At 51.2% G+C, this 68,383-nt stretch overlaps 3 protein-coding genes across 27 annotated transcripts; 2 read left to right on the top strand and 1 right to left on the bottom strand.

Moving 5' to 3' along the window:
* The first annotated feature begins 7,837 nt into the window (after positions 1-7,837).
* Positions 7,838-47,075, top strand: LOC113913790 (protein Ycf2-like). 21 transcript variants are annotated; one of them, XM_027578038.2, is made up of 12 exons: positions 7,838-9,165; positions 9,482-9,623; positions 11,013-11,068; positions 15,232-15,511; positions 32,841-33,006; positions 34,103-34,336; positions 36,465-36,624; positions 38,014-38,107; positions 39,633-39,694; positions 43,852-43,989; positions 44,442-44,738; positions 46,724-47,075. In XM_027578038.2, exon 1 carries the CDS (start codon positions 7,913-7,915, stop codon positions 9,056-9,058), a length of 1,146 nt encoding a protein of 381 aa, XP_027433839.1. In that variant the 5' UTR covers positions 7,838-7,912; the 3' UTR covers positions 9,059-9,165; positions 9,482-9,623; positions 11,013-11,068; positions 15,232-15,511; positions 32,841-33,006; positions 34,103-34,336; positions 36,465-36,624; positions 38,014-38,107; positions 39,633-39,694; positions 43,852-43,989; positions 44,442-44,738; positions 46,724-47,075. The 21 variants fall into 21 exon arrangements, with proteins under 21 accessions (XP_027433839.1, XP_027433833.1, XP_027433827.1 ...); XM_027578032.2 differs by adding an exon at positions 41,158-41,353 and having other exon boundaries at positions 7,838-9,623; positions 39,636-39,694; XM_027578026.2 differs by adding an exon at positions 41,158-41,353 and having other exon boundaries at positions 7,838-9,623.
* OVOL1 (ovo like transcriptional repressor 1) lies at positions 37,308-49,426 on the bottom strand. 4 transcript variants are annotated; one of them, XM_027578041.2, is made up of 5 exons: positions 49,304-49,373; positions 48,735-48,873; positions 41,638-41,855; positions 39,574-39,763; positions 37,308-39,350 (listed from the first exon to the last, which is right to left on the bottom strand). In XM_027578041.2, exons 2-5 carry the CDS (start codon positions 48,832-48,834, stop codon positions 39,055-39,057), a joined length of 804 nt encoding a protein of 267 aa, XP_027433842.1. In that variant the 5' UTR covers positions 48,835-48,873; positions 49,304-49,373; the 3' UTR covers positions 37,308-39,054. The 4 variants fall into 4 exon arrangements, with proteins under 4 accessions (XP_027433842.1, XP_027433841.1, XP_027433843.1 ...); XM_027578040.1 differs by lacking the exons at positions 48,735-48,873; positions 49,304-49,373 and adding an exon at positions 47,112-47,496 and having other exon boundaries at positions 37,308-38,128; positions 39,115-39,350; XM_027578042.2 differs by lacking the exon at positions 48,735-48,873 and having other exon boundaries at positions 49,304-49,426.
* Positions 49,427-56,731: 7,305 nt separating this feature from the next.
* Positions 56,732-59,991, top strand: AP5B1 (adaptor related protein complex 5 subunit beta 1). Of its 2 annotated transcripts, none has more exons than XM_027579569.2 (3): positions 56,732-56,786; positions 57,130-57,297; positions 57,401-59,991. In XM_027579569.2, exons 2-3 carry the CDS (start codon positions 57,148-57,150, stop codon positions 59,882-59,884), a joined length of 2,634 nt encoding a protein of 877 aa, XP_027435370.1. In that variant the 5' UTR covers positions 56,732-56,786; positions 57,130-57,147; the 3' UTR covers positions 59,885-59,991. The 2 variants fall into 2 exon arrangements, with proteins under 2 accessions (XP_027435370.1, XP_027435369.1); XM_027579568.2 differs by lacking the exon at positions 56,732-56,786 and adding an exon at positions 56,853-56,972.
* Positions 59,992-68,383: the final 8,392 nt, after the last annotated feature.

Raw genomic sequence — 68,383 nt, 5'->3', positions numbered from 1 at the left:
AGCTACCAGCTCACCTCTTCCCCAGCTGGTTACTTCAGGCACCTTTTCACCAGGGCCCAGAGTGAGCTAGATAAGAAGCTCTCACCCCTTTTGAGGGGTTCTTGAAACCATTCTATTCACCTCATTTAGTGCCAAGAGGCATTGGCTTGTGGGCAAAGCACATGCGTTTCTCTAAGTGAAGAGATCCGTGAGGCACCAAACTACGAGCTCATCCTTGCATTGAGCTTTTCAACACGGTTATTGAACACCTACTCTGTCTATACCACTGTGCCAAGTGAAGGGAAGAAGCCACTGTACCTTCAAGCGTTCTCACCAATATATAAACTGGCACCTGCCCACGGCTCACTTCCCCTCACTCTCTCTCACAGGCTCTGGCACACATTTGGCACAACTATGGACAACTATTCTGACTTCTGTCACCACAGATTATTTTTACCTGGACTTAAAACTTCATGGGAGTGCAATTACACAGTCTATATGCTCTTGTGTCCGTGGTCTTTAGTGAGACCCATCTATGTTGTTGAGTGCAGCAGGAATTCTCTTTCATTGCTATGTAGTATTCCATATGAATGCATCATAGCTTATGTATCTATTCTACTGTTGGTAGTCATTTAGATTATTTCAAGATTGGCCTATTATGGATAAAGCTGCTGTGAACATTCTTGCGTATGTCTTTTATAGGGTAGGCATGTGTTTAAATGCTTTTGTAGACACTGCCAGTTTTTCAAGGTGATTGTAAAAATTTATACTCCTGCCAGCATTATATGAAAATTCCAGTTGCACCACATCCTTGCCAGTACTGAGAGTTCTTAGTCCTTTTTATGTTAGCCATACTGGTGGAGGCATGGTAATTGAGCATTGTAGCTTTAACTTGTATTCCCTGGGGAGGAATGATGTTGAACACCATTTTATGTATATATTGCCCACTTGGAGATCTTTTGTAAAGTGCCTATTCAAGTCTTTTCCTCCTCCCTTCCCCTCCCCTCCTCTTTTAAAATTCAGATCGTCTTTTTCTTACTGATCTGTAGGGACTCTTTATATACCCTGGATACAAGTCCTTTGTCAGTTATCTCTGTTGCCAATATCTCCTACTCTTTGGGTTGCCTTTTCACTCTTTTAATGACCTATAATTTTACAAGCTCCAATATGTCAGTCTTGTCTTTTGTGATTAAGGATTTTTGTGTACTCCTGAAGAAAATTTTGCCTACCTCCAGGTCATGAAGATATTCTATTTTTTTTTCTTCTAGAAATTAATAGTTTAAGCTTTTATATTTAGGTCTATGATCCACCTTCACTTCATTTTGTAAACAGTGTAAGGTATAGGTTATGACTCATTTTTGCCATATAATAGCCAGTTATTTTAGCACTATTTGTTTAAAAAAGACTATCTTTTGAGTATTGATTTGCTTTGGTGCACATCTTGATAGAAAATAAATTGACTTCGTAAGTGTTAGCAATTCTGTACTATCTTTCCTCTTCCACTGATCCATATGTCTGTATTTTTGATATATCACACTGTCTTGATTACTATAATTGACAAACTTGAAATCAGATAGAATTAACAACTTTGTTCTTTTTTTTTTTAAAAGATTTTATTTATTTATTTGAGAGAGAGAATGAGAGATAGAGAGCACGAGAGGGAAGAGGGTCAGAGGGAGAAGCAGACTCCCCGCTGAGCAGGGAGCCCGATGCGGGACTCGATCCTGGGACTCCAGGATCATGACCTGAGCCGAAGGCAGTCGCTTAACCAACTGAGCCACCCAGGCACCCAACAACTTTGTTCTTTTTCAAAATCATTTTGGCTATTTAGATCTTTGCATTTCTGTATAAATTGTAGACTCAGCTTGTTATTTTACACCCAAAACACTTGCTGGGATTTTGATTGAGATTAAATTGGATCTATAGATCAATTTGGGAAGGATAGACATTTTTACAATTTTGAATCTTCCAATCCATCAACATGAAATATCTTTCCAATTATTTAGATCTTCTTTAATGTTTCTCAGTAATGTTTTGTAGTGTTCTCTGTAAAGTTTTTGCACATCTTTGTTAGATTTATTCCTAAGTATTTTGTGATTTTTTATTGTTGTTGCTATCTGAAATATTTTTAAAAATTTCATTCCCTAGTTATTTGTTGCTAGTATGTAGAAACACACAATTGATTTTTATATATTTACTTTGTGTCCAAGAACTGTGCTATATTTACTTACTACTTTTTTTTTAAGATTTTATTTATTTATTTGAGAGAGAGAGAATGAGAGAGAGAGAGCACATGAGAGGGGGTAGGGTCAGAGGGAGAAGCAGACTCCCTGCCGAGCAGGGAGCCCAATGCAGGACTCGATCCAAGGACTCCAGGATCATGACCTGAGCCAAAGACAGTTGCTTAACCAACTGAGCCACCCAGGCACCCTTTACTTACTACTTTTAATAGTTTGTAGATTATTTTGGATTTCTTCCATATACAATCCTATAATATAAAATAATAACAGTTTTAGTTTTTCTTTTCCAACCTTTATACCTTTTACTTTTTCTTGCCTTATTGCACTTGCTAGAACCTCTAGCACAATGCAGAAGTGGTGACATGGTGAAAAAGGAAATCCTTGTCCCTGATCTCAGAGGGAATGCATTCAAAATGTAATCCTAAAGATGATTAATTCTGAATCAGATTAATGAGACTCCCTTCTATGCCTAGTTTGGTAAGAGTGTTGATTTTTATCAATGTTCCCTCCATTTATTGAGATATCAAATGGGTTTTCCTGTTATTCTGTAATGTCCCAAATTTCACTGATAGATTTTCAAATACTGAACCACCCTGCATTCCTGGAATAAGGCCTTCATCATGAAGTATTATCTTTTTGTTTTTTAGTTTTTATTTTTTTAAAGGTTTTATTTATTTATTTACTTGAGAGAGAGACAATGAGCATGCAAGCAAGTGATCGGGCAGTGGGGGGCAGAGAGAGAGGGACAAGCAGACTCTGCGCTGAGTGTGGATCCCAATTCAGGGCTCAATGCCACCACCCTAAGATCATGACCTAAGCTGAAATCAAGAGTTGGACGCTTAACCAACTGACCTACCCAGGTGCCCTGAAGTATTATCTTTTTATATATTGCTTATTCAACTTGATAATATTTTATTTGTGATTTTTCCATTTACGTTCACAAGAGAGATTAACTTGTGTTTTTTCCTTTCTTTTAATGTTTTTGACAGGATATTTTGTGGTAAAATATGCATATCGTAAAATTTACCATTTTAACTATTTTAAAGTGTACAGTTTATTGATATTAAGTATATTCACACTGTTGTGCAACCATCACCATCATCTACCTCCTCTTGACAGGTTTTTGTATCAAGGTTATATTGTCCTCCGAAAATAAGTTGGAATTGTGCCTTCTATTTCTGTTTTTGGAATAATTTATATGAGAATGGTATTAGTTTTCCTTTAATGCTTCAAAGAATTCACATGTGAAATTATATTGCTTAGAGAGGTATTTTTGGAAAAGTTTTTAATTATAGATTTACTTCCTTTAATAGACATAGGACTATTGAGATTTTCTACTTCTTATTTCAGGTTTGGTAAGTTGCATTTTTCAAGTAGTTTGTCCATTTTGTTTAAATTCTGTCATTTGTTGGCATAAGCTTGTTCTTAAATTCTTTTATTTTTATTTATTTATTAATATTTTATTTATTTATTTGAGAGAGAGAGTGAAAGCATGAGCGGGGGGAGGAGCAGAGGCTATGGAGAAGCAGAATCCCCACCGAGCAGGGAGCCCAATGTGGGGCTCAATCCCAGCACCCAGGATCATGACCTGAGCCAAAGGCAGACACCTAACCGACTGAGCCACCCAGGCGCCCCTCTTATTATCCTTTTTTTTTTAAAGATTTTATCTATTTATTTGAGAGAGAGGATGAGAGAGAGAGAGAGAAAACACATGAGACGGGGGGAGGGTCAGAGGGAGAAGCAGACTCCCTGCCGAGCAGGGAGCCCAATGCTGGACTCGATCCAGGGACTCCAGGATCATGACCTGAGCCAAAGGCAGTCGCTTAACCAACTGAGCCACCCAGGCTCCCATCTTTTTTTTTTTTTAAAGATTTTATTTATTTATTTGAGAGAGAGAGCATGAGGGGGGAGGGTTAGAGGGAGAAGCAGACCCCTGCTAAGCAGGGAGCCTGATGTGGGTTGATCCCAGGACTCCAGGATCATGACCCGAGCCGAAGGCAGTCATTTAACCAACTGAGCCACCCAGGCCCCCTCTCTTAATATCTCTTTAATGACTGAAACATCTCTATCAACGTGCACTTTCTCATTCTTGATATTGGTAATTAATATTTTCTCCCTCGCTCTCAGTCTCCCTCTTGCTCTCTCTTTCTCTCTTTTATCAGTCTTGCTAGATACTTATCAATTTTTTAGTATTTTCAAAAAACTATTTTGGGCATTCTTGAATTTCTATATTTGTATATTTACCTTCTATTAATTGATTTCTGCTCTTTATTATTTCCTTCCTTTTACTTTCTTGGGGTTTAAATTGTTCTTCTTTTTCTAGTTTCTTGAGATTGAAATGTAGATCACTGGGGCCCCTGGGTGGCTCAGTTGTTTAAGCATCTGCCTTCAGCTCAGGTCCTGGGGTCCTGGGATGGAGTCCCACATTGGGCTCCTTGCTCAATGGGGAGCCTGCTTCTCACTCTACCTGCCACTCCCCCTGCTTGTGCTCTCTCTTTGACAAATAAACAAATAAAATCTTTAAAAAACAAAACAAAAAAGAAATGTGGATCACTGAATTTTTCAACCTTTCTTCTTTTCTGAAATATGCATTTGGAGGTGTAAGTTTCCCCCTGGGTACTTCTTTAGCTGCATCTCCAGTTTTGACATATATTTTCAAAATCATTTCTTTAATTTCTAATTTTCATTGTAATTTCTTATTTGACCTATGAATTACTTAGAAGCATGTTGCTTACTTTCCAAATATTTTGGAATCTAGTTATCTTTTTGTTTTGATTCCCTGTTAATTCTAGTGGGACAGAGATCTCATTCTATGATTTCAATGTTTCAAAACTTGTTGATACTTGCATTATAGCCCAACATATAATGTATTTTGGTAAATGTTTCAAGTGCACTTGAAAAGAATGTGTTTCCTGCAGTTGTTGGGTACAGAGCTCTAATTAAACCAATTAGATCAAGTTGATTAATCATGGTATTTTATTTATTTTATTTATTTATTTGACAGAGAGAGAGAGCAGAGCGGTAGGCAGAGGAAGAGGGAGAAGCAGGCTCCCCACTGAGCAAGGAGCCCGTTGTGGGGCTCAATCCCAGGACCCTGGGATCATGACCTGAGTTGAAGGCAGACACTTAACCGAAAGAGCCACCCAGGCACCCCTAATCATGGTATTTTAAATCTTCAAAATCCTTACTTGATTTTTTTTGGGGGGGGGCTTGTTGAGAGAGTGTGTTAAACCTCTAATTGTGAGTTTGTCTTTTTCTCCTTTTAATTCTGTAATCTTTTACTATGCATAGTTTGAAATGATGCTATTCATTGCATATAAATTTAGGACTGTTTTCTCTTCCTGTTGAATTGACTCTTTAATCATTATAAAATGATTAAACGACACCCAGTATGTGTCGTTTGACAGAATATAGTTGTCTTTTAAAAATCCAATCTGAGGGGCGCCTGGGTGGCTCAGTTGGTTAGGTGTCAGAATCTTGGTCTCAGCTCAGGTCTTGATCTGGGGTTGTGAGTTCAAGCGCCACGTTGGGCTCCATGCTGGGCTCCATACTGGGCATGAAGCCTACTTAAAAAAAATCCAATCTGAAAAAAAAAATCCAGTCTCAATTTTTTTTTAAGTAACCTTACACTCAAGGTGGGGCTCAAAGTCTCAACCCTGAGATCAAGAGTTGCATGTTCTACCAACTGAGCCACCCAGGCCCCCTGAATATGTTTTTAATTGGAGGGTTTGGTCTATTCATAATTACTGTAATTACTGACATAAGCTATAAACCTACCATCTTGCTTTTTATTTTTTTTCTTTTTCTCATCTGTTTTTTTTTGTTGCTTTATTCTTTTTCCCTTGCCTTTTGTTAGATTAGTCAAGTATTTTTATATTATTTCATTTCCTCTTCTATTATATTTTTATTTACATCTTCATTTAGTATTCTTTTCATTTCTTTCTATTTAAAGGAGAATCTTGGAGATGGCGATGCTTACTCTAGAGGACAGGCTCTAATACTGGACTTTGAGAGAGTCTGGCACCTACAAAGTTTGGGAATGGACCCATCAGTTTTATAGCCCAGTGTACATCCCATATGATAACAGTAACAACAACAACAACAAAATAGCTAACACATACTTGAGCTTCCTATATGCCAGGTACTGACCTAAGCATTTTACATATATTAACTGATTTAGCCATGAATATGAACATAAACATTGAAACAGATATTTTCTGCTCTATACTTTGTGTCTCTCAGCCCCTCTCAACTCTCCAAACTCTTCACTTGGCTTCTCTGAAATCCCCAGGGCAGCCTTCCCCTTTGTCCAACTGCAAACCCCCCAACACACACAATCTGGCTCATTGGTACAAGGGGCCCCTCACTCTCCTGTCTCCCTCCTGCTACCTTAGTATCTCTGCTCTAACCTGTACTGCTTGGTAACTGCTTGAGAGAGATGGAACTTCAAGGATGGACCACAGCTACTCCATCCTTGTCCTCAGCCACAGCCCACTATGCACATGCCTCCAATGCTCAAAAGTGTGCACCTCTGTGAGCCCAGTGATGCTCAATAACTATTTGTTGAATGAAATCAAGAGGAAAGAGTGAAGAATTAATGATCTTATGATTATATGAACACAGGTGCACAAATGAAGCTATAATGCTTAACTGGATTCCTCCCCCCATGGCAAAGGAGAAGGGTACTCCATCCTCTTCTCAATCCCTAACATCCCTCCTTCCTCTTCTTCCCTATTAGGCCAGGATCGTAAGTTGGTCCTGGGCAGGGGAGGAGTGGCAGTGACCGGTCCCTTTCCATCTGTCAGGGCAAAGGTGAATCCTGCCTCCTTTGGCATCCTCACCAAGCCCCATGCAGGTGCCACAGAGGGGCCCCACCCCTTTACCCCCTTGCTCAGGTCTCTCTAGCTCACGCGTGCGCGCGAACACACGCACACACGCCCCACTCCCTGATTGGGCATCACCGGGTATCATGGAGTGAGGTGAAGGTTGGGAGGGGGTTTGCATCCTTTCTTTACCTTGCTCTCCTTCCCAGTCTCTTGACGCCCCTCCATCACCCTTCTTCTTGGCTGCAGCACACAAGTATTCCGCGGCGGGCCAGTGCCCGCGCGCTCCCGCAGCTTCGTGCCCGGTAACTCGCCCGAGGCACGCGACCCTACCCGCTGACGGAGACACTCTCCCCTCCCTGCTAGGAGTCACCTGGAATCAGGCGTGGTTCCCACCCGTTCCTTCGCAGCTGCGCCTTTTGATTGGGTACCGGGTTCACCGTGAGCGACACCATTGGCTGCAACGCCTGTCGTTCCTTTGCTTGGCCCCAGCTTTTAAGGGGAAGCGCGTAACCCAGGGCCGGGAACGGGCGACAGTATGGGGGCTGGGGTCGGGGGTTCTGGGGTTACTGAGGTCTCGAGCCACGTCAGCCCCCGCCCCCAGGCTGGCAGTCTGTCGCCTGCCGCAGCTCCGGGCAGTGCCTTCCAACCGCCTCGCGCGGTCTGCGCGTGCGCACTAGCCAGGTCGCGCGCCCTCCAGGCGGTGGGCGAGGCGGTGGGCGAGGCGGCGGGCCAGTGGGCAGGGTGGCAGGGTGGGAGGGTAGGGCGGGGTGGGGAATGGGGAGGAGGGGTGGGATGGTGGACCAGGGATAAGGGTTAGGGTCAGCGTCTGTGGAGAAAGGAGTTCCGTTAGAATTTTCGCTCTGGGGCATGAGGGATCTGCGGGGTAAGGCGCACAGAGCCGTGAGGAGACGCCGTAAGGCCCGCGGCCAGGGCGCCCGAGGCCAGGCCCGGGTCCACGGGTGGTCGCACCTGGACCCGGGAAGCAGAGGGGCACAGATGCTGCGAGAAAAATTGTGGGTGCCCTGGAACGGGCTCATTGTGATCGGGAAGAGAATGGATCTCCTGGGTAGAAATACACAAAAGCCTAGGATGTGCGACCCAAAGCTTGACTCTGAGTACTGGGGACGAGAAGATGTGGAAAAAATGGTCTTGAAAGCGAAGTCAGGCCAAAGTCAGGAAAGGATGGATGTGAAGCTACTGCACAGTGTAGCAAATGCATTACGGGCTTCAGCAGGTTTGGGGAAAAACAGCCCAAAGGAGATGGGGGGAAAGCAAGAAATTAGAGGCAAAATAGGCGCTGAATCCGAGAGTGCACGGACTACAGCAGGGTCTAGGAAGGGGTCTGGCTTTAAAGAGAGGTTGAAATTTACTGGAGTGGGGACCGGAGGAGAGGACTTGAGATCCAGACCACATACACTAGGGCAGAATGAGGAGGAGCTGAGGTCGAGTGGAGAGGAGCTGAGATCGAGTGGAGAGCAGCTGAGGTCGAGTGGAGAGCAGCTGAGGTCGAGTGGAGAGAAGCTGAGATCAAGTGGAGAGAAGCTGAGATCAAGAGGAGAAAAGCTGAGGTCAAGTAGAGAAAAGCTGAGGTCAAGTGGAGAGAAGCTGACATCAAGTGGTGAGAAGCTGAGTCTGAGTGAAGAGAACCTGAGGTCAAGTGGAGAGAAAGAGGGATCCAGGGGAGAGAAGCCGGAAAGTAGTGGAGAGGATTTGAGATCCACCGGAGATAAACTGCAGTCAAGTGCAGAGAAGCTAGAGGGTTCAGGAATGGAGAGCATAACTGAAGAGACAACTGAGAGAATGGTAGAAGTTACTGGTGATGAAAAATGGATTAAAGTTCCTGGTGCTGAGATGGAAAATCGTTTTGAAAAGGCGGAAGGAAGTGACGAAGAGCTGGAAGGGACTGAGGAAGCAATGGGAGTTGAGGATGTCTTGGGTGGAGTGAATGATGTTGCTGATGAATCTGTTTCTATGGAAGAGAAAGAGGTTATAGATGAAGGTAATGGTGAATGAGGCAGATGAAGGACTGAAGCTAATGAAGGAACGAGAGTCAGATAGAGGGTGTTGCCAGTCAAGGAGGAGAAATTAGAGCCAAGCAGAGCATTACTGACTCTGAAGAGGTAAATATGAGAGAGGTAAGGAGAGCATGGGGATGAAGAATTTGTAAGGGTGAAGGTGGAGGCTAGGGCCAAAGGACATGAAGAAGAATGAGAAGGAGGGAAATGGGAACATTTTGAGGAGATAGAAAGGATCTGATAATGTCTTGCTATGTCGAGGAAAGGTGGAGATTTTTTTCTTGGAGAAGAGCTGTGACTGAAGGGCTTGTTGGGAAATGTTCGAGAAACGGATTTGGGAGGAGCTAGAGGATTTTGTTTAATGTGTGGTTGGTTTATAAGATAGAGAAGAATGCATAGTGAGAAAAATGGGGAATTACAGCAGGATAAAGGGTGGATAATGAAGGTTGTGAAGGAAGATGCAAGCTGGAGCGAGGAAAGAAAACTTCTGAGAGGATCCTGAAGAGGAATGAGGGGCTCCAAAGTGACACAAGCAAGAGAAAAGAAAGAAGTGAAGAAAAAAAGTAAGAAGTCAAATCCCATCATAATGATTATGTTTGTTGGGTTTTGGGGTTTTAAAGTTATTTCCTTTACTCTCTCTGTACGCCCCTCTCCCATGTAAGCTAATTTTACAATCGAATGGGACAGGCCTCTCGCGGGGCCCTATACATCTGGACCAAGCCCATCCTCATGGATCTATCCTCTACCTAGCCTCCAAATGTAGCTGGAATAATGCTGGGCTCGCTTCACCATGATCACCATTTCCGTGGGTTTCCCTCACCTCCACACATCAAATTTGAGTTGCTCAGACTTGATATGAAGATACCTCAACTTTTTGTGTTACTGCCGTTTCCATCTTTGACTTGGTTATTCATCTAATCACGCGGACTTTTCCCCTTATGTCAGTCTCCTTTGGGGCTTTCTCCTATGACTTCCATATGCCATCCATCATCTACTCTCATCCCAGGGAAGAGAGAAGACTCCCTGAGTGCCTACTGTCAAGACATCAGCATCAAAACTTAGGCTCTTAGATCCTGTTTGTCTCTTCGATAGGGATATAAGAGGTAGAAAAAAAAACAGCCATGGATGGTTTGGATGAAAGAAATATTTCACCCTTTTCCCTCCATATACCTTTTTTTGGGAGGGGAGAGAGAGTGGCAGTAGGGGGGCAGAGAGAGAGGGAGAGAATCTTCAGCAGGCTTCACATCCAGTGTGGAGCCCATTGTAGTGCTTGATCTCACGACCCTGAGATCATGACTTGAGCTGAAACCAAGAGTCAGACACTCAACCGACCAAGCCACCCAGGTGCCCCTCCCCCATGTACTTTTTAAAGTCTATAATATTGGGGCGCCTGGGTGGCTCAGTCAGTTAAGTGTCTGCCTTCAGCTTGGGTCATGATCCCAGGCTTCTGGGATGGAGCCCCACATCGGGCTCTCTACTCAGTGGGGAGCCTGCTTCTTCCTCTCCCTCTGTAGCTCTCCCCGTTTGTGCTCTCTCTCTCTCTGTCAAATAAATAAATGAAATCTTTAAAAAAAGCCTGTAATATTTCTGAGGAGTAGAAACTTCATCATATCATAAATATCATGACACAAATTTATTATAGGCTCATGTTTTTTAGTTGTTTTATACATACCCTTTGCTGATTTTCCCCAAAGCCTCCAAAAGATCTGTAAACCCCATGCCATATTTTTTGTTCATGTAGTCAGACCTAATGATAATTCACCAATTTCATTTTTTTCCCTGGCAATTTCCTTCTTTGAGTCCTTTATCCTCTGAGTCTGATGTAGAGTGGCTGTGTTCTAGGCTTGCCCCATTGCTGCTCTCCTGGGCTTCTTAACACTTCTTTCTGTTTCTCTGTGTTGGATCTCCTACTGCCTGGATCTTAGATCTTCTCCCTCTTTCTTGTTTTACAGCCTCATTTTGGCCAACCACATCATCTAATAGCTTCCAGAGAAAGAGACCATGGGAGGTAAACTTTGTGACAGCTTATCTGCCTGAAAATATTGATTCTTCTCTCATATTTGATGGATTTATTGCAAGTCAAAGAGGATAAATTAGAGCTAAGCATAACATTATTGACTTTGAAGGGGTAAATATGAGAGAGGAAGGGAGAGCATCTGAGTCTGCGAGGAGGGAATGGGGATGAAGAGCTACGAGGCTCGAGGTTGGAAATATTTTTCCCTTAGAATTGTAAAGGCAGGGGCGCCGGGGTGGCTCAGTCGGTTAAGCGTCAGCCTTTGGCTCAGGTCATGATCCCAGGGTCCTGGGATCGAGCCCCGCTTTGGGCTCCCTGCTCAGCAGGGAGCCTGCTTCTCCCTCTCTCTCTGCCTACTTGTGCTCTCTCTGTCAAATAAATAAAATCTTTAAAAAAAATTGTAAAGGCATTGCCCCACTCTTTTCTAACTTCTGAGTGTTGCTGTTTATAATTGCAGTTTTGTTCTTAAAATTTTTTTTTTATTCTGTGGATATGACCTATATAAATTACTTGTTTTCTACCACTCTAATGGCTCACCCTGCCCTCTCCTTCTGTTTTCTTTCTTTTTTTTAAAGATTTTATTTATTTTATTTAAGATTTTCTTAAGATTTTATTTATCCATTCATGAGAGACAGAGAGAGAGGCAGAGGGAGAAGCAGGCTCCCTGTGGAGCAGGGAGCCCAATGCGGGACTCGGTCCCAGGACCCTGGGATCATGACCTGAGCCGAAGGCAGACGCTTAACTGACTGAGCCACCCAGGCGTCCCTCTCCTTCTGTTTTCCATGGTTCTACTACAGGACATTGGAGCCTGAGTTAGAGCTCTTATCTTTTTTCTACTTTTGTCCTTTTTTTATTCTACTCTCTGAACAATTTCATTAATTTTATCTTGTTATCCTTTCTATTGAGTTTCTTTTTTTAAAATTTCAACTCTTGTTCATTGATTGCTTCTTTTTTTTATATATATATAGCACTTCTCTTTTTTGTTTTGTGTACATGTTCTCTTAGATCTCCAAGGAAGAATTTTTCTGTTTTTAGGTGTTCTGCTTTTCATATTATTTCCTCCAAATTCTCCTCCCCCTTTGCTGGTGTGTGTGTGTGTGTGTGTGTGTGTGTGTTGGAGGTTTTCCTAAAATGTTTGATCTTACTCTGGTGCACAGATGGGGCTTGTTAATTGATGGTCTTCATTCTTTATTGTTTTATATTGTATTTATCCTTTTATTTTCATCTTGATTGGGTTTGGAGATAAACACATGTATGTGTTCAATCTGCCCTGTTTGACAAAAAGTCTTCTCCGTTACATTTTGATTGTTTTTAATTGAATTCTTAAGTGTAACCCTGATTTTCATCTTGAAGGTAACTTGTTATTGCCTTCATGAATTTTCCTGTGTGAAAGTGACTAGCACAATGAACAAATAAACCTCAGTGCACAGCAAACTCTACATCAGTTACTATAAACATGCTGTGAGTGCTCTCATCTTTGAAAAAGCACAAAATTTCTCTTGACTCCACATTCCCCTCTAGCTACTGCCCCATTTTTCTTGCTCCCTGTGGTAGGCACAAAAGTGGCCCCCCAAAGATATACTCACTTCCTAGTCCCAGGAACCTCTACATATTACATCATATGGCAGAAGAGTGAATATTACCTTACATGGCAAAAGATGTGATTAAGTTAAAGATCTTGAGAGGAAGAGCTTATTCTGGATAATCTGGGTGAGCCCTAAATGCTATCACAAGCATCCTTACAGGAGAGAGACAAAGGAGATCAGATATCCAGAAGAGGAGGAGGCCATTTAACCCCAGAGGCAGACTGCAATGATTTGGCCACAAGTCAAGCAGTGTCAGGAGCCACCAGAGGTTGAAAGGGCAAATAATGGATTCTTCCCTAGAGCCTCTGTAGGAACTGTGCACAGCCTTTGCCAATACCTTGATTTTGGATTTTTGGCCTCCAGAACTTTATTCTCCAAAGAGAATAAATTTCTGTTTTTTAAGCCATGCAGTTTGTGGTAATTTGTTACAACAGCTCTAGGAAACTAATACATTCCCTTTACAGCAGAATTGCTCCCAAAAGTAGTCTATGCTTACTTTTTCTGATCTTCTCCATTCCTTTTTATCCAACTTCTTATATTAGACATTTAAAAATATACAGAAAAATTGAAAGTTTAGAGCAATTAACAACTAAATATTCTTTACCTAGATTCAGCAGCTGATAACAGTTTGCCCTATTTGCTTTGTTTGTATGTACTTCAGCACATATCTCCTAAGAATGAAGACATTCTCCTCCATATCCACTACCTAAGTAAATTAAAATCATTTTAATTTAATAAATTAAAAATTAAGAATAATTTCGTAGGGGCACCTGGGTGGCTCAGTCAGTTAAGCATCTGCCTTCGACTCAGGTCATGATCCCAGGGTCCTGGGATCGAGCCCCACATTGGGCTCCCTGCTCAGCGGGGAGCCTTCTTCTCCCTCTCCCGCTCCCCCTGCTTGTGCTCTCTCTTTCTCTCTGTCAAATAAATAAATAAAATCTTGTAAAAAAGGAAAATTCCCTAATATCATTTAATATTCAATATATATTACAAATTCCTTCCATGTCCCCAGAAGATCTTTTATAACCTTTTTCCTTGGCCCAGCATCTCATCAGGGCTAATATGTTGAATGTGCTTAATTCTTTTTAATCTACATTAATCTCCTCTAATTTTGTTTTTTTCTTTGTTTGTTTTTAAAGATTTTATTTATTTATTTGACAGAGAGAGAGACAGCGAGAGCAGGAACACAAGCAGGGGGAGTGGGAGAGGGAGAAGCAGGCTTCCCGTCGAGCAGGGAGCCCGATGCGGGGCTCGATCCCAGGACCCTGGGATCATGACCTGACACTTAACAACTGAGCCACCCAGGCGCCCTCTAATTTTGTTTTTAACAAGCTTGATTTTTTTTAAAGAATTCAAGCCTATTTGCTTATAGATGTCCAGTATTTTTTATTTATCTGATTGTGTCTAGATGGTGTCATTTAGTTCATTCTTCTAACCACTGTAGTTTTTATGTACTGGAAGTTGGAGCTATATAGGTCCTGGCTTCTTTCTCTGTAGGACTTATCACCTTCTGACTCCAAGTTTCCCTTCTGTCATTGTTTATTATCTTTTGCCTCTAGAATGGAAGTTCCATGAGGGAATCAATGTGTGCCTGTTGGGTTACCTATTCTAGTCTGCTGAGTAACCAACACATAGTAGGCACTCAGCATGTATTTGTGGTATGAATTAAAGTCACATTCAGTGATTTTACCTGTGTCAATACTATGTAACATCTAATGAGAAATTGCTGTAATAATTTACCCTGTTCCTTAGAATATCTCACCTTTTTTAAAGGCTCAAATGCCTGAAAATGTCTTTATTCCATACTTGAGGTTTGTCTAGGTATAGAATTTTCCCTCAGAAGTTTGAAGGCATGCCCCTTTGTTTTCTCCCTTCATGCATGGCCATTGAGAGTCCACCTCCATTTTTATGCTTGAGTCATTGCACTCGACCAGGTGATCTGTGTATGTAGTCTGCCTTCTTCTCCCTCTCTCTGTTATTTTGGCTTATTTATTGGTCCAAAGTTTATAGATCGCTCTCTCTTCCATGCTGTAGGAACTCTGATCCCACAGTTGGACAATAAAGTAGAGATACTGGGTGTGGGCAGAGTTGTAAAGATAAGCTACAGAAGGCTCAAACCTGGTAGTAGGATCTTTTTGGCAAGTGATGATAGCTAACAATTACTGAATTCTTAGAATAATCTGAATACTTTCATAGGTACCATGCTAAGCACTTTTTACATGCTCTCTATCATTTAATCCTTCTAACAACTCTCTGAGACAGGAACTATTACTCTGTCAGCTCTGCTAGCTAGAAACTGCCAGGGCCATGCCCTGAGCCCAGGCAGCCTAATCCCAGAGCTGTACTGGAAACCACTTTGATGAACTGCCCCCTCTGTTTGTATTAGAAAAGCCCCGCTACTCAGTTCCCAGCCTGCCAAAGCCAGGCCTGTAATCCTGCCCAGGGGGTGGGGAATGAGGCTGGGTAACAACCCTTCCGTTTATTCAGTGAAGCTTGTTGAATGAGTGCTTCAGTGGCAAGTTTTTATGAACATAAATGCCAAAAAGCAATGATGTTTGTTTTCTTTCCCAGATCTCTGCCTTCCCAAGATCATCTACTCTTAGCCTCCTCTGGTGAATCTCAGAGCACTGAGAAATTGTTGCCTCTTTGATAGGCGGCTTACATAGGCATGAGATCAAGACAGCTGTGTGGGTCTCTCAGATGGCACTGCACAGCATATAAATCATGAACCAAATAACCAGACTTGTTCTTGGCTGGATTACATGTTCTCCTGAGATACCAGAATCATTCCACCGAGGCCATGGAAAGAAATAGTGAAGATCAAGACACCATGACAAACGGCAGCCACCTTGTAAGTACAGATATTTTCAATCATCTGGGTAGCTAGAACTTTGTATATGTAATATCCTTTTTTACTAAAATTAACCAAAGTGAACACGTTTGAGGGAATTGAGGACTCCTGAGTGATTTTATGTATCTCCAGTATACATCTTTCTTTGGACATTCCCAAAGATCCCTGTTTCTTGCAACAGGCTGTGTTAAAAAACGAAATTATTGTTTGGCTTTTGTCAAATGCCCCCTTCGCTAGTCCCATTAATTCATTCAGCAAACACCAAACACTTACTGTGTGCCAGTTGGGAATGCAACAAATGTGTAGGACCAGGTTCCTGCCCTTGGCCTCCTATCTTGTGTTGAGACAGACATCTCTACAGGTAGATGTCCGTGCATCATGAGGGTAGGAGGGTGCTATGTACTAAGTGTGGTGGAACCGCAGAAAAGGGAGGGCCTGGCCATGAGGCTGGTTAGGGGGGCAATCAGAGGAGGCTTCCTCATGTTGTTGACCACTTGGGGCTGGACTAGTGAGAAGAATGGTGAGAAGGGGTCAGCACTGGATGAGGAGAGGGCAAACAAACATTCACAGCGGAAAGAAGAAGATTGCTGACCATGACAAGGGACTGCAGAGCTCACTCAGGAGAGGGCAAGAACAGTAGTTTGGGACAGCTGGAGCAGAGGGAGTATTATAGAGACTGGCAGAATGTGAGCTTGGGAGAGCCTGGGGATAGCCTTGAACGCAGGAATAAGGAAGTTAGCCTTTGCTCTCTAGGTGACAAGGAGAATGACACCACGAAATCTTCGCTTTACACAGTTTACCAAGCTGAGAGGTGGAATCAAGTGGGTGCAGCATGAGGGTGGGTCAGAGTGAGGTGCTGAGTAGGTGCTCAGTAAAGCAGGAGATGGGATCATTAGATCATTATAACGAACAGTTCAAGATAAAGATGTCAAAGCTATGAACTAAGGCAGAGAAAGTGGGGGCAAAAACCAGAGGATAGATTGTAGAAGGTTTCAGAAGTCCGAGTGAACAGGATTGCTAATTAATTGTGAATAGATGGAGGCGCCAAGCTTACAGATAACAATAGCTGACATGTATCATCCAGGCTTATTCTGTAGTTAGGCACTTTGCATGCAGTATCTTTTTAAATCATAATAGCCCTATGAAAGGGGTTGTATTCCGCTTTTTATAGGAGAGGAAGTTGGAGCCTGGAGTGGTCAATCAAAGTGACAAGGCAGGTATATAGTGTGGTAGTAGTTAAGATTTGAACCCAAGGGAATCAGCACCCTTAGCTACTACCCAGTAGCGTCAGCAGCTGACTGGATTTTGGTACCAAGTGATTGGGAAGTGAAGTGACCATCTCAGGAAGCAGTTAATGAGTGACAGATGAGGGCCTGGAACCCACTGGAACCAGTTCTTGTCCCCCCACCACCCCGAGTTCACAAACAGGCTGCTGGGTACCACATCAGGTCATAGCCATGTTGTGTTTGGTTTATAGAATATTTTTTAAAAAGTTTTTAGAACTAACTGCTAACATTAAAAAAATCTAGAGATTCACATTAAAACCTGCTGGATTATCTTGAAAAGTGACAAGATCTGGCCATACTGGGCCCATATAACAGCAACCTTTGCTGCGTCTTTTGTGTTTCCTTCAGCTGGGGCCTGTGCCCCCCAGTTGGCCAGAGCCCACCAGCCTGGGATCCATGGCCACCTCTGCAGGTACCTGAGTTTGCATCTCTCTGCCACAAGCTGGTCCAGTTTTATGCTAGGCTGTGTTCTGTGCATTTAATCCTGTGTCGAGCCCAGGCTTCCACTGATGGTTAAATACTCTTTTCGAACTTTAGGGAATATAAGATAAAAACAGCAACATGTTTTGTATTGTTTGTTTTTTCCCTTCATACTGTGGGAACTGAGAAAAAATAACTACTGCTCACACTTGAGTGCCCACAAGAGGAGGGTGACATACAGGTCATGCAGGGCGAAGGTGAATGGTCATAGTGCCTGAAGCCAGCACCAGGTAAAAAGAAATATCAATCATACCATGGGAAATGGCGGACATACTGGTAGCTTTACAAATCATGCTGTGACTTTTTTCTGTTTAGTTTGTTCAGTAATTAATTATTTGCTTGAATTTTGAAACTGTGTACTTTAGATGTATTATAAGGAAGATTTTGGGGAAAATATGCATGCACGTATACATGCCTGTGAGATGTGGGTGGGCCATAGCTTACATTCCATCGCTTGGAATTCTCTGCAATTTCAAAATGTTATTTTTTAAGTTTGATGATTTATCACAGATTTGAAAACATGTTTCTGTACACTTAAGTTAACATGCAAGTCACAGGATGGCAAACAGGTTTTTTTTTCTGTATTAAATATTTTGTGACGTCTAAGATGTAATAGTCCCAGTGGCAGTGGTCAGGTTGGACAAATGACAGGTTTTATGCTTGTGTGTTTGTCTGCAGTTTGTAAACTACACTTAGAGACACAGATTCAAACAGGTGCAAGAAATAAAGCTGACATCGGAGCTTCAGGAGTTTTGACTCCTAATCTGTGCTCTTTGTGGGACACCGGAAAAATCGTCCTCATGCCCGGCTGCCCGATTCAGGAACTGGGGGAAAGCAGCTGCTGATGAGCTGCATGAATTTCTCAGAAGCCTCCAGGCACCATTCTCGGGTGGCCAGTGGGTCTCAGAGGTTCACTGTCCATCTCTAAAGGGTCATCTGTACTATCAGACCACAATGACCCAACTCTCAATAGGCCAGCCCTGCAGGCTTTTCCCTGGGAGCTAGACATCCACATACAAGGCTCCTATTGCAGATCAACTCAGTCTCTGGAGCCATTTGTACACGGTTAATGCTGGACTCATGACGCCACACTGCTGCTCCTTGGACTTTGACCCCTGCCCAGCACATTCTCCTTCCTCCTTCCCCTTCCCCTCAGAGACTCCCCGCCCCTGACATACACACCCAGGGTGGGACCCCAGCATGTGTTTTAGCCAGTTCTTCAGTTCTTGTCCGTACCACTCAGAAACCATGGTTTCTTATTGATATCATATAGACAAGTGCCTGATACTAGGTACTTAGCCCCGTGCTGACCACCGGGGATACAACAGACAAGTTCCCTTGCTCCTGGGGACAAGACCAGCATGCAGGGATTCATTCGCGAACCAGGTGGCACTTTGTTTCAGTACTAAAACAAGTGGTATTTTGTCTCAGTCGCATTATAATTTCATTTTTGTAGTGTGGCCTAAAAAACCTAGGCTCCCCCCAAAAATCAGCCAAATGCATGGTAAAATTTGACTTATTCATTCATTTAACAAATATTTAGTAAGCACCTATTATTAGCCAGATGTCAGGACTATAACAGAGGACAAAACTGTCAAATACCCCTATTCTCTTGGACCTTACGCTATCACAGAAGGAGACTGAAAAATTGTATCAATATGTAATCTGAGCTGAGAATTTTGAAGAAAAACCAAGCAGGGTGAGGGAGAGAGAATGACCCAAGGCAGGGGTAGGGGGCCTGCTCTTTGAGGTAGGGTGGCTAGGAAGGCCTTTCTGATGAGGTGACTCTAAGCAGGGCCCAGCAGGAGATGAGGGAGAAGCAGCAGTTTGGAGGAAGTCCTTCCCGGGGCGGTGGGGGGGACACAGGGGCAGATCCTCCAAGTGGCCAGTGGCCTGGCCTGTTTGAGAAAGAAGTCACCAGCTGAACTCCTGGACTCCATTTCCTTGTCTGGAGGTCTGCGGGCTTGTTGGGAGGAACGGATGAAATCATTTATAGAAATATTTATGTCCACCATCAAGCACTGTGTAAAAGTTGTCCTCTTTGTGTTGACTTTGTCAAATTTTTGTAGCGTGCCTAAACCATCAGGATTATAATTATTATATTACAACTCTGCCCTTTCCTTTTTTTTATTACTGTGGTGAAATTCACATAACATACAATTATCCATTTTAAAGTGTCTACTCCAGTGGCCATCTAGTGCATTCACACTCTTATGCAACTACCACCTCAGTCTAGTTTCCGGCTTTTTCATTATCCTACTCCTAAGTTTTTCATATTAGTTTATGTCACCAGTCTCGAAAAAAGATCCGCCCCCCCATGTCTGACTTTGTCCTGTTTCTGACTGGCCTTCACCAGTTCCTATGACTCATCCATGTGTTTATTCAACAGATATCGAGTATCTACTATGCAGTAGGTACTATGCTAGGTAGGTACTGAGGTCACAACAGTGACAAAGGACACACAGGTTCTTGCATTTAGGGGACTAATAATCTAGTGGGGATTTAGACACTGAATATATAATTACCAGAAAATTAATTTAAATTAGATCAATGCTTGGGACGCCTGGGTGGCTCAGTGGGTTAAACATCTGCCTTCAGGGGCACCTGGGTGGCTCAGGTGTTAAGCATCTGCCTTCGGCTCAGGTCATGATCCCAGGGTCCTGGGATCGAGCCCCGCATCAGGCTCTCTGCTCTGCGGGAAGCCTGCTTCTCCCTCTCCACTCCCCCTACTTGTGTTCCCTCTCTCACTATGTCTTCTCTGTCCCATAAATAAAATCTTAAAAAAAAATAAAAATAAAAAAATAAACATCTGCCTTCAGCTCAGGTCATGATCCCAGGTTCCTGTGATCAAGTCCTGCATCGGGCTCCTTGTTCAGTGGGGAGCCTGCTTCTCCCTCTACCTGTTGCGCCCCCTGTTTGTGTTCTCTCTCTCTCCGACAAATAAATAAATACATCTTTAAAAAAAAGAAAAATAGGGGCCCCTGGGTGGCTCAGTCGGTTAAGCGTCTGCCTTCGGCTCAGGTCACGATCCCAGGGTCCTGGGATCGAGTCCCACGTTGGGCTCCTTGCTCAGCAGGGAGCCTGTTACTCCCTCTGCCTGCAGCTCCCCCTGCTTGTGCTCTGTCTCTCTCTTTGACAAATAAATAAATAAAATCTTTAAAAAAAAAAGAAAAATAAATTAGATCAATGCTTACATAAAAAAATGCTTTGAAAAGTGTGTTTAAAACATTTGTGGAATTATTTTTTAATTTTTAAAAAGATTTTATTTATTATTTGAGAGAGAGAGTGTGTGAGAGGAAGCAGGGGGACAAGCAGACTCCGCACTGAGCTTGGAGCCCAATGTGGGGCTCGATCTCAGGACCCTGAGATCATGACCTGAAATCAAGAGTCGGACGCTTAACTGACTGAGCCCACCCAGGCTCCCCAGTATTTGTGGAATTATTAAAGCTACCAGCAATGAGATACCACTAGCTAGTAAAGCTTAGGCTAACACGACTGTATTGTTTTTATAATTGTGTCAGAGACACTGGAAAGAAAGATCACCTCAGGGAAGTGACCTGGATTATGTTAGGGCAGAGAGTGGGAAGGCAGGCTAAAGTAAAAGCAGTTGTACTTCATTCATTTCCTCCTGATAGCAATCTGTTGAGGTCTGCCCGGACAGCTAGTGTTAGCACTGCGCCCATTTTATAGATGTGGAAACGGAGACCTAGAACGCTGTGCCTTGCCTCATGCCACCTGGTGGGGATTTTATTTCGCTTTAGCCCTGGTAAAGCTGAGAAGCATTTTGCCCTATAGGGGTCAGTGATGCACCTGGTTGGAAGAAGACCTGCAGGGCTGGTCGGCCTCCACCCAGCCTACTTGGTGTGTTCCAGCCTTCCAGGAGAGGGCACTGCTAGGCTGGCCTGGGAGTCTCCTCGCCCGACCTCCTGGGTCCCGGCCTCCTGCAGCCCCGCCCCCCCTCCCCCGGACTCCTGACCCAGCCAGCTCTCAGCACCCTCCGGCCTTTCTTGCACACTGATGCGTGCATCTGTGTTTTCCTGGATGATTGTTTCTTAATCACGCTGTGGAATAACAAATCATGGCTGGGAACCCAAGTTACCTCAAGTGATGAGCCTAGTGATCACCAAAACCTAGGTACAGCCCCCGGGGAAGAGAGCCACAGAAACTGCTAGCGTGGTCCTCGCAGCCACGTGGTCCGGCGGTGGCCCGGCGGGGCCAACACTGCACGTCTGTCATGTCGGCGCGCTCGCCGGGTTTCTTTAGGCAAGGTGACCTGGCAGCATTCCCACCCCACCCACAGCTAGTTTCGCTTTCCCAATGTTGTTAAAAAGTGCCTCCTAACTGAAGTAGGGTGGTTGAACAGGTTCCAACATTTTACTTAATTTTTTAACATGGCCATTTGAGCTGGCTTCCTTCAAGTGGGTCCCTTTCGCGGCTCCTCAGCAAGATGCCCACAACTGTCCTCTTTGGCATTTGTCCAGAGTCCAGGTTCTGGTAGCTTTGTGGCTGTGGTTTAATTTTAACCATAAAACCTTCTTTCAGAATAATTACTTTTTAATCTGGAAAGAGCCAGTTTGATAGCGAGCAGTAACACCTCCTGCCCCGGGATTGAGTAGACCCAGTTATGTTCATTTACTGCTGATCCCTCTCTTTTTAAAAGGGGAGACTGTCTGCCTTCAGCTCGGGTCACGATCCTGGGGTCCTGGGATCGAGCCCCGCATCGGGCTCCCTGCTCGGCGGGAAGCCTGCTTCTCCCTCTGCCACTCCCCCTGCTTGTGTTCCCTCTCTCGCTGGGTCTCTGTCAAGTAAATAAATAAAATCTTTTTTTAAAAAAGGGGGGTGGGGAGACCGATTTGGTGGGAAGAAAGGAAAATGAACATTGTGGATAGGGCAGTTTGAAGGACTGTTTGAATGTCTGCCTTAATCAACGGTATAAACGCCGGGTGTCCAAGGAGAGTGGGCTGGGGGGAGCACCGAGGGACAGGATGACTTGGAGACACCTGAGCGGGCCCTCGGCGGAACGCAGCGGAGAATGGCTTCTCGGAGCTGTCCTGCGGGCATCCACGTGGCATCAGTTTTCCGGGAAAATCTCAGTTCCGGAGACAGAAGACACACTGGCCCTTTCCCAGGTCATGCCTCAGACGGCTGCCACTTCTTGGTTCTGAAAATATGGTCACCAGAGAGGCCTGTGGGCAGTGACAGGTGTTATCCCCTTAGCAGTGAAGCCGAGCTGGGATCCCCCAAGCTCCCTGCACTGGTGGGGATACTTCCGATTCCTTTTTTGCCTATGATGCAGGTCCGTTGGTAATAATTACTTGTATTTGTAGGACATTAAAGATTTTGATGCAGAAAGGCAGAAACCTGTTATCAACCGTTTTGCAGTTTAGGTGGCAGACTTCTTTTTTGGTAATTAAAAAAAATCAAAGATGAAAGGAATATGGAATATGCGATGGAGGCCAAATCTAGAAAAAAATGATTTATGCCAGTCCCAACTGAGGCAAACACATTTGGGAAGACTTACTCGTTTTATAGAAAGATTCATGCTTGGACTTACTTAAATATGAAGCTCTTCTGGTGCATTTCAGTAGGAGGGAGGACAGAAAACCTGGAGACTAACTATCACAAGCTATTACCAATGGAAGATGAGTCTTAAGTGAAACTAAAGGGTCTGATTACCCAGCAAGTCAGGAAGGGTTGAAGCTTCCCTTTAGAAAAATCTGACCTTGCACAGACTCTTTTAGGGGCATGTGCAGGAAGCCAGGAATAGCCACGCTGGCCTGATCAGACAAAAGCTCCTAAATGCAGAGACTGTGCCTTTCATGGCCCCTCGCTGCTGGAGTTACTGGTTCACAACACTCAGTAAATGTCAGACTGACACATTTATTGGTTAGATTTGATGCACGTCGGGAGAAAGAGCTATCCACTTGTGACCTAATCTGTCATAGCATCAGAACCCGGTGTTTCCCATTTCTCTTGTCCCTGGAGGAGTATTGAAGAAGAGAAAAAAATGCAAGTTTCATGTGCCCAGAGGAAAAAATTCATACAGACATAAATTAAAACAAACAAACAAACAAACAAACAAAAAACGGAAAAGAAAGAAAGCCAAGCTAATCTGGGATTTCAATCACCACTATGAAGGTGTTTCTGTTTCGTCATTCAGTTTCTAGCAGGGCCTCTAGCTCAGACCTGTGCAGCCGTGTCTCAGGAAACTCCTTCCCTGTTTAGGCCCTCTCCCTGCCCCCTGGGCTCAGTTACTCATTTCGACCCGGGCTGCCACATCCCAAGACACCCTTCTTTCCTGAGTCCTCCCCATGTACCTACCAAAGGCAGAGGGGTTGGGTGGGGTGATGCTAGCCTTCCCGAATGGCGCTGTCTCCCACCTAGGAAGGACTTCTACTTGGTGATGCCCTCGAGGAGCCCTGGGAGGTAACCAGGTGGGCACTGATTCAGTGGGGAGAGCACAGATGTAGATGGGTAACTGGTGGAACTGGTGGAGCTAAATCAGCCCAGGAAAGGGCGGGTCTGTATCTCCACCTGGTTCGGGGCTGGCAGGGTAGCGTCTGGAACTTTGGCAACATGACTTCTTAGGATGTCATGATGATTTTTCCGAGAGAGTCCCTTGTCTTAAGGTTTTTACTCATTCAACCAGCACACACAGGATTGGGACTTTCCCTTTGTCTCGGCTATATCCTCCGAACCACAGGAAAACCCATGAGGATGATAGGGGCAGAAAAATAAAAACTCACAGAGGAGGCTCTGCATACTGGGGTAGATGTCCGAAGTTGTGGGGGAGGGGCGCCTGGGTGGCTCAGCAATTGTAATTAAGCAATTGCCTTCGGCTCAGGTCATGATCCTGGAGTCCCGGGATCGAGTCCCGCATCTGGCTCCCTGCTCGGCGGGGAGTCTGCTTCTCCCTCTGACCCTCCCTCCTCTCATGTGCTCTCTCTCTCATTCTCTCTCTCTCAAATAAATAAAATCTTAAAAAAAAAGTTGTGGGGGATTTGGGGTTAGCTGTGGACTGAGGAGTCCACCTCGGGGCATGAGAACACTTCTGCGTTATTGGTCGGTGAGAAATTTCCTCTAAATAATTTTGGAGAGAAAGGAATGGAATCAAGGGCTTAAGTTGGAATATATGAGGTTGACCTAGTTCTAAGGTTGGCTGTCTGTTTAATTAATAGATCGTTCCATGGTGTGGGATAGCAAGGTCACGCGCGGCCCCGGATATTAGCAATGCTGTCCTGGGGCTTTGGAAAAAGTGGTGACAAAGTATTCAGCTTCAGGCTTATTTTTATCTAAGTCCCTGGGCTGGCATTGATCAGAAATAGAGTAAAATATTGAAGTGGCATCCCAGATATTGGTTCTAAAAACAAACTGGCTGGAAAGGGTGAGCATCTTAGGTCCAGCCAGGGTAGCCATGCTCCAGACCAGTGACATCACCCACGTGTGCCTTGTGGGAGCACCTGCGGTTGTTTTGGATTTGTAGTCCTATGTGGGCCAACAGTGCTGACAGGGTTATTCCTGTGTTAGACCTACCCTGTCAGCAAAACACTGTTTATGTGATTCGTTTGCCACATTGTGGCACATTATGCACAATCGAAGTTCAATTAAATTAAGGTTTAGAAATACTGTAGGTAGAAAAGGCTAGAAAGCACTATAGCAAACAAAGATTACTGAAATTAAAATGCTTTGAATTGGAACATTAGAGAAGCTTGTGAATTTGTAGGAGTTAACCAGGATGGGTACCATCTCTCACAAGAAGCATCTAAGTTCCTAAAGGATCTCCGCGCTGTTTAAGAGGTATTTCGGGTAGCCGGGGGCAGACCAAGGAGGGACAGCAGGAGATCAAACCTCACAAAACTTTGAATGCCAGGAGTTATCTCCCTCCACAAAACCCTGGGGACTGAATCATTTGGGTCAGTTGCCTGTGTGGGTAGATGGTGAAACTGTGAGGAAGAAGTCCTTGGAGCGGAGTCTGGAGGAAATGTTCAGGGATGAGCACCCTATAGCAGCCTCTTTGATGTCAAGGGTGAAGTAGTTGAACTCCAGACCTCACTACAAGATATGAAGAGTCACTCTGAATTTATAAGCTCATTAAACTTGTATTTTGGACGGTCTACACGTCCGGCTTTAGAGAAAACACATAGCATGCTCCAGCCACACCTTCTCAAACCACTTAGCTGACAGTTTTTGTTCTAATTACTCTAGTGAGCGTCTCTGTTATTTACAAAGTTTGAGGAAGGCAGGCCAGGGGGTGTATTTGTGTTTTGGTACGCTTTTTAGCATAGAGGTTATCAAATTCAGCCATCTTTTGTAGTCAGTCTGAACTGTCAGATTACCAGAGACCGCCAGAGTAGAGGACCCCCACCACACACACACACACACACACACACAGAGTCAGCTATCTGTTTCACTTGTTAGGGCCGTAGGGCCAGGGTCCATGTTTTTAAGTTTGTATGTACTTCTTTTTGTCATTAATTTTTTTTATTGGGGTTCATGGGGTTTGATCCCACAACCCCGAGATCATGATCTGAGCTGAAACCAAGAGTCGGATGCTCCGACTAAGCCACCTAGACACCCGTTCACTTTGTTTTGATGAAATGAGAAGGCTTCTGCCCTTTTCCTTCCTTCTTTCTTTCCTCGGATATTAGTAGGATCAATGAGATAAAGGTCATAAACTACTTTGAATTACTTCCAGAAGACTACAGCCTGACTTGCTACTACCCTTGGATCACTTCACGTACCCCCACAGTCTAGGGCTTCCATCTGCTATCCTGGGGATGCCGCCCTAGAGAAAGCAGGAGGGGCTGGGACCCAGCACCACAGGGTACTATTGGTGGGAGCTGCTCATTCCTGACATTGGCATCAACACTCTTACCTCCAGAAATAGGATACATGGTAGTTCAGCCACGATGTCTCCTCATCACAGGGCCTTCAGTCACTTCTGGTGCAACTTGCCAGGCTAGATATTTCTAGCCCCTGTTCCAGGAACTATTAAAAGGTAGACTCAAGGTGGGATGATCTGGGTGGAACCTAGGAACCCAGGATGCACTCTCACAAGGTGTTTTCAAAGACGAGGCAGCAGGCAAATGGTGACCCCTGCTCCCTGGTGTGTTGAGATGCCAGAACTCTGCTGGGAGGCCACAGTGAAGCCCCACCTTCCCAGAGAACTCTGGCTCAGAACAGCCAGTTAGCCCAGGATCAGGGAACAGCAAAGTAACTGTAAACACTGTAAGCTAGATACTGTTGTGCTTCTTAGGCCAGTAATGCTGCAAGCTGCTGCGGATAGGCGTGCAGCCAGGGCCTGGGCAGGCAGCCCTTTCCAGACTGGCTCTTCTTGGGTAGTGGCTCTTCACTAGGGACTCTCAAGCCTCTCCTTCACCCTGAACCACTTTCCTTCATGGGTGGTAAAGGAGTTAGATTTCTTATAAGAAGAATATTAGATCTGTGTGCCCCAGAGGAGGAGGAACCACAGTGATCCTAAGGGTTATCCCTCCATGGGAGAGCCTCAAGGACAAAGGAATCTTCTAGAGACAATGTGTGTGTGTGTGGGGGGGTGGTTGCAGAAGGAGACTCTGGAGTGAGCCCAGAGTCCCGTGGGAGCTCCTTAAACCTTCATTGAGCCTGGCAGTGGGGAAAGGGAAATAGCAGAGGCTAAGAGAGATTGAGAAGGTGGAACAGTGGCCAGGGAACATGCAAGAGGAGAAATTTAATTATGCTAATTAACTAGACTAACTAAAAGGGAATATGGCATTTATTTGGTTGCCAAAAGGTGTCCTTAGCAGAAAAAAAATGTGTCCTACACTGGGGATTGACAAAGGTTTGGTAGCCAAGGTCTTGAAAAGGAGAGAAACAGCAAGTCTTGCAGCTATCAATGGGTCATTTCTGTGTTTCTGTCACCAAAATTTGCCAATTTGATGTCAAGTGACTCTTAGTGTTTGTACAAGCGTGTTTGTGCTATTAGATTGTCTTCTGAGCAATTTGGAGTGTTAAGAAAACATTGGCGAAGTCAGCAACCAACAATTCCAGGAGCTTAGGTTCCACCCAAGCCTTCCCAGGGAAGATGAGGCCCTTCCTCCTACCCTTCACCATGTGGCGCTCCTGTCATCCTCTGCCTGGACACTTGCCCTTCCTCAGGAGAGCTGGGCTCCTGCCCGGACATTTGTGCGTGTGCGTGCGTGTGTGCATGCGTGTGCGCGTGTGCGTGTGTGTGTGTCTACGTGGGGGAAGGGAGAGGGAGGAGAGAGACTTCTGCCCCTCTGTGGTGATTGCCACCAGTGGAAAGCTTCGAGCTGAAGCAAGGTGAAGCAAGAGTGACACCAAGTGCCAAGAATAGGAGCTTGCTGTGGCATCAGATGGTGTTTTCTCTCCTCAAATTATAGGAGCAGAAACATTTAGGTCCTGTCTGCAGCATTCACCTCAAAGAGAGGGTGACACGAACCTCCAGAGGCTGGCTTGATGTCCATATGGCGCTCTGTTCATTTAGATGAAGGGATTGACTCTCTGGTGATTAGATGCAGAACTGGGGCTTTGAGGGGCGCCCAGGTGGCTCAGTCGGTTGAATGTTGGACTCTTGGATTTGGCTCACGTCGTGATCTCAGGGTCTTGAGATCAAGTCCTGGGTCAGGCTACATGTTCAGCAGGGAGTCTGCTTCCCTTCCTCTCCCTCTGCCCCTCCCCCTCCCCTCGTGCTCTTTCTCTCTAAAATAAATAAATATATTCTTTAAAAAAAAAGAATTGGGGCTTTGGATAGATTTTTAAAATAAAAGTCAGGGTGAAATGTCTTTGTTGGCTAGAACATGATGCAGGGATCCAGGTTGCCCTTTCAACCCCAAACTGATCCTTCAGCTTCTTCTGGAGAATAAGAAGGACCACAGGTGGACCCTCCTTGCTGGTGACAGAGAGCTGTCAGGTTACCAAAGCGGGTGGTGGGTCACCTTTGTATGCAGGGAACAACCCGCTTCACTTGTTAAAACAAAACAAAACAAAACAAAACAAAACAAAAAAACACACTGACCCACTTCTCTGTGTTTGTTCTAGCGGCTGCTGCTGACTCAGGATCTCTAGGACCAGAAATCTACCCCGTTAGTCACAGGTGGGGAAGTAGGATGCATATTCTTATGAAATGGCCCTCTGGGAGGGACTGGGCACTTTGAGGGGCAGAGAATTCTGCGGGTGCTTAGAGAGGATCTCCCTGGTTCAGGCTGGACTTGCAGTGAGAGCCCTTTCTCAGACACCTCCCCAGGGGAGGAATATGGCCAGGTTGGTATTTGTCTTATGGCCAGTCCTTATTCTCAGCTTGAAGCCTACTTGGTTTCTTCCTTCTTGGGAAATAAGGAGGAAATAGTTTTGTTTGTCCAGGTGCCACCAGTCCAATGACTGATTCGGGCACACAAGTGTCTTCAGGGCGTAGTATCAGATCTGGTGCCCCCTGACATCTCAATTCCTGATCTGGGTGTGCTGTAAACAACAGGTTGATTCAAAACTGGGAGGCATTGGGAAACCCTTTGGGTAGGAGATTTCGCAATGAGATTTTGATTGGAAAAAATACAGTGGGGTGAGGTTCTAAGGAATAAAAGAGACAGAAAACACTCCCATGCTGGCTCTCGGCTAGATCGTGCAGATAAACAGAAGAGCCTAGAAAAGCCTAGAGCGGGGGGGGCAGCCGACAGGAGCACACGGCTGTCCTTGCCTCTTCCCCCCACCGATAAGGAGGCGAAACCACACCTGGGCCAGGCTTTCAGTCTAGGACATGTCAGCACCAGCAAGGTCCAGATAGATCAGAGGCCCCGCAGAAGAGAGAGGGGGCTGGGGGGCTGGGGGGCTGGGGGGCAGGGGGGCAGCGTTGGCAGCAGGATTAGGAGGAAAACTTAGTTACAGAAAGATCTGAAGAGGCTTGTTGGATAATTGAGGAGGGGCCTAGGTGAAGCAAGGAGTAAAGAAGCTCATGAACCCAAAGCTTCAGCGACCCCTGCAGGAGGCGCAGCCTCACATTGCGGACAGGTGGGCTCTAGCTCAGGACACCCCAGCATCGAGTGGCTCCGAGTAGCGGGTGCCTCTGACATGAAGAACGCAGAGGAAGATGCTGCCTGGATCCAGAACCACACAAGGGGGTTGCGAGAAGAAGGAGAAGGAAACCTGAGGAACAAGGAGAGGAAGAGCAATGAAACCAACTCCGAAGAAGAAAAAGAGGCAAACAGAAGGAAAGGCGGGAGGGGCATCCTAGAAGGAGCGAAAAAGAAAGAAAAGGAGAGTGAAGATCATGCTCCTCATCTGAAGGCCTTTGGAGTGGCGTGGTCAAAATGGAGTCTCCAAACATGGTCGGTACCCAGAAAGCTTGTCATCTGGTCCATAAATCCCTTTCATCTAGTGGGATGAAGAAAGTGGTGCTCTTTGAGGGTGTATGCTTGGCACCATACTGCGTAAAAACCGTGCGTGGTCCTGTCAGAACCAGCTAACCAGTTATGAATGAGAGGGGTTTATGATTCATGAGCGTGCCTACTACCTCCACCCAGAAGCCGTGACTTCCCTTGTCTCGTGCAGGGTGCGGACCCATCTAACCAGAACCACCACCCAGCCTCTCCCAGTCTCCTTAGATGACAAGCTGTGGCATCCTTGGTCCACCCAACTCAGCCCCCAAGCATCTTGCCAAAACATCAGTAAACAAGCGTAGGTAAAGGAAGTCACAGACCTACCTCTGTGCTTTGGGCCGTTTCTCTTCTTTCCTGGTGCCCAACACATGACTAACCAGGGATTTCTCATCACAGGCTATGTATTCTTTCCTTAGAGGGCAGTCAGAAGGTCTCCAAGCACCTTCCTCTGAGCTCAGAGTAAGTTTACTTTCTTTTGCTTTTTATATTCTATGACCAGGACATCGGTTTGCCTGAGCCACATGGGAATATTGCATTTCACCTCCAGCGTATCCAGCATTCTCAGCAGCCAGCGCGAACTTGACCAGTTTGCACTTGGCCTGCTTTCCTGCTAAGGCTGAGCCAGAGATGAATGTTATTAACGACATCATCTCACATTTGTTTAGGGATTCATACCTCACAAAGCAAATAATTATCTTATTTAATCCTCACAATAATCCTCTGTTACGGTTACTTCCACTTTACAGACATTGAGTTTCAGAAAGATACAGTGTCTTCCTCAGGGTCAACTGGTAGACTAAGATGCACTCATCCTCTGACTGCAAATCCTCTGGGCTTTCTCTACAAGGTCATGGGTCCCCTAGAGATCTCAAAGAGCACAGTTGTGATTCCTGGATCTCTTTTCTGACCCCTAGTTCTGCACCCCAGGTGACCTCTGACATCAGCCTCCTTCGTACGTTTCCTCTGCCAAACACTCTTTCGAAGTCCCCCCGAAAGTTTTCATTGCAAAATCAAAATGGGATCATTGTAGGAAAAGTACAAAATATAGACAAACAAACAAGACAATAAAACCATAATTCCACCGAGTCATAACTCAGTACTATAAACGCTGTGTTTAGTCTTCTGTAATTTTTATGATGTACACGTGGACTTACTTGTGATTACCAAAATGTAAAATGGGCCTACCCATAACACTGTTTTGGAATCTGCTCTTTAAACTTACTATATTGCAAACATTTTCCCATTAGTAAATATTTTTATAACATCATATTTATTGAATGCATAGTATTTCATTATAATTCTTTTTTTTTTTTTTTTTAAAGACTTTATTTATTTTTCAACAGAGAGAGAGAGACAGCGAGAGAGGGAACACAAGCAGGGGGAGTGGGAGAGGGAGAAGCAGGCTTCCCCGCTGAGCAGGGAGCCCGATGTGGGGCTCGATCCCAGGACCCTGGGATCATGACCTGAGCCGAAGGCAGACGCTTAACGACTGAGCCACCCAGGCGCCCTCATTATAATTCTTAATGGTACTCTAGAGTTAAATATTTAGATTGTTCCTATTTTTTCATTATTATGACCAGTTTTATGATAGAGTTCTATATCTGATTTTAATTTTCATTTCTTTAATTTTGAATGAAGCTGAATTTTTTCATATGATTTTTATCATTTAAAGCTCGTTCATGAACAGCCCATCCATACTATTTATAGCTTTCAATGGTGTGTATTTTCTTTTTTTTTATTGATATGTAAGAACTCTTTATATTGAGACTGAAATTGTATCTGCTAAAAACTCATTTACATCGCATTTCAATGCACCATTTTGAATTTGGGTACATACTTATTTCCCCCACTCTCCCAACCAGACCATGGATGCTTTGCTTTTTTTCCTCTACTTTTTCTGTAACAAGTTCCCTCCAAACAAAGTAAACTTGCGAAGGGCTCCTCCTCCTGTGGTCACCCCCACAAGCACTCTGGCCTCCTTAGGGAACGCCATTCCTCCCCACCTAGGCACTGAGGCCGGTAAGGATGGCTCCCATCCCTTCTGCCCTGACCTCCAGTTCCTTACCGCCTCCTTCCCTTACACCGGCCTCTGGCTGGGAGCAGGGAGGGTGGTGATGGTGGACCCCTGGAGGCTCCTGCATAATGCTTCAGAAAACCCTGACGTGAGCCTCTCAGAACCGCTGGGAAAATGCTGGAAGAGAATGCTTGCGGGGTGTTAGTATTAGAAGAGAATCGTCTTGTGGAGGAGGAAGTATTAGGTGTCTTGTGGCAGGAATGGAGACAGCCCCACTCTCCAAGGGCCCCTCTTGCTTCTGAGCAAGGACCTAGTGGCAGAGGTGGCTGGCAGCGAGCCTGCGGTCCTCCTGAGTCTCAGGCAGTCCGCTCCTTTGCCCTGTAACTACCACTGGCAGGTTTGTTTGTGCCTCTGGCAGAAGGGACACAAGTCCTACCAGTTCTCCTGGTGTCCTTCAGCAACTCACCCTGGGCCAGGGAGGAGGCAGTGCCCAGGCCTGTTACCTGGAGTCCCGCCCCCCCCACCAGAGGCGGGGAGGCCAGAGGGGGCTGGGCAGGAGCCAGCTGGACAGGACAAGCCGAGGTGGTGAGGACAGGATCAGTGCCTTCCCCGCCAAGATCACCACCTTGGAAAACTGGGACTGTAGGGGAGGAGGTCAGGGTACACGTGGGGGTATGTTGGGAGTTCACTTCGGAGCTCCTGTAGGTTTGGAGCGCCCTGACCCGCTCTCACTTCCCTAAGTGTCTCCCCTCCGGCCCTTTCTCCGGGTTTGGCATATTTGCAAGATGGCCGTGGCTGTGACTTTTTTATTTTTTTTTTATTATTTTTTAAAGATTTTATTTATTTATTTGAGAGAGAGAAAGAATGAGAGATAGAAAGCACGAGAAGGAAGAGGGTCAGAGGGAGAAGCAGACTCCCTGCTGAGCAGGGAGCCCGATGCGGGACTCGATCCCGGGACTCCAGGATCATGACCTGAGCCGAAGGCAGTCGCTTAACCAGCTGAGCCACCCAGGCACCCCGTGGCTGTGACTTTAACAGGAACAAGACACCTGGCATTTCTGTGGTGGGGGTTAGGTTCTCACACTCTGGGTCCCTGTGGTCTCTGCAGAGGACTTTGGCTTTTTCCCTGCAGTCAGGCTGAGAACTCCCTCTTTTTCTATTTCCACATACTTTCTGGGAAGACAGTGCGATGCTCGACAGTGAGAGGCTGGGGGTTCCAGCCAGGTGCCAGGTGGCCGTGGTGACCTTGACAGCACGTGACCTCTTTAGGCTTCGCTTTCCTCGTCTGGACAGACAGCAACAGCGCCGACCTTGGGGCTGGTGCATAGTACACCAGATGGATGGGAGGTGGGTGCTCAACCATGTTGGGTTTTCTCCCTCCTTTCCTTTTCTCAACCCTACTGATGTGGGTGACACTGGGGAGCTTCAGAGATCTCTGAGGGTGGGGCCCTGGGCAGCCCGGCCCCTTTCCTGCTGTCCTCAGTGCTCACCCGCTCATGCACCTGTCCCACCCCCTGCAGGACTGGGCCACCTCCGTTTCCCCCAGCAGAAGGTGACCTCTGGAGCCCGGGCCCCATGCCTTATTCATCTTTGCAAAGCCAATGCGCCAGCACAGTGCTTGCTTGACACAGTAGGTTCTCAGGGTCCAGAGAACAAGTAAAGAACTGAAAGGAAAAGATCTCCCATTTCAAAATCATTGAGAATCGGAGAGACAGCAAAGAGCCCCAACTTGAGAGAGTCCAGCAAACCTCAGGCTGGAGCCTGGCCTCATCGCTCGCTATCCATGTGACCTTGAGCAAGATATTTAATCTCCCTGAGCCTCAATTTCTTTGTCTAAAAATAGAACAGTAATAGCTACCTCCTAGGGTCGTTGTGGGGATTAGTGATGATGTCAGAGGGAAGCGAAGCTGGATGCTGCCTGGCGCATAGTAGGAGCTCAGCGAGTGGAAGCGGTGATTAGCTGCCATTACAGGACTGCTGACGTGTCCTCCTGAGGCAAACGCTCGTTCCAGGAGTTCTGGGGTTAGCAGTGAGTGACACCGGTGTCCCAGGGGACTCTCTGGGTCCTTCTGCTCTCAGGAATGAGATGGCTACTGCTGATGCCAATGGGCCGTGTGGCCTGGCAGCCGGACATAGAGCGGCCCACCCTGTGGCACTCACTTGCCCGGGTTCCTTCTCCGTGGGGGTGGGGATAGCAGCCCCTTGAGCCTGAAGTCGGAGGAGAAGTCTAAGGGCCGGTGGGGCCCCCGGTTGCAATCGAGGCAAGTTACACAGGGTAGCTGGCTGTCCGCCCCTCTCCTCCCAGCGCCTTGTGAGACACCTGATTTGTGTTGTACTCTACTCTGAAAGATTCATTAGGGCAGAAGTCCTCACCCAGTTTATGTGGAGAGAATAGGGAGGAACAGAGGAAATCAGTCACTTGATACCCAGCTCTTACATTCAGGAAACAGAACTTGGAAGATCTAACTCGCAACGCACCGCCCCGTCCCAGGACCAGAATCCGCATGTCTGACGACCGCCCCTCCAGCGCTGGCCCCGCGGCGGCGCCTGGCCTGAGCCCCACGGGCCGGCGAGCCTGCCACCCAGGGGGAGAGCTGCCCGGCAAGAGGAGCAATCTCAGACGGAGCCTCGAGAGGAGTTGACTGATTGGCTACAGGAACCAGAGTAAAACTGGGAGGTGCGAGGCTGGGTGATGGGGGGTGCAATGTCAAAACAGACTCTAGAAACCCGGGAAGGGGGCTGGCGTGAGGAATGGAGGAGGGCACGCTGGTCTTGGACACGAAGAAGGTGGGACACCCTGGGTCAGGTGGCTGCCATCTCCTGAGGGAGGGGCCTGGTTCTGGGCGGCCCTCGGGGATGGGCCAGGACCAGAGGCAGTGAGAAGAGGTCTCCGTCGCCTCCAGCCCAGCGCACGACACAGGCCCCCCAGCTGCTCTCTTCCCAGGGTTGTCTTTCCCATTCCATTCTGTTCACTAGCATTTCACCCTGGCTCTGCCTTCTTGGGAATGGTAAACAGGCCGCGAAGTCATGACCACTGTACTTTGGCCTGGCCTTTTAGAATTTCGAGGGTAGAAAGAGTCTTGAAGATTGTTTTGTCCAGCCTTCAGTCCCATGACAGAGTCCTGTTAGAAATCACTAACGAATGGCTTCCAAGCCCCAGCGCTCGGGTGACAGTGCCCAGGGCTGCCCTCCTTCCCCCCCCCCACCCCATGCAGCAGCCCCCTGGAGAAGCCATGCTGGGGCTTGGAAGGCTTCCACTCCCTGCAGTGGGGGCTGCCCCCCCACTCCCCCTGCCGCCGTCTAATCCTCACCTCTCGGCCCAGGCTCTACAGCTGGAACCACCTGGGATAAGCCTTTCCCCCTGCTTCAAGCCAGCCACCGTGGCAGTTGGTCTTTGCCACTCACTGAGCAACTTCTCAGCCTCCGGCGTCTCCTCATCTCCACTCCAAGTTGTCAGTGAGCTTCTTCAAAGCTTTTATCAAGATGGGGGCCTAGAGACATAAAGTCTTTATATCAGAAAGGGACTTTCGAACTCAGGAACCCACCTCATTTATAGATGAGGAGACTGGGAGGTTAGGTCACTTGCGCAAGGCCACACAGACAGCACGAGACAGGGCTGGGCCTCAGACCCACTGACTGGGGACCCGCCCAGAGTGCAGGGCTGTTGACTCCACGCTCCTGATGTTGTCCGAGATCCCGCTGGCTTTTGGTGGGCGGGGGGCTAGTGTGTTGAATTTTGTGTCAGCTAAACCCCCTAAATTGTTTTACAACTTTATTTTCTTCTGGTTGTAAAAATAATATATGCTTATTGTAAAAAAAAATTAGAAAATACATAAAAATATAAGGTATAAACCTTCGTAGCGCTTCCTATTGTAAAGTGCTCCCACCCCACATTTGTTTGCTTTGTTTTTGGCTATAAAAATAGGACTCTGCTTTCATCCTCCGTAAGGCCATCTTGCTGGGCCCCAGCCAGCTCTCCTGTCAGAATCTTGTCTTATCAGCTCTGGCACCTGGGCGGGGTTCCAAAAATGCCTCTGGCGTGCTGAATGAACGAAGCAAGCGTCCAGATTGCTGATGGAAATAGTGAGACCCTCTGCCCACACCTCTTCCCTTCTGGGCTTGATCCCGTTCCACCCCCAACTTCCTAGGTTCTATTCAGATGCCCTGTTTTCCCAGCCTAGCTGGGGCTCCACGTCTTTCAAGAAGTCTTTACTCTTTCAGATGCAAAAGACTCCTTCAGCATTTGTAGTCTGGCGACACACGTGTGCCCTTGGTTGTATGTTGACCCCCATTCCTCTCTTTTCCCTGCCTGGCTGGGGCCCATTTCCCAGTCAGCAGAGGCCCCGTACTTTTCCTTTTTCTCTCATGGCACCCATGCTACAGTGTCTGCGGGTTATTACGGTCCCTTGAAATGGGGCTGTCTGACCTGATGCTGCTAGGGAAGGGCTCCTCGGAGAGGTGTCCTACACTGGAGTTCTTCTAAGGAGTGGGAGAGAAAGTAGAAGCTCACCGGGAGTCCCGGGGAACATTCCCCACCCCCACCCCTAGCTTCCTAGAGGCTTATCCCCGGCTCCTCCTAAAGTTGACGCAGCAGTTAATCATCTGGGTTCCCAACAATGGGTTCTGCTCATCTTGGGACAGGTAAAAATGGGATTTGGTTGGTCTTTCACACTGGGAGGCTTCTCGAGATAAAAATCCTCTGGCTACTTAAAGAGACATAGGGAGGGTTAGGGGCCCCGGCCAATCCTCTGGGCTTCTCACGGGAAGCCTTACCTGCAGACCTGTGTTTTCCTTTCTCTTCACAGCACCAGGGCATGAACCCTTTTCACACCTCCTGGAACATCACATCTAAGGCCCAAGCCTGGGAGCCACCCCCGCCCCTTGGTGTCCATCTAGCAGGGGGGACATGATGGAAGAACATGGAACTGGGTCCCCAGAGTGATAGGTCTCTGCAAGGGATCCTAGGTAGGTGATGGGAAAGGCCAGTTAGTCTGTAAGTCCCCGTCTGGTTTGAATTGCCCGGAGGGGCAGTGCACACTGTGTGCTGGGCTCTGTAGAAGCAGGGTGCATGGTGCTTCGAGCACAGCCCCTGCCAGGCAGTCTGGTTGGCACCCCAGCTCCACCTTAGTCGGTCAGGAGACTCTGGCCCACTACCCAACTTCTCTCTGCCCGCGGTGATGGCAGTGAGCTAATGTGGGTGAAACACAAGTGTGCCCGGCACCGAACGTGGGCTATGCAAATGTGGCCAGCCCTATAGCTAGGTGCCTGACCCGGAAGTGATATGACCTTTGTGCCCTGTCACTTGGGATCACCGTCTTCCTTCTGCGGTCCTGGCAGGTGCTAGGAAGAGAAGCGGAAACTGGGAAACTGGACCCCGAGCGACCACACTGGCCTGGTGGAGGGCCCCGTCAGGATGCGGGAGTGCCGGGCAGGTGAAGCAAGCGACCCAGGGGTCGGTTGGCAGGCACTCAGTGCCGCGCGACCACGGGCAGGCCGCTCCGGCTGTGCAGGCCACATTCTTGGCTTGACTGGAGGCTCAGTGGTAACCGTAAAAGGGGAAAGCTTTGACTAGAATGCAACCACTGTTTTGATTGATTTCCCTGCAGGTGGAAAGAGAGGTCTATAAGACAAAAAAGCAGAAACGCAGAAAACGACAATTCTTTGATTTTAATAGTTGGGGGGAAAGTTATAAAATAAAACAGGCAACACAGAGCATTAGGACTCCCTCCAATTGCAATAACACAGGGATACAGAAATGTAAACGAAACAGAGCTTCCAGATAAGGTTTATACTATATAACTTCCAGAATACAGCAGCTCCCAGACACTCTAAAGTAAAATAAAACAGGAGTCTTCCAGAACAATCTATACACAGTCAGAAGGTGGCCCAAGAAAGCGCCTTCCCCGCGGTCTGGGGCTGGTTCTGCTCAGGGGCTCGGCTTCGCTGCGCCACCCAGCCCACTGCATTCTTTGGACCTCTTTCGAGTTTGCCTTCTCATTCTTTGGCAGGCTGGCTCCAACCCTGCCCCTCTCTCCCTTTTGACCCACACCCTTTTTCCTGTTTTTAGCAGGAAACACAGCCACACCAATGGAGCCTGGTGGCCGATTTCCTCCGATGGAGCCAACCAGCCCCGGGATGGCTCGCTCCTTACATGCTCACAACCCAGCCTAGTCGTGTGAAAGAGTCAGAAAATAGGCTACAAATAGAACTTGCTAGCCCTCCAATACTGCCCTCCTGAGAGGCCTCTGATGGGTCTGGTTATTATTCTGTCCCAATTTTTTGCTGCTGCCCTAGGGTTTTGCACTCAACCAGAGAAAGGGCAGGGCTTGCAGTCTGGTCCCATTCTCTTCTCAGTCTCGACGGTGGACTCTGGGTGCACCAAAGACTCATCACCCCACCGGCCTTTCTCCTACAGCCGCAGCTGGACAAACTCTTGGTCTCCACACTGGTGAGTTGTTCCACAAAAGGTCTGTTATTGGGAGGCAAGCAGGCTCTCAGTAACCCCCAGGCATGCCCTGAAAGGATTTGGGAGGGAGGCAGAGTCCCCGGGGGTGGGGGGAGGGGAGGAGCCAGTGCAGCCCAAGCTACCCCAGCAGACCGGCAGCCCCCAGGCAGGGCTGGAGGAAGGTGTTAGGTGCAAGGGGTGGGGGTGGCTGAGGGCAGCACCCCCAGAGCCAAGGCACAGAGGAGGTATGAAATGTCCAGGATAAATAGAACTGCATAGAGAGGGAACAAAGCCAGCTCCATCCTCTCTTAAAAATAGCCGCCATCGGCTATTTTATATATATATTAATATATCTGTACATGTGTCATCTTTAAAAAAAGGAAATAAAACTTCCTTGGCACCTTGTCGTCGATTTCCTAAAAATGAGGTGATGTGTGGAAAGGCCTCCTGTGTGAGCACACGGGTCCACGGCTGAGCACGTGTATGCATCTCCCTGTGGGAAGGGCCGAGCCCCCCACGGCCCTGAGCGCTGGATGCACTGCGGGGCAGGTGGGCACCAGCTCCCCCAGCAGCACCTTGGGTTTGCCCGGCTGCTCTCTGCCCATGCTCTTTCCTCTGCTGTCCACGGTGGACCGGCGGTCCCCGCCCCTGTGCTCCAGAGGAGGAAGGCCGCCGAGCATCCTCAGGTCCCTCCTCTGGGAAGGAAGTCCTCTCTCTAAAGGTGGGCCTCACCCATGTCGGCCCGGGGCTCGGAGCGGCCTCTGCCCATCAGACAAAAAAACGCAAACGTGAGCAGAGCTCAGTGCAGGGCCTCAGTGCAGCCGGCACATGTGCCCGGGGCGGGGGGAGTGGGTGGGGGCCTCCAGGCCTGGTCCCCGTGGCCTGCGAGAGGCAGCGGGAGGGTGGACTGGCCGGGCAGTGGGCAGGCGACCCAGGCCGGGCGGTGCCACTCAGAGGTGGTGGTTGCTCTGTAGCAGGGAGGTGACAGTATTCTGCAGGGCCACAGCCACCTTCTTGGAGGTCTTGCGCAGCAGCGGGCTGTCGGGGTGGTGTTCCTTCAGGTGCAGGACATGGCCCTCCTGGCTCTCAGACGTGCAGCCACACTCCTCACACACGTACAGCTTGGCCCGCCGCTCCTTGTACGCGTACTTCTGCTGCACGCCGTGGATCTTCTTGAGATGAGACTCCAGAGAGCAGCGCTGTGTGAAGGCCTTGTCACACAGGCTGCATTTGTAGGGCCGCACGCCTGCAGGGAGGAGAGCGCGGGGTGTCAGGGAGCAACAGGAGCCCCATGAGCAGCTCCCCCACCACAGCGAGGCCAGGCCACCTGACTCTGGGGGAGAGGAACCAAGGAGGCCTGTCCCGTCTCCAGCTCCCTGAGGGACCAAACCGATTAGCCGAGGGGGGCTTCTGCCCCACCGGGTAGGGGCTGGAGGAGCTCACTGCCTCCCCCAAGGGGCTCCTCTTACCAGTGTGGGTGCGGACATGTCTCTTCAGGTCAAATGTGTCATTGAAGCCCTTCCCACAGTAGGTGCAGAGGTGCCTCTTGACGTCGTTGTGACACTTCATGTGGCGGTTCAGCATGCGCTGGTAGGTGAAGGCCTTCTGGCAGATATGGCAAGTGAAGAGGTCTCCACTGGGACTGTCCCCGAGGGTCACCTGTGGGCGAGGATGGTGTCTGTGCCAGCCGTCCAGGAGCAGGGGCTGCAGGTGGGCATGCTGGGAGGATGCAAACACGGGCCCCCAGCCGCCCCCAGAAAGCCGAGCTCGCCCTCCAGAGGCCGCACCTCCGCGCCCCTGGCTCACAGATCAGCGCTGGTGGGGCTGGAAGGAACCTTTGGGTCGGTGGTCAGGCCTGCTGTTGGGTTCCCGAATCCCCTGCCACCCACCCCTTTACACCTCTAGAAATAGGCAATGAACTACCTGTAGAAACAGCTGAGGTCACCATCACCTGTTAGGAAGGCCTCCCTTCCAGGGGCTCAAAGCTGCTGCCCTGCACCTGGGCCTCTGTCGGCCTTCTCTGAGGGACGACAGGGGCACGACCAGGGTATGGCTGCTGTCACGGCCATGGCCCCCCGAGGCCACTGCTCGGAGCCCGGAGCCCAGCCCCTTGCTTTTGCTGGAGCCAGGCCTGATGCAGAATGAGGGGAGGCCCCCTGCCATCCTCACAACCCTCTTGCTTATAAACCTGCCTCATTTCTTTTGTAACTACGGAAAGGCTCAAATCTTTTCAGATGTGGAGATGAGTACCATGAGTAGGGTGACTGTCATTTAGGGCCAGTCTTGTTTTATCTTCACCTCCCAACCTCCCCCTGGCCCTGGATCATTTGGAAGCAAATCCTGGCCAGGCCCTGCCCCTCGGGAAGGATGCTGCTCCGAGTGACGGCAGTACCTTTCCGGCCCTGTGGCCGGCACAGACAGACATGGTCTCGATCCTCCACGGCCACTAATGTCCAGAGGCTGCTTGTGCTGCGGGTGGCCCTGTTGCCGCCACCTCCTCCTGGCACCCCATCACATCACACTCCTCCTCTACTGCTTCTGGCCCCAGGGAAAGGCCCCTTGTCGCAGGCTAGTCAAGACCTTTTGGGTCAGGACCCACTCCTCGGGCGCATCTGCCATCCCGTGCCCTCTGGCCTCTCTCCACGCCCTCCCTACCGACCAGGGTCCAAGGGATGAGAGGAAGGCCCACAGGGGCTCGGGGCCACTGTGCTGGTTCCCTGGTCAACCGACCAGCACGTGTCTGGGTGGTTCCCCTCTAGTTACAACACACGCTTGGCCTACACAGGAAAGAGGGGAAGGAAGGGCATTCTGCTGCCAGCTTTCTTCAGTGCTTTGGCACACAGAATAGAGCTACAAAGAATCCTTCCACTAGATCGGTGCTGGCAGGTGCTCCCAGATCCTAGACCTTTCAGGAATGCAGGCCCGGCCAGGGACAGCCTTGCTGTCTGCGCACTCCTCGAAAGCAGGAGCATCTCTGTTGCCCCACGCCCTCCTTACTATTCCCACTGCTGAGGCCGAGCACAGAGGGCTGCTCCCCCCCGACCTTGCCCTAGATGCAAGGCCTCAGATGCCGACGGGGCCGGAAGCGGCACACTCGCGTGAGGTGAAGACCACCGGGCACGTGCCTCAAGGGACAGCTAACCACCAAGTGGACTCCAGAGCTCACTCTGGACGCGGCATGGAGGGGAAGCCAGCAGAAGGGGTTGAGCCGGGCTCATGTCTCCCGCTTTTCCTAGGACTAGCAAAGAGGTACCTCCCCTTAAGGACAAAAACAAACCGAAATAACTCCTGGAATGGACTCCAAAGGGTGAATGAAATGTCTCTAGAACCCTGCCGCTTCTTCCCAACACATGACATTGCTGCTTTAGACCCGCTTCTCTTCTTCCCCCACCCCCCATGCCCTTTCTCGGCAGAAGCCTGGACCCAGATCCAAGGCCAGCCTCTGTCTGGGTCTCATCGTACCCGGTCTTGTGGGCTGGACACAGATCTATAGACATGCTCCTGATCCTCAGTGACAGTGTGAGGGGCAGTACCTTCATCTTGGTGCGCAGGAAGCCGTGGTCTCTGCTCTGGGGGTCTGCCAAACGACTCATGTCTTCGGAGGGCAGCTGGGCTACCACGCAGGGTCCAGGGGCCACACTATAGCTGGAGTCCCGAAGGCTCATGTCCAAAACCAGGGGGCAAGATGGGGGTTCAGCCACTGACGGCTCTGGTTCCCGGTAGGGCTGTGGCGGGCAGAAGCCCAGACTGACTGCAGAGAGAAGAACAGCCAGCTGATGGGTTTGGTGGGGAGAACAGGATTCATTGGGGTCTCAGGACAGTTGCCTGGCAGTGGGCTGGCTGGGCCTGGGAGCCTCCGCCTGCCCCTTGCAGGTACATGGCAGAGCAAGCTGCCCCCAGCCCATACATGGTACCCCTCCCTCCTGCCCCATTAAGGTAATTACAGGGGACGCCCGCCAAGCACCACAGCCCACAGGCCTGCCCGCTGAGTAATTTGTGTCTTAGCGGAACTGGGAGGACCGAACCTGCCCTGCCAATTATCCCTCCCGAGTTGTCTGCCTGCCCCACCTGGGCCAGTCCCTCTGGATTCCAGGTCTCATCCATGCTCCTGCGTGGACAAGGGGCACCACCAGAGGCCCTGGGCCCAGGGATTCATCCCTGGCCCTGACGCCCCCCCCCCCCCCCCCAGTGGCCTGGGCCACTCTGGGCTGCTTCTTCAGGCCAATTTAGCTGCTGGCCTTGGGGGGACCGGGTGGTCCTCCAGGCTGGCTGGTGTCTGCTGTTGCAGCTCCTCAGGGTTCTAGGCTCCCCACTCCCACTGGCCAAGCTTGGCAGGCAAACAGGCCAGGTGAGGTGGAGCAGGGAGGAGGTCAGGGAGCAGCAGGTGGATGCGGCCTAACAGTCTCCCGGGCGTCGTGCCCAGCTATTATGCAACCCGCCCCCACGGCAGGGACCGCTTGCTGCGGCACAGTGAGGGCTGGGCTCCCAACCTCCGCCCTCCAAGGCACCGATACCTGGCAGCCCTTTGCAGCGGCCACTCCCCACGACACACACCTCACACTAAACCCCGTTGCGGAGCAGAGAAGAGGAAGAGTTGTCTGAGTGACAGTGACACGGAGGGGACGGGTCTCAAAGCTGAGCAAAGCGGAGCAAACTAGCTAATGTTTTAATTTATCAGTAGTTTTCTTCCCCAAAAGGCTAAACTCTATACAGTGGACCCTTTAACAAGGCAGGGGTTAGGGGTGCTGACCCCCCACTCCCACAGTCAAAAATCCAAATATAACTTTTGGCTCTGCCAAAACTTGACTGCCCAGAGCCTCCTGTTGCCTGGAAGCTTACCAAGAACAGAAACAGTCGAGTAACACGTATTTTGTACATTCTGTGTATTATAACAATTAAGTAAGCTAGAGGAAAAAAACGTTATGAAGAAAATCCTAAGAAAGAAAAAATACATTTACAGCACTGTGCTGTATTTATGGGAAGAACCACGTGTCTGAGTGGCCCGGTGCCCAGCTCAAACCCATCCTGTTGGGCAAGGGTCCGCTGTACTTAAACCCCATAAGCTACGAGCATTTTCCAAGCTTCAAAAGGAAGAATCAAGAGGGGCAGGGGAAGGGAAGGATGAGTTGCTTCCGGGAGACAGAGCTGGGAGGCCGAGTAAAGGTCTCGGACCCGCGGACAAGGCCCAGTGCACCCCTTGCCCCACGGCTGCTGAGACACAGAGGCTGGGGACCCAGGGAGGGGCGGCCCCAGGGCAGGGGGGCCAGAGGCAGAAGACAGGGAAGGCCGAGGACTACTGATGGAGGAAGGGTGAATATGAAAGCACTGAAGAAGTTTCGGGAGAGGCCCTGGCTCTCGCCCCCTCAAAACACAACAAAGGTCTGACGAGGGAAGAATGCGCCTGCCTGCCGCCCAGAACCCGTTCTGCTGGCACTGGCGTCCGTCTGTCCGGGGGACTTTAATGAGCCACCTCATTCCCGGAGTTGATTCACCAGTGCCTGGCCCCGGCCCGGCCTCTGAGCTGGCGTGGCGCCTCTTTCTGAAGCCTGGGAGGCTGGCCGGCGGGCCCAAGCTCTCGGGGTCCCTGCGGCCTCCCCACAGGGATGGCCGTCTGTGCACGCCGGCCGGGGACTGGGAGGGGGCAGGGGTGTGTCAGAGTGCTGGCAGCTTCTCGTGCCGCTTTACCAGCTACTGGAGGGAGCTCTTGGCCAAGAATTCAGAGCTGAATGACAATTTCCATTTCTCAGTCCAGGTAGAGACAAACAGAACGGAAACCTCTTCCCTCTTCTGTCTTTCCGTATCGGATAGCGTGAGTGAAGCTCCTGGAAGCTGGAGCCCGGCCACATGGCCTGCGCAGGCAGCAGCTGAGGGAGGAGTGACAACAGGTGAGGGCTCACTGGTTTGTGCTCCGAATGAGCTGTCACTCTTGGCTCCCTTGCGCCCCTGAGGGGGTGGCGGTGTTCGGGGTGGGGGTGCTGCGGATCCACACCAGCCGGGGAGATGGGGGGGGACCCCAACTTCCTGGGCCTGCCTCTCCCATTCCGCAGCAACCGCGCCGAGCTGGTGCTGAGGAGCAGAGGACAGGGAGGAAGCCAGGGGCAGGGGACCCTGTGGGTGGAGATGTTTGCCTCATGCCATCCACCCCGCCAAACCTGTCTTCCCGCCACCCCCGTGAGCCTGGCCCTGCTGCTGCTGCACGCACACGGAATGCTCATCGGCGTGCCGCTCCTGGCACTGGGTGGCACTGGGTGTCACAGGGTGGCAGGAGGCAGGAAGCAGAACTGGTTGGGCCCTGCCTCTGCTGCTCTATGTCCCCTAATTAGATGTTTCCGGCAAGGCGGTGGCTGCAGCTACGCATCGCCCGCCCACAGCTGTGGAGCCCAGCAAGGCCAGACCAGCCGGCCCTCTCCCTACTCCCTCGGGCCTTCGCCGGTTCCCCTGCGGTCGGCCCAGCTCACCTCTGCTGGATGACGCCGAGGTCACGGGCAGCTTTCCACCCAAGGACCGGCTCCCCCCTTCTGGCCCCCAGCAAGTCCCCTGTCTCGCAGACTGCAAGCTGGCCAAATACCGGACAGAAGGCCAGGTCCTACCCCTCGCCGGGCCTCGGGTCAGGGCCGCTCTCTAGGGCGAGCAGGTGAGGCACACGTGAGGACGCCTAACCTCTGACCACATGGGGGCGGGGGCTGACCTGGGGGGGTTGGGGGGGGTGACTCAGCGCTGAATGGGGAGTGACAGTGTATCAGCAAGACCCACGCTGGTGTGAGGTGGCCTTGCCCCCTCATCAGGAAAGGCAGGGGTCCCCTGTGTCCATCTCCCCCAGCCCCCACAGGTCAGCTAGCAGTGCCCGAAAGGTGGCGAGTGTCAGCCAACTGGCAGAGGTGGGCAGCCCTGGAAACAATGGGCCCGTTCCTCAGCCTACTGCTTCCCTTCTGTGAATGCCAAGTTTCTCTCGCCGGCAATATCTTTCTCCCCTTTCCCAACTGCCTTTTGTACTGTGTCCATAACGAAGTCAACACCGGGCACCTCAGCCCGCGCGCCAGGGTGGGCAGCCCTGACCAGCCGTGGACTGTGCCTCCATTTGCCTCCTCCCCACCTCTTTCCGGCCAGCACAGGGCTGGGCACCCCGTGGGACTGTGAACTTGTTGAAAGTGGACATCAACAGTGGCCACCCTTCGCTCTAGTCTTCCCTGTGCCCAGAGGACTTGCCCTCACCTGCTCTCTTTCTGGGACAAATGGTGTGGCAGGAGTGTGTCTTGGGTCACCGCAGCCTGGAGCAAACGGCTTGGCAGCTTATGGGACAGCGCCCCACGGGACAGGCCCGAGCCCCATCCAGGCCACTGCGCAGGCCCAAGCTGCCTTCCTGTCCCCATCCACAGCAGACACGTCCTTCCCTGCCAGCACTTCCCAGGAGTTAGAGGAGGACCCTCACTGGGGGCCTGATCTCCCCCAGCGCCCTCTCCCTCCCACCCACACACATGTACTCTGGGGCGCAAAGCGGACTTGAGAAGCCTGTCCGCCTCGGCCTAGACACGGAGGGGCCCAGACCCCTGCACTGCCCAGCGAGAGCTGGGCTGAGCAACTCCGGTCCCGCACACCTCGGCCTGGCTGCCTCCCGGGGGTGGGCATGTTGGTGAACTGGGAGGACAGATTGCAGAGGCCCCAATGCCAGAAAGGGGGTGCCTGGGGGCCTGGAAGAGGCCCTGCGATGCCCACATCTGGGAGCATGTCATTTCGGCTTCCAGGCTGCTAGCAGGCTCATCTACCCTCAAGTACCTTCCTGGCTTTTCATTGTGACTCAGCAAGCGCTTGGAGTATGGGGCTTCATCCCTGTTTCTCCGGCTTCCCCTTTAGCCCAAGAGATGGAATTTAGCCCTTGGGTACAGGCGCTTAGGTTCCTCCTCAAGAAGCCAGCATTACTCCCTGCACACTAATATTGATATAACAAAGAAGAAATGCCCTGGGAGATGAGTGGCGGGGAGTGAAGGGCTTAGGCCAGGCTCTTGGGCCCAAATAGGTAGCCTGCAATCTCCTTTCCGCCGTGAGCTTTCAGCCCCCTGTGCCCACCTCTGGGCTTTTCCCTTGGCTTTGGAAGGGGAATGAGGCCAGAAAAAGGTTCTGCCCTGGGGGTGGGAACTTCTAGAATCGTGCCTCAGGGAGAGAAGCTAGAGTGCTGGTCAGACTGGCGCCCTGAGCCTTCAGTCAGTAAAAGCGTCTCTTTCCAGGGGCTCTCTGATGACTTAAGGGTCTCAGAGGGCCCCCGGCAGGAAGGTCAGACCTCAAACGCTTCCCTGCTCCCCAGCTCCCCCAGGGCCTCTCCCGGTGGGACTGGGGTCAATGCTTAGCTGGTCACAATGTGCTGAGTCTGTGAGGTGGGGTGAAGGAAACGTGCCCAGTCGGCTCCTGGGGTCATGGTCGGCTAGTGATGGAATGGCTCAGCCAGGGGACAAGCCACCACAAAACACACTCCCCACTCTCCAGCCATCTGAGGCACCCAAGCGTGGCCCGAGAACATTCCCTTTCTCATTTCCAAAACCTGTGGGAAAACTCTCCAGTGGGCCACATGGCTTTTAGAGGCTCAATTAAGTGCTTTGCCTTCTACCCTTTGCTTTACCCCAACAGGACTCTCCCTCCCCAGAATGATGAGGGCAAATTCTCACCTGTGCCCTCCAGGTTTTGACCCGGACCAACCATCTTGGCCGATCCTATAGAGTGAGAGGTCTGCACAGCTCCCCTCACCTGGACAGCACCAGCAGGCGGCACAGAGCACCCAGAAGCCCTTGCCTGTCACCTGATGGGACAGCCCCTGGGATGGAGGCCTCCCCCACCACTCCCACAACGGCCACCAGAACTGTGGTGGGAGAAATCACCAGGATGCAAGGAAGTCAATGATTTGAACAAACGGAATTTCTTTGTCCTTTGTAAAAGTCAACACATGATCTGTTACTGATTGGGATGTGAAATAAAACTAAAAATAACAGCACACCGAGTCTCAAAAGGCTCAGCTCACCTTTAACACAGTCCAAGTTCAGTTTATCAGATCCGAAGGAGCAGCTAAGCAGCAAGACAAACACAGGTGAGGGAGGAGGCAGGAGTGAAGAAGGGGCTCCGTTCCTCTCCTGACCCTTCTGGAGATGAAACACCAACCTGCCAACCCGCCAGGGAACTTGGTCACGCAGGAAACTATAAACAGAATCCTGGGCCCACACCCTAATCCACCTCAGGTGAGCTGCCAGCTCACCTGCCTTTTGGTCTGTTTCCCCTTGTTTTAAGGAAGCTGTAGAAGCAGCGCCTTGAGATAACCTGTGAAACATCCCAACAGCGTCACAGGCCATTGGATCCTGGCAGGTCAGGCCACAGAGATCTCACCACTACACCCACTGTCTCCACCAATTTATTCAGGAGAGAAACTGAGGCAAGAGCCCTTACAGGGCCCCTCACTGCCCTCATTTCACCACTTTCCTACAAGGCCTGGGGCGGTGCCAGAGAACCTGCAGATCAAGGGTCAAAGTCGGTTGGTTAATTACAACCTCTGCCCCCCCCCACCTCCCTTGGAGGCTCTGGGCAGGGTGTGCAGCGCAGCCCCCGCCCCACCCCCAAGTCGTGGGGAGGGGGAGTTCCGAAGGAAGCTGGCTTTCTCCTAAAGATTTTCTCGGGTTGTGGAGGACAGAAGGCACCAAAGTGTTCTCAGGGCTTCCAGAGGAAGATGCCACTGGAGAGTGAAATAACTCGGGTTATTCATTCAACGTTGATTCGGACGCTGTCAAGGCGTCCTCCCAAAACAAGCTGGGTGCACCAGCTGCCCCGGGGGCCTGGTCCCCTGGCTGTGGGCTGAGCTCCTGAAAAACACTTTCCACTCAACTATGTCCTCTGCAACCATGTCCTCTTCAAGGAGGCGCGTTTCTAACAGCGGTGAGACCTGATCCCACCTTGGTCCTCGGGACAAGCGGGGTGCAGCCGGGGCACCTTCCCCACGGTCTCCGCGCACTCCGCGGGGCGGCTGGTCGGGAACCCCTGGCGGCCTGACCCGCACCACGACCTTCTGGCCACCAGAGTGTGGGAAAGACGGACAGATCCATGAAGGCGGCTTAAACGAGTTTTCTCTTAACACTTTGCACAAATTGAGGCCGAAGCTCCAGCTCACTCCCTGTGCCGCCCCCCCGCCCAGGTGGCATCGCTCCGGTGCCCTCCTCCCGCCTCATAAAAGTCCCGGCTTTCTGGATTTACGACGTGAGAGTGGAGGGTCGCCTGAGCGGTGACACACCCCGTTGCCTCCCCTGCGCCGCGGCTCCGGCCAGTGGAGGGGAGGGCGGCACCGCGCGGGCCCGCACGCCACGGACCCGCCTGCCCCCTGCCCAGCCGCCGGGCTTGGGAACGGCTCTCGCCCCCTCCCGCCGGCCCCCGCCCCCACCCGGCACCGCCTCCTCGGCCTCCCCTCCCCCCGCGCCGCGGGCTAACGGGGCCGCGGCCGCTTAAACATTAAATCGGGCGCCCCGGCTGCGCCCGCCGCGGGACTCCGCATCGCTGCGCTCCGCACGCCAGCCGCCTGGACGGGCCGCCCCCCCCCCCCGGCCCCTCGGGCGCCGCAGGCTCGAAGGCGGAGGAGGTCTCGCGGCCGCGGACTTGGCCTCACCTGGCACGTAGATCTCTCCGCGCTCCTCGTCGGGGAGCTCGCTCCAGTTCCTCTTGCACGTGGAGACGCACGGCTTCTTCACCAGAAACGCGCGGGGCATTTTCGAACCCTCCTCGCCCGGCACCGTCCGCTTCCGTGACTAGAGCCGGGAGCCGTCCCACCGTTCCCGGGCCGAGCCGGAGGCGGGGGAGGGGAGGGGGCAGTTCAGGGAACGAGTCGCCCAAGTGCCCCCACGTTCGGCGGGGAGAACGTGCCTGGGACGGCGCGCGCCCGTTTCCAACTCCGCGGGGCCGTCGCCGCCCTCCCTCCGAACGGAGGCCCTTGCAGCCAGGTGCACCGGGCGGCGGGGGGAAGCGGCAGGTAAGCGTCTCCCGGCTCGACTGGCGTCCCCCGCGGCCGCTCGGGAAGTCTTAAAGTGCGAGCCGGACGGACGGGTTCACGCTTTATTGGCTCGCGGCGGTGTGTGTTGGTGGCTGGGGCGGGGTGGGGGGGGGTGATCTGAGCTAATTAGCTTGGAGCGTCCCGGGGAGCGACGGCGCATGCGTTGGGAAATAACGGTGACAACCCACCTATTTGTTACCTGTCGAACCGGTTTCCATTCCGCTGCCGGTGAGGTGGCCTCGCGGCCTGGGCGGGGTGGCCGGGCGGGGGTGGGGGGGGCCGGCGTGGGGCACCCAGCACCCGGCGGCTGCCCCGCTGGCCCGGCCGCCGCCCGCCCCGCCCGGGACCTCCCAGGCGGGAGCGCTAGCGTGCGCCAACGGAAGCTTCGGAGTTTCGGAGGGAGTCGAGGAGGGGAGGGGGCAACGTTATGTGCACCCGCGCTCGCACGCTCTGCGGGTGATGAAATGAAACTCGCCCAACGGGGCCCGGCCCGTCTCGGCGCGCCCCGGGCGCCTGGGGAGGCGCGAAGCCGTCGGGCGGGAACGGGCGGCCCCGCCCACACTTGTTGAACCGGGCCTGGGCCCAGGCGGCCCGGATCCCCAAGGCCTGGCTGAGCAATTCGTGGTTCAGCCCAGAGGTATTTGCTGGGCTCCGGCTCCGTGCGGGTAGGCACGCGAGGCCCCAGGAGCGCGTAGGCCAGTGGGCGTGCCTGCGGGGACGACGCGGCCACAGTACAAAGCGGAGAGTGCCGGCCGGAGAGCAGATAGCTCATCACTCTGCCCAGAGCCCGCTTTCTGGCCAGGGAAGTGTGGAAGGCTTCGTGGAGGATGGGGCGTTTAAACCTCCTCCGAGTCCACTGAGATTCGGAAGACCTCAGCGCCTTAGTCATTGGGGCTTACGCTCCCGCAAACACCCTCATCCTGGGCCCAAAGGGCCAGATTTCAGGTGCAGCGAGGCCGAGGCCCCCTGAAGAAGTCAGGCCCAACGTACTTTGCCTGGTGGCGGCCACTGCAAGGCAGAGGGCTCTTGTCTGCTTCCCTCCACCACCCCCCGTCGTAGGCCACCCTCCGCTGAGGTTCAGCCTGGGACACACACCCTCCCCCTCCCCCCCAACCATTCAACAAGCTCTGCCCAGCCCCCAGATTTAGCTGAAGGGAGGCCCACCCTCGGAGCGCTTGTCGCCTTCCAAGTTACTGTGACACTTTGGCGCCAGGCTGCAGCTGGGCTTCTCTTACCAGCCGGCCTACTGAGGTCAGGAATGGGACCCCTTCCTCTCTTTAGCTCTCCTTCTACCCCCATATAAAATAAACATTTCAGGATCTCTACCACACATACACCTTTCCCACGTGTTAAATGTTTGCTGGAACAGATTAAGAAGAAATGAGTCTGATGAATGAATTCACACAATTCAAAAGTCAGGAGTCAAAGGGGAACAGAAGGCTGGTGGCGGGCTTCGGGGCAGGCCCTCTACATCCCCCCACAGGTGGTCCAGGAGCACCCCGAAGGTGGGTGGGGGGAGTGTGCACTTCAGGGGCAGATGGGCCTCCTCCCTCCCTCCCTCCTTGGGCCTATGAGTTTGGCCAAGGGGCTTTCCTTTCCAGCCTGTTTCCTAGTCTATCACCTGAGAATCCTGTCACCTACCTCCTGGGGTCACTGTGGGTTCCCGCAGCTCAGAGCTGTTTGCCCCTTCCTCTCCCAGGGCTCTGCCTTCTTGCACCCAAACGTAGTTTGTCAGCCCTCCCTTTTTATTTGCACCCTTTGGTTCAACTGGCATGAAGTGAGCACCTACTATGCACTTACCTTTTGAATAAATCCTGGAGAAACAACATTGACCAACACAGTCTGTCTAGGAGGTAAATTTAGTTAATTAATTCAACAGATATTTATTGAGCGTTTCTGCTGTGCCAGACCCTGCCAGGGGCTTGTTACACAGTAGGTGCTTAGTGGAAACTAAGTCTTCACAGATGACCTTGGACACAAGAAGCACAGGCTTTCTCATGGGTGGGGGGGGGTTAATAAGGAACAACTCACACATCTCCACTTGTAGTAAGAATGTTACACAGTGTCCAGAGGAAGGGGATAGTCACCCACGCTGTCCCCTCCTATGTCTCTAGTATCTACAGCTGTACCTGGCACATAGTGGATTATCGATAAATATTTGTTGCATGAATGAATCTCTCTTTTTCTTGACTCATGTGACCCATTCAGCCTTTCATGTTCCAACTTTGGGTAGAGGCATGGACACAGAGCAAATTTATTATAAGGAAAGCAATAGGGCAGGTTCAGTGATAAAAGGCAACTGACATGGGTTGTCAGGGAAAGAGAGGAGCGGTGGGGACGGTGCAGAATGTGCCTATCTAAAAGGGCAGTGACAATCATGTCATCTGAGCATAGAAACCCAATGTGGCCACGTCTGTCCATTTTTGAAAAGAAGCCAAAAACCCAGATTTGTATGTGAAATCTACCAATTTTTAAAAGTTCGCTCAAAAAAACTTTTTTTTAAGATTTTATTTATTTGACAGAGACACAACGAGAGGGAACACAAGCCGGGGGAGTGGGAGAGGGAGAAGCGGGCTTCCTGCTGAGCAGGGAGCCTGATGTGGGGCTCGATCCCAGGACCCTGGGGTCGTGACCTGAGCCGAAGGCAGACACTTAACAACTGAGCCACCCAGGCGCCCCCCCACCAAATTTTTTTTTTTATTTAAATGTGTAACGAGTCAAACAAAATACCACTGAGGGTCAGATTTGACCCACAGGCTGCTGATGTGTGGTCTGTGGTTCATGAGCAGCCCTGGAACGAGACAATGTGCGTGAACTTGGATAAACACCAGGCTCCGTGAGGGCAGGCACCTTCTGCTCCGTTCACACGGTGTCAGATATCATTCATTCATTCCTTAATTCAGTCAACAAATATCGAACACCTATCATTTGCTTGGTACTGATGATTCTGTGATGCAAGGCAGACAGAGAAAGAAGGAAACTTTTAGTGTGATGCATGACTTCAGTGATGGGATAATGATTTATCATTAAATCTGAGATCTGAACAAGAGGTAGGGGCCAGCTGTATGAGCAGGCGAGAGCCAGATCCACAGCAGGAACAGCTGGTGCCCCAGATTGGGAGTGAGCCTAGTGTATGTGAGATGAACCAAAAGACGAGGTGGCATTAGGAGGGGATGGGAGGGTGTGGGAATTGAGGTTGAAGAGGCAGGTGTGCCATGTCACGTGAGGCTCAGTGTGGTGGGAAGCTATGGTAGAACGGAGTAGTAGAGAGACCAGTAAGGAGACTACTGCAATTGTCTGAGCAGGAGGTGATGGTGGCCTGGGCCATCTGCAAACGGAGCCGTGAGCTCTGATTCTGGCTGTTCTGAGTAGACCTCTCTTGTTGGTATAGTGTTGGGACAAGGGTGTGAAGCAAAGCAGAACTCCAGCGAGCAAGCAAGGACCGTGCTCCCCAAAGAGTGGTGGCTGGCTCCCGCCTTTGGTGCTGGGCTCCCAGCCTGAGCAGCCCGGGGAGAGCTGGGGCAGGAGTTAGATGGAGAAGGCATGGAACAACCCCTTCCTGTTCTCAGAGAAAGCTTAGCAGGGGAGCTTCGAGGGGGGTGGAGGTGGGTCAGGGGCTGGGAAGCAGGGAGGCTTGAAGGCAGAAGGGCTTCCGGGAGATGAGATGTGCTGCAACAAGCAGGAAAGGGCCTGGAGTTGGGCTGCCCTAGACTTTTAGTCTCTGGGTACTCGAACCAAGCCACCTAACCTGTCAGGGCCTCAGTTTACACATCTGTAAAGTGGGGCTCCTAGTTCCAGCTCTCTTCCTCAGAGCAGTCAAGAGATATTGATTTGCTTTTGCCTGGAAGTCTAGCAGCCTTTGAAAACGGACTCAGCCTTAAAGCAGGCTGATGGTGCCCCGGCCACCAAGGCCTCTGCGCGGCTCAAACAGTGGCCTTTCCAGCGTTATTTAACAATAACCTTGGGGAGGCTGCAAAGCCCCTGAGAAGCCATGAGTGCTGTCAGGACACCAACCCTCCACCTCTGCAGAGTTCCTGCCCGTGGGCCTCCCAACGTCCTACTGCCAGGGTGGGCAAAAGGCCCCCTCGGCGGAGCTGGGGGGGGGGGCGGGGGGGCAGTAGCCAGAGGAGGAGGCTTCCTGGGCCATCTGGAGCCTCTGGAACAGTGCAAAGAGAAGCCAAAGGTTCCTGCTGGAGGAAGCCAAAGAGCCAGGTGAGGCTCTCCATGGTGGCCTCATGTCTGACCTGCCAGACTTTATTCCCTCCTCAGTTCCCACAGCCTTCCTCATCGTGGGGACTGGAATCATCAGCCCCCAAGTACTCAGGGCCAAAGCCCACAGTTGTCTGTCCCCTCTTCCCTGCCCCTCCACATCCACCCACCACCAAGTCCCGGGAGCTCCCAAATCATCGGGCACGCGCCCACACCTCCCTCCGCAGCTACCACCCTGGGCCAAGGCCCCGGCGCGTTTCACCTGGCCACAAGGCAGCCTCCGGAGTAACCTTGGCCCCCTTCCCCCACTGGCAGCCAGCTGTCTCCCCTCGGCCCAAGCCCTCCCGTGGCTCCCATGGCAGCTGGGGGCCTGGTGCACTCTGGTCCCTCCCAGCCTCCTGACCGCTCGCCTCTCCCTTCCTGCTGGTTCTGCGTGTGCCAGCCACGCTGCTTGCCCGCCATCCACCGAGCCTGCCAAAGCCTGGTCCTGCTCAGGCCTCTCCTCTGGTGTGCCTTCCTCCCAGAACACTTTTCCCTACCTGATGACTGGTTACCTCTTGTCATTCAGGTTTCAGCCAAGTGTCCCCCTTCCAAGAGGCCTCTCTGGCCACCTAGCTAAATCCTTGTCCCCCAGTCACCTCCGGCCCATTACCCTTTCCTGTTTTCCGTGCAGCATCTTTTACTCTGAAATTTTGGTTTCTCCTCTTTGTTTATTGTCTGTTATCCGCCCCCCCCCCCACCGTAAGTTCTGTATACAAGGGACCTCTTTCTTTTAACACCGTTTTAGTAGCTTTATTTTGATATAATTCATATACCATAAAATTCACCTTTTTAAAGTATACAATTCAGGGGGTTTGGTATCTTCACAGAGTTGTGCAGCTATCACCACAGTCTTCCAGAACATTCTCATCACCCCAAAAGTAACCCCGTAAACATTAGCAGTCAATCCCCATTCTGCTCTTCTCCAAGCCCCTGGCATCCATTACTCTGCTTTTTCTCTATGGATTTGCCTACTGAGGTGTTCTTTTTAAAGCATCCCCGTATCCCCAGGGAACACCCAGTGCTGGGAAGATGGGTTGGCCATGTCCCTATTTTACAGATGAGAAAACAGGCTCAGAACCCCTGGGAAACTGACTTTCCCTTTTCCAAGCCTTGTGTCTAGGGTCTCCCCAGAGCTGGGCTACACCGGGGAGGCTGGAAACCCATCAGGAAAAGAAGGAATGAGGTGTGAACATCGAGTTGGGGGAGTTCCCTGGCTGCAGCCCATACCTGGGCCCTCTTGGCTGGGAGGTCCCTTTCCCGGGCAGGCCTGCTGACTGTGGATTCAGGGAATGTTCATGCCCTCAGTGCTGGTGGGCTGAGCTTAACTCTCTGCCTGGCCTGTGCCAGGGACAGACCAGTGCCACCCTCCCACAGGGGAACAGAGCAGGGACATCTGGGCAGGCAGGTAAGGGGAAGGTCCATCCCAGGACCTGGACACCCCGGAGGGCTGCGGGTAGCTGGTGTGGAAGGAGGGCCAAGTCAGGGGCAGCAGGGGGCCGTTTGTTGATGTCCAGCCTCCACCTCTTAGGAGCTCTGTGACTTTGGGCAAGTGACTGCACTTCTTTGGGCCTTCATTTCCTCATCTGTGAATGGTACCCATCCCCAGGTACCCCAGGGTTGCTGTGAGCCTGGGAGTCCATGTGGATGCACCCACCACACCATCAGGAACCACACGCAGGTTCCCTCCCTCCCTCCAGACCCCTGGCCCCAAGGAGTCAAGGCCCAGAAACACTGCTGTCAGAAGCTGAATGAGGGCCAAAGCCAGTGGCAGATTTCCTGACCCTTTGAAGCCTGTCTCTTCAACTGTAAACGAGGTTTAATAATCATTCCTCCCTCCCTATGAGTGGTGAGGGCTAGGGGTGTGTAGTTATCAGCACCCTCTGGGCCTCAGACAGGGAAACCAGACAGGCTCCTTGTTACCCCCAAGCTGCCTTCCCTCCCAGGGCTGCTCTCATCCTGGCCTCTTTCATCTTAGGTTTAATTAGCCAGGCTGCCCCACCCCACAGTCTCTTGGGCGGGAGTCATCACTCCCATTTTATAGATGGGGAAACTGAGGCACCTAGAGGGAAGTGGTTTGGAGCTGCCGCCTGTGAGTCAACTATGGAGCCAGGGCCCAGAGGAGCTGGGACTGGGCTTTCCAGCTGGACCTGTCCCTCGGGGTGGATACCTGTCTCCATCCCCCTGGCATCCCTGGCACCGCAGGCACCCAGACAGCCTCTTTTCCAGCTCTCTCTACCCCACCACTCCCTACCACCTCCCATCTGGAGGGCAGCAGGACGGGGTAGGGAGGGGCCTGCGAAGCTTGGAGAAAGGAGAGAAACTAGTTGGCAGCGCTAACATGGGGGCTCAGGTCTGTTTCATCTTCAAAGCCGCCTAATTAGAGCCCAAGGTGTTACTGTAGCCGCCTGTGGGGCCTGGACGCCCGCAGTTCTGGGTCCTGGAAGCCAGCGGTCAGTGGGGCATCTGCCGTGGGGGTCCCGGGCCCAGGAGACGCCAGTTGGTGAGCACCAGGCGAGCCCCCTGAGTGTCGCCAACCAGCTCCGATCCAGTCCTCTGGAATTCCAAGAGTGCTGGGTTCGTGGGCTGCTTGGCCCTAGGTCTTTAGTGGCGAAGTCTCCGTTTCCAGGTCCGTGCTAGGCATGCCGTGAACCCTGTGATCCACCGGGCCCTGCCACTCGGCACGTCTGCATCCCGTTGTTTCCCCGGCTTCATCCAGGATTATGGCCTTGCCCTGCCAGCTTTACACTGGCTCGGCTGGCCGCAACCCTTGCCGACTGTCGACTACTGGTATGGCCTAAGGCAAAGGTCAGCAGCTTCCGCCCGCGGTGACCCCGGCTCCGGCTCCGCGCCCCCAAGCCCAGCCGGTGGGGGGCCAGGGCCGGCGTCGGAGAAGCGAAGCCAAGCCCTGAGGCGCCCGCCCGACCGGTTCGGCCGGGGCTGCGAGGAGCACTTCCTGCGGGCGCTCTGGGACCGCACCTTGCACACCCCCCAGCGGACACCGTGGGAGCCCAGAGACCCTCACCCCACGCCCCCCGCATGGTGCGGAGCGCCCGGGCGCCGGCGGGGGGCGCGCTGATTGCCATCGCGGGCGCGGCGGGCGCTGTCCCCTGGAAGGCCCTGGGATCGCAGCCCGCGCGCGGACGGGACCCCGGCATCCGGGAGCCCGGGCCCACCCAACTCCACCGCCTCTGCCCGGGCCTGAGGCGGTTTCGGGGAATGGGGGCCTGCGCGCAGCGGAACAGTTACTCAGCCCCAGCGAAACCGGCGAGTCGGCACCTGCTGGAGGGGCGGGAGGGAAGGCGGTGGCCCCGTTACGGCCCCGCCCCCGCCGCCCACGCGCCGCGCGCCCCGCCCCGCCGCGCGCCGCCGCCCGGAAGGAGCCGGCCGGCCCGAGCGCCCGCCGCGGCTGAGTCAGGCGAGGTGAGAGCGGCCGGCCCGTTACCGCGGGCGCCGGGGGCCGGGGCGGCGCTGTGGTTTCGGTGTCTGCAGCGGGCGGGCGGCCTAATGAGCTCTCGGCACGCACCCCGCGCCGGCGGCCCTGCCCCGCGGGAACCCGTGGTTGCCCGCTCTGGCGTCGCCCCCGAAACCTCTCGATTTCATCTCGGGGTCCGGGCGCTGGGTCCCCGCTGGCGTCTGCGCGTGGCAGGGGGCGGCTGGGATTTGCGAGGCGGCCCTGGGGTGACGGAGGCCCCTTCGGGGTGCGCACAGGTGCTCGGGCGCCCTCTGGCGGCCGCGGGCCTCACCTTCCCTCGCTTCTTTGCAGGGACCTGGGTGCTGGACCATGGGACCCCTGAGCCGGGAAACCTGGGCCCAGCGCCTGGGCGCCTTCCGGGCCAGCCCGTCCGCCTTCATGGCCGGTCCCGAGGGTGAGGATCTGGGTCGTGACCTGCTGAACGAACTGAGAAGTGAGAAGCTGAGCGAACAGACCAAGGTAGGCCCTGTGTGCACCCCCTGCCCTGGCCCATCTCGTCACCTCAGCCCACCGCGCCCTGAACCTCACTTTCGTGATTCCCACCCAAATCCCCCATCCCCAGGTTTCCTTGCTGGCCCTGAGCCTGGAGTACCCAGCCCAGCTGTGGCCGGATGCCGCTGCGGCCGAGGCAGCCGCCACCTCCCTGTTGGACACCTTGGTCCTTCTGCCCCCACGGCCCTCAGCCCTGCGGCGGCCCCTGCTGCTGGCGGCCACCACAGCCCTGGCGGCCGGAGATGCGCTGGGCCCCACCTCGGGAGCCTCCCGCCGGCTCCTGCCCCTACTTCTTGGCTTGGCCTCGGGCCGCGATCTGGGCCGAGGCTTTGGCCCCGCCTCGGAGCAGCGCCCCCTGCAGGCCACAGCTTGTGAGTGCCTGCGGGAGCTGGAGAGCTGCAAGCCTGGGCTGCTGGGGGGCTGCCTCGGGCTGCTACGGAGCCTGCTGGGGCAGGAAGGCCCGGTCCAGCCGCTCAGCCTGCTGCTGGCACTTGCTCTGCGCAACACCTTGGTGATACAGGCCAGGGCGAGGGCCGGCCTGCAGGGCCTGCTCGTGGCCGGGGATATGCCCGCGGCAGGTGGTCCCTGGAACTGGACACTAGCTGAGGAGGCGGATGCCCACCTTCAGCCCCAGGCACCTAGCTGGCCGGCTGCCGAGGAGGAGGAGTGTGGCCTTGCAGTGCTGGAGCCCAGTCCTGAGGAGGCCCGGGAGCTGCGGGCTGCTGTGGCCCAGCTTCTGGACACTTCCTACCTGCTCACTCCTGTGGCTCAGGCCCAGCTTCTGTGGCTGCTGGGCTGGGCTTTGCGGGGGCTTCGGGGACAGCCACCAGTGCTCTTCAAGCCACAGTTGGTACGGCTGCTGGGCACGGCCCAGCTGACGCTGCTGCATGCCGTTCTGGCGCTCAAGGCGGCCTTTGGTGAAGCCCTGTTCACGGCCCAGGATGAGGCCTTGCTTCTCCGCCGGCTCACCTTGGCTGCCCAGCACCCAGCCCTGCCCCTGCCCGCCCATCTCTTCTACCTGCACTGCCTGCTGAACTTCCCTGAGAACTGTCCTCTAGGCCCCACAGGAGAGGAGACGGCCCCCCTGCTGCTAGGGCCCCGGCTGTGCCGTGGCCTCCTGCCCAGTCTCCTGCATGACCCGTCAGCCCTCCTGGCCCACCTGCATCTGCTGTGCCTGCTCTGTGCGGAAGATGAAGAAAAGGAGGAGAAAGGCCAGGATTGGTGTCCCCGGCATTACCTGGGGGAGCTGCTGGCTGGCCTGCGGCAGAGGGCAGCCCTGCATGGGGGCCCCCGGGCCTTGGCCACTCTCTGCTTCCAGGCCTCCTACCTGGTGGTTCACTGCCTAGCCACGCAACCTACGGTGCTGACACCCTTGACCCACGGACTGGCCCGGCTGTACCGAGCCCGGCCTGCGCTGGCTCCCCATTTTGTGGATCTCTTGGATAGGGTGGGCCCTGAACTGGGGGAGCCCCTGAGAACGGCATTGCGGCAGGAAGTGGTGTCCAGGCCGGGCAGGGATGAGGCCCTTCGTTGGCACCTGCAGATACTGTCCAAAGTGGCAGACGGGAAGGCTCCAAGTGCCACCCTAGGCTTCCTGCGTGCGGCGGCGGCCCACTGCACGGACTGGGGCCTCCAGCAGGCACTGCTGCAGGTCTGCCGGGCTTTGCTGCGCGCGGGGGTTGGGGAAGGCCTGGCCGACTTGCTGCAGGCACTGGCCAGACAGTTGGAAGACCCTGATGGGCGGGACCGCGCACGCCTCTACTACATCCTCCTGGCCCACCTGGCAGGGCCCAAGCTGGGGGTGGCCCTGGGCCCCTCGCTGGCCGCCCCAGCATTGACCTCCTCACTGGTGGCCGAGAACCAGGGCTTTGCCGCAGTGCTGATGGTGCAGGAAGCCCCGGCCCCGATGCGGCTAAGTGTGGGGCCCCGCAGAGCGGCCGGCCCAGTCCCGGTGCTGCAGCTCCAGGTGGAGGTGCTGGAGCCGCTGTACTCCGTGGAGCTGCGCTTCCGCGTAGAAGGACAGCTCTATGCACCCCTGGGTGCGGTTCACGTGCCCTGCCTGCTCCCGGGCCGCCCCTGCCGGCCTCTGCACCTGCCGCTGCAGCCCCGTCGCCCGGCTCCCGCACAGCTGGCCGTGCGCGCCCTGTTCGCCACCCCCGCTGGCCTCACGTGCCACGCCCACCTGCCGCCCCTGCCTGTGAACTTTGCCGACCTTTTCCTGCCTTTCCCTCGGGCCCCTGACGGGGACAAGCAGGGCTTCTTTGAGGAGCTCTGGGACTCCTGCCTGCCAGAGGGCGCCGAGAGTCGCCTCTGGTGCCCTCTTGGGCCACAGGGGCTGGAGGCCTTGGTGGCCCGCCACCTGGACCCTTTTGTGGTGGTGGCCCAGCCCCCCACCAGCTACCATGTGGCCATCCGCCTGCCCCCAGCCTCGAGGCTGTTGTTGCGACTGGAGGCGGCCCAGGGGGACGGAGTGCCCGTGGCCCTGCGGACTGACGACTGGGCCGTGCTGCCCCTGGCCGGGGACTACCTCCGTGGGCTGTCAGCCGCCGTCTGAACCGGGAGGCCAGGCCAGACCCTGAGCCGGTCTTGCCCAAAGGAGGGCACCAAGGGCCAGGAGACAGTCCTGCGGCTCCTTTCTCAAAAAAAAAAAAAAAAAAAAAAAAGATTCACCAATGACCTTCACTGGTTGGTTTTCTTTTGAGCCCTGGATGGGGGGCATGCACACGGGGATGGGGGAGGAGAGGCTCCGGGAAAACTTCCAGACTAGGAACCCCCGTACTGCAGGGCTCCAAAGTTTCTTCCTGCCGGGCAAGTGGGAGAAAAAATATCCTTGTCTCTACTTCCCAGAGAGGGTCAGGCCTTGGCCCAAAGCCATGCAGCAACTTAGGAACATGGGAGCTGGCCTTGGGCTTCCTCACCTGGGGACCAGGGCTCTTCAGTGCCAGAGCTTTGCGGGGTCCCTGCCCCAGTGAGCTCAGGCTGGCTAGGACGATGGTCCAAAGTCCAGAAACAGGAGGCTGCAGGGGTCCGGTGGCCCCCTCCTGGGGAGGGGGGCTCCCCGTGCTGCGTTGATTGGAGCCAGTTCTAGGAAGGGTCCATCAGTACAGTTTCGGAGCCGAGAGAGAGAGAGGCCCCACGGAGTGGGCTGCAACGAGGCTGACTTTTCCTCACCCCAACCCCACCTGTGGACTTAAGAATCTTCTAGGTAAGACAAACTCGTCCCCCTTGGCCTTTTTCCAAATACGTGAGATTCTTTGGGTTCAAACGTATTGAGGCCATCTCTACTGCCAGGCACCAAGCTGGTATTTTCCACAGACGATGCCTCACGTCATGCTTGCGACAGCTCAGCAGGGCCCCACAGATGCGGAAATCTGTAGGCCAGAGGGGCTGAATGATTTTCCTGTGGTCACCCACCTGGTTTAGTAATTGTGTTTTGTCATCCCGGAGCAGGTTTCCATTACCACACTGTCAGAAGGAAGAGCTGCGTGGGCCAGAGGGCCACAGGGTCCCCAGGCCTCTCTGCCCTGGGCCAGCCTTCAGGCGGTTGCAGGAGCTGCAGTCGGCAGTGCTGGGCCCAGAAGGACCAGGGGCTTGGGCCTAACTTCTGTGGCCCCTGCCTCTCGGGCTCCCAGTGCACAGGTTCCTGTGGGCCATTCCTGCCCCTCCTGATTGCGGCAGGACAGGAAAGGGGAGCAGGGCCTGGGACAAGTGGGGCTCTTCTGGCCCAGGTCAAAAGGTCTGTCCTGAGTTTGAGGTACGGCAGTCAGTCGTGTGATCTGGGCCAGCCATGGCAAATCAGGAAGGGGTTGGTTCCAGGAAACCAGCTTGTCTAGCTGTTTGTGGCAGAAAGGGAGTGAAGATGACTGACTACTTCCATGGTGGCTGGGAAGGCCAGAGGAGAGGGCCTCCGGGAGCCAGCCCCGGCACTGCTGAGTTCCAGAATGCACCGCCCTGCCTGCAGTCCAGCTCCTCTCAGCACCAGGTGCTGGGCGCAGACTCTGGAAGGTGGGTGCAGCTGCCAGCAGGGCCTCCTGACCCCCCGCAGCGCCAGCGTGCTGGCACCCTACAGAAAGGCTGAGCTCCCAAAGCTGCCATAGAGCCTCGGCCTTCAGAGGGCATCCAGTGAGTGGGCCGGATGTCTCCCACAGACCTCCAGCACAGGGAAGTCTGGAAAACGTGCCTGTTTCTTTTTGCCCTCAGATGCAGGAGGTAGGGTTAATCCTTACCCTAAGATTAAGATCACTGGCCTGTGTAGGGACTCACCAGCCATCCTTTTGTTCATCCGGCTAGCCATCCATGCATCCACCCACCTCTCCAGTGCTGGGCCCCAGATGACCCCCAACTTCCCCATCCCCACCACACATCTGCCACAGTGGGCGTCATAAATGTCCCCTCATGTGTGTCTGTGACAATTTCCCTAGGATACACACAAGGAGCAGAATTGCTGAATCATAAGGCATGCCTATGCTTTATTGGACTAAGAGATGTCTGAGTAATTAAAGTTTTCATTTTTTATTTATTTTTTTAAAAGATTTTTATTTATTTGACAGAGAGATAGAGAGCGAGCACAAGTAGGCAGAGTGGCAGGCAGAGGGAGAGGAAGAAGCAGGCTCTCCGCTGAGCAGGGAGGCTTGATCCCAGGATCCTGGGATCATGACCCGAGCCGAAGGCAGCCGCCTAACCAACTGAGCCACCCGGGGCCTCTGAGTAATTAAAGTTTTTAGTTTTGCATCCTCTCAGTATGCCTAGTTTTTAGTTTTGCATCCTCTCAGTATGCCTAGGAAAGTAGGGATGGACATGAGCGAACCAGCTCACGACATCCACCACAGTCCACCCCTTTGCCTGCTCCACGTCCACATACCCCTGCTCATACTTCAACCTGAAGGTCGTAGCAACAACAACCTGCTCCCACAACAACCTGTCCTACAACCAAGACTTCTTGCCAAAAGGGAAGACTCCAATTTCCATTGGCCACTGGCCACCTGTCTGGACATTCACAGTGTTTTCCAGCTGCTGGTTCTCCACTTCCTGGTACATTCATACCCTTCCCCACCTCCCTGAGGTTAGGCCCGGCCATGAGACCAGCTCTGGCTACTGAAATGGAGAGCATCGGTTCTGGGGCAAGACATTCACTGCTAGCACTCAGCCCCCTGGCCCTCTCCCGCCCTGGCATGGCCGTGGTGGAAATGTTCATGGATGTGGATGCGCTCGATAGTTGGGTCACAATCCTGTCTTGGTATCCTTTACCAAAGGCACTGGACTAAGAAGGCAATCATTAATAACACACACTTTTTATGACACAAGAGGAAAGACACGGGCAGGGATAGTTGTTAAGCTATATTTTACTTGCAAGGAAGAAAGTATTGTGTAATGAGTTACAAGGCCACAATGGGGGCTTCCAACTTTCACAAATAAGAACATTGTACAGGGTGTCCAGTTAACTTCAAAGAAACAACAGATGATTTTTTTTCATATCAGTATGTATGTCCCAAACATTAGGACATACTTTTACCCAAAAAAGAAAAATAGTTGTTTCTCTGAAACTCATATAGAATCAGTCATCCTGTATTTTATCTCTCCACCCTAGGTTGGTATTTATAACTTATTTCTTCTACGATCCATTATATATGTGTGTGTGTGTGTGTATATATATATATATATATATTTTTTTTTTTTTTTTCCTTCAAGGCTCTTTACATGGTAAGGTAACCTTCATCCCTGAGAAGTCTGAGTCCTTGGTAAGTCTGCCGCCTGTGTTGAGTGTCTTTAGTTCTTTGAGTCCTGGGAACTCCCCCTCTCCACTGTGTGACCACGGCAATTTCTTCCTTGCTCATCAGGACCAATCCTCCTTTCAGAGCTGTTGGTTCCAAGGCATGAAAAGGGCAAAATGACAAGGTAGCGGTCTTCCCTTCCAGTTCAAAAGAACCAGTGCTTTGTCCATTAGCATTCACTCTTGGGTACCAAGGACTCTAAACTAGCAAGGCCCAAAACTGGAGGGAAGAGAAGCGAATATTTTGAGAGGGACTTCCAGTAGCAGCGCAGGTTCTCATCCCCCCCCCCAAATAATCTGGCATAAAGACAAGAGAAAGATGTAATTACACAAAACCAAAATGCTCAAACTTAAAAGTACCTGTAAGTAAAAACAAACAAAAAACAAGGGACAGCGCACCATCTCCTACGTCCCCGTCCCAGCCCCACCTGGCACGGGCTCCGGGCAGACTGGCAGAGAGAAACTAGGAGAAGAGGGGAGCTAGTAATGGCTGACGCTTGATGGAAGACCTCCCAGAAAGACTGAGTCCACCTGAAGTCTGAAAATGTGAAGACATGTCCAGAGCAGGTCAGAGGGAGAGATTTCAAAGTACATGGTGATTTGACTGGACAGTCTTTGAAACACACAGATTCGGGGAGAGCGAAGGGCAAAAAGGAAGGGAGAAGTGCCTTTTGGCATTTGGCCGTCAAAGGGGAAGCAAATGGAGAAATTTCATGGCTCTGCAAGACAAAAGAACAAAATCAAAGGACCCACAACTCCTTCCCCACTCTCCAAACAAACAAATCCATGAAAGCATCTGGACTCTGCTGAGCTGATAGAAGAGGGAGCATTAAATTTGGAATAAAACACCCAGCACCGCAGAAATGAGCAAGAAAAGATTAACATGTTCATATGGAGTCATTGCAAAATATCAAAAAAGGAATTTCGTTGCATATCAACCAAGGAAAATTTACACACACCCCTGAATAAACAGCCACAAAAGATAAGAAAGCTGAACACAGCACTATAAACAGAGTTACATATACTTAAGTGTTTGAAGATATGCAAAATCACCCAGAATGAGAAATTTTGAAAGGAATGGAAATAGATAAAACCCAGGAAAAGAATGAGGAAGGTTGACTGAACTCAGGAGAAAATTGGAAGAAACAGACAAAATTATCCAGAAATACAGATTACATTATAAGATGCCCAAGGGAGAATGGACTCAAATAAATGTATAATAAGGGACATTGAAGAGAGACAGAAAAACAACCAAGAAAATGAGATAAAGAAGTAGAAGTCAGAACAAAATAATGGTAGAAGATGGCAAAGAAGGAATCCCATTTGCATTAGTGGAGTCTTAGAAGAAAAACCAAACAATGAACCAGAACTGATAATTAACACCGTAAGAAAACTTTCCAAGAGCAAAAAATCTGCACATTGGAAGAGCCCACTGGGAACCTTGGAAAATTAGAACAATCAACGTTGAGACATATCCTCATAAAACTATTAGATTTCAAAATATTTTTTAAAAAGAATTCTCAAGGGGTGCCTGGGTGGCTCAGTTTGTTAAGCTTCCAACTCTTGATTTCAGCTCAGGTCATGATCTCAGTGAGGTCGGCCTCTGCGCTGGGCGTGGAGCCTGCTTAAGATTTTCTTTCTCCCTCTCCCCTTGCCCCCTCTCCCACTGGCTCCTGTGCTCGCTCACTCTCTCTCTCTCTCTCTCTCTCTCTCTCAAAAAAAAAAAAAAAGCGCTCAAGATCCTCAGGAAGAAAGATCAAATAACTTACAAAGGCAAAAGAATCAGAATGGCATCAGATTTTTAAAAGCCAACATACAAAGCAATACAGCAATGAGACAGCTTTTTTTAAACATTCTGTTTTTTAAAGTGTGAACCAAGAATTTTGTATTCAAACAAGTTGTCCTTCAAGTATCAAGGCCATAGGAAACAGTTTTCTGTTTTTCAACAAGTACTTCAGGAATTCGGCACCCATGAGCCAATCTGAAAGAGAATGCACTTCATCCAACCAAGAGATGATGAATATCTGTGGATATGACCTAAGGCTAAAACAAAGGTGGCATGAGGGTAAATAAGTAAAAATGTTTTATATTGTGATAGCTCATGTAATTAATGTAATTAAAAACGTGGGAGGGGCGCCTGGGTGGCTCAGTCGTTAAGTGTCTACCTTCCGCTCAGGTCGTGATCCCAGGGTCCTGGGATCGAGCCCCACATCGGGCTCCCTGCTCTGTGGGAAGCCTGCTTCTCCCTCTCCCACTCCCCCTGCTTGTGTTCCTGCTCTCACTGTCTCTCTCTCTCTGTCAAATAAATAAATAAAATCTTTAAAAAAAAAACGTGGAAGAAGAGAGAAAGAGGGAAATAGGATAAAGCTCACTGGTGGTGGTATGGGTGACTCTCAGCTCCAAATTCACTCTCATTGGCTGCTCTGTGAAAATAAATCTGGGCCCTTTAAATATTGGTCTCGGCCAGCTGGCTCATTATTAAGCTTGGTCGGCAGAGGGCGCAGAGGAGCCACTGCAGAACGTAGTTTGCGGTCCACCGTCTGCAGGACTCACCAGGACAACCTCCTGCAGCTTCTCCAGTACCGGAGGCTCCAGGGATCAAGCGACTCCAGCACCCATGGTTTTGCCTGCACCAGCCTCCTCTCGCGCATGCCAGCCAGCAGCCAGCAGCTTCCCAGCACCTCACCTTGGACAGTTTTGCAGCAAACTATCTCGAGTGAGAGGGGCGCCTGGGTGGATCAGTTGGTTAAGCGGCTGCCTTCAGCTCTGGTTGAGATCTGGGATCCTGGGATCCAGCCCCACGGCGGGCTCCCCGCTGAGCGGGGAGTCTGCTTATCCCTCCGCCCCTCCCCCTGACTTGTGCCCTCTCTCTCTCAAATCAATCAATCAATCTTAAAAAAAAAAAAAGTATCTCCAATGAGACACCTCCCCATAAACAGGCTTCCCTGGCACCCTACAGAATGGTTTTCCAGCAAGTTCCACCAGCACAGCACCACAGTAACTTCTCTGTCACCCTGTGAGCCACAGGCATGCTGTGTCCAGCTGGATCTGGATCTCAGACTTGTCGGTAGGAAGGGAGGTGCTCTTCCGGGCACAGCGTTGCTGTAAATGGGGGGTGGGGGGGCTGCTTCCTGTATCTTCTATTTCTATATGCTTTGGAGTTCTCTTTTCCTATTACTGGCCAATGCCTTGTACTTCAGTCCCCTGTTATAGTTAATAATTCTTTATATTAAACTTCCTCCATTCAAATGACTGTGTGATTTCTCTCCTGATTGGGCCCTGATAAAACAGGCAATAGGTGGGAGTTAAAGGTATCAGTAAAAATGGATAAGCCAGACAAAGTTTTGAAACTGAGGGTTTTTTTTTTTTTAAAGGTATAAATACAATGGTAAACACTAGAACAGAAAATGTAAGTCTTCCTATTTATCTTATAAATTAAAGATCAAAGACTAGGAGCGCCTGGATGGCTCAGTTGGTTGAGCATCCAACTCTTGATATCGGCTCAGGGCATGATCTCAGGGTTGTGAGATCTCACACCCCACCCCCACCCCCACTCAGCGTGGAGTCTGCTTGAGATTCTCTCTCTCCCTCTGCCTCTGCTCCTTTCCCTGCACACACTTTCATTCTAAATAAATAAATAAATAAAATCTTTAAAAATTATATCAAAGAATATACACCTCATAGAGAAAGAAATGTCAGAACGAGAAAAGACCCCAAATCGCCAAAGTAACGTTGAAAAGGAAAACCAAAGCTGGAGGCATCATAATTCTGGACTTCAAAGGATATTACAAAGCTGTAATCATCAAGACAGTATGGTACTGGCACAAAACCACATAGATCAGTGGAATAGAATAGAGAACCCAGAAATGGACCCAGAACTATATGGTCAACTAATCTTTGACAAAGTAGGAAAGAATATGCAGTGGAAAAAATGACAGTCTCTTCAACAAATGATGTTGGGAAAATTGAATAGCAACATGCAGAAGAATGAAATTGGAACACTTTCTTACACCACACACTAAAATAAATCCAAAATGGATGAAAGACCTAAATGTGAGAGAGGAATCCATCAAAATCCTAGAGGAAAACACAGGCAGCAACTTCTTTTACCTCAGCCATAGCAACTTCTTACTAGACACATCTCCAGAGGCAAGGGAAACAAAAGCAAAAATGAACTATTGGGATTTCATTAAGATAAACTTCTGCACAGTGATGGGAACAATCAACAAAACTAAAAGGCAACCAACAGAATGGGAGAATATATTTGCAAATGACATGTCAGATAAAGGGCTAGTATCTAAAATCTATAAAGAATTTATCAAACTCAACATCCAAAAAATAAATTCCCAGTTAAGAAATGGGCAGAAGACATGAACAGACATTTCTCCAAAGAAGGTGAACAATCGGCTAACAGACATTTGAAAAAAATGGCCAACATCACTCATCATCAGAGAAATACAAATCAAAACCACGAGATACCACCTCACACTTGTCAGCACGGGCAAAATTAACAAGTCAGGAAATGACAGATGTTGGCGAGGATACAGAGAAAGGGGAACCCTCTTACACTGTTGGTGGGAATGCAAACTGGTGCAGCCACTCTGGAAAACAGTACGGTGGTTCCTCAAAAAGTTAAAAATAGAACTATCCAGGGCGCCTGGGTGGCTCAGTCGGTTAAGTGTCCGACTCTTGATTTTGGCTCAGGTCATGATCTCATGGTCGTGAAATCAAGCCCCGAATGAGGCTCTGCACTCAGCAAGGAGTCTGCTTGAGATTCTCTCTCTCCCTCTCCCTCGGCCCCTCCCCCTGTTCTCTCTCCCAAATAAATAAATAAATCCTAAAAAAAAAATAATGGAACTACCCTATGACCCAGCAATTGCTCTACTAGGTATTTATGCAAAGAATATAAAAAATACCAATTCGAAGAGGCACATACACCACAATGTTTACAGCAGCAATGTCTACAATAGCCAAAGTATGGAAAGACCTGAAATGTCCATTGGCTGATGAGTGGATAAAGAAGATGTGGTATATATATATACAATGGAATATTACTTGGCCATCAAAAAAAGAATGAAATCTTGCCATTTGCAAGTTGGGGTCTGACTGTGGGGAGAGTGGCCACTTCATCCTGACTCCATCAGTGAAAGAGGTATGCACTAAACTTCCAAGCACCTACATTTGTGCATAACTTATTGGGTGGTCAAGCCTGGTAAAATGGTCCGGATGAACATGTGATTCTTTTAAATGTTAAAGATTTTTGTATAGAAAAAAAATCCGTGA

The sequence above is a fragment of the Zalophus californianus genome, chromosome 11, assembly GCF_009762305.2.
Source record: "Zalophus californianus isolate mZalCal1 chromosome 11, mZalCal1.pri.v2, whole genome shotgun sequence".
Classification (NCBI taxonomy): Eukaryota; Metazoa; Chordata; class Mammalia; order Carnivora; family Otariidae; genus Zalophus; species Zalophus californianus.
This window is presented reverse-complemented; position numbering and strand designations above follow the sequence as displayed.

Bases quoted from the DNA above. Each gene is read 5' to 3' on its own strand.
- LOC113913790 (XM_027578038.2), top strand. From the start codon at position 7,913: ATGAGGGATCTGCGGGGTAAGGCGCACAGAGCCGTGAGGAGACGCCGT.
- OVOL1 (XM_027578039.2), bottom strand. From the start codon at position 47,436: ATGGCCTGTGACGCTGTTGGGATGTTTCACAGGTTATCTCAAGGCGCT. The intron at 39,764-41,637 runs GTACTGCCCCTC...CCTCGCCCACAG, and splicing joins TCCTGCGCACCAAGATGAAG to GTGACCCTCGGGGACAGTCC. The intron at 39,351-39,573 runs GTAAGAGGAGCC...TCCTCCCTGCAG, and splicing joins ACATGTCCGCACCCACACTG to GCGTGCGGCCCTACAAATGC.
- AP5B1 (XM_027579568.2), top strand. From the start codon at position 56,871: ATGAGCTCTCGGCACGCACCCCGCGCCGGCGGCCCTGCCCCGCGGGAA. The intron at 56,973-57,129 runs GTCCGGGCGCTG...GCTTCTTTGCAG, and splicing joins CCTCTCGATTTCATCTCGGG to GGACCTGGGTGCTGGACCAT. The intron at 57,298-57,400 runs GTAGGCCCTGTG...CCCCATCCCCAG, and splicing joins AGCTGAGCGAACAGACCAAG to GTTTCCTTGCTGGCCCTGAG.